We start from the raw sequence: 72089 nt of genomic DNA, 5'->3' as shown, positions 1-72089 counted from the left end.
ACATCTAACTTCTGCACAACAAAAGAAACAACAAAATAGAAAGTTAACCTACAGAATAGGAGAAAATATTTGTAAACTTTGTCTTGGATAATGAGTTCATGTCCAAAATAAATAAAGAACTCACACAACTCAAAATTTTTTAAATTTAAAAGCAAAAAACAAAAAAACAAGCAATCCAATCAAAAAATGCACTGAGGAACTGAATAGACATTTTTCAAATATGGCCTCCAAATGATCAACAGGTGCATTAAGAGATGTTTAATGTTACTAATCATCAGGAAAATGCAAATCAAAACTACAATTAGATATCACCTCACACCTGTTAATACGGCTGTCATCAAAATGATAAGTTATAACAAGTGTCAAGGATGGTGGAGAACAGGGGACCCTTGTGTACTGTTGACAGGAATGTAAACTGGAACGGCCACTATGTAAAGAGTATGACGTTTTCTCAAAAAATTAAAAATAAAACTAACATATGATCAAGTAATCACACTTCTGAGTATATAAAGGAAATAAAAAAAGGATATTGAAGATATATATATATACTCCATGGTTTATTGAAGCATTATTCACAATAGCCAAGATATGGAAACAATCTAAGTTGTTTATGAATAGCATTCAGCCATGAGAAAGAACGAAATCCTGCCTTTTACAACAACATGGATGGACATTGAGGGCCTTCTAAGTTAAATAAGTCAGGCACAGAAAGATAAATACTGTGTGATATAACTTAAATGTGAGATATAAAAAAAAAGGTAAACTCAGAAACAGAGCAGAATGATAGTTGCCAGAGGCTAGGGGTGAGTAAATTGGGAAGATACTGGCCAAAGGTTACAAACTTGCAACAACAATATGAATACTTCCTGGAACTCTAATAGTATTCTGATTACATTCAGCAACACTGCAGTATGTATATCTAAGTTATCAAAGAACTAGATCTTATTGAAATTATGCTGTATATAAAAAGTCTTTCCAATAACATCTTTCCTTTAGATAAAGGTGATTATAAACGTTAGTGTGGAAGCCTAAGTGAATATCCCTGTGCTTAAGGCCTTGAAATTACACTGTAATTCAAGAGATAGAGCAAGAGTGGGGGAGAGGCAGAAAGAGAGGGAGAGAGAGAATCCCAAGATGGCCCCGTGTTGTCAGTGTGGCGCCATGAACCAAGATATCATGACTTGAGTTGAAACCAAGAGTTGGACACATAACCTACTGAGCCACCAAAGTGCTCCATCAGCTCACCACTTATTAAGGACTTGGTATTTACACGTTTGAGAAACTCAGAGAATACACAAGATCTGTACACTTCACCATAGGTAAATTTAACATCAAAAGGGGAAAAAACCCTACAAATATTAAATTGTAGTTAATTATATGCATACTGAAGTTTTATTGAGAAGTGTATTGGTGACTACAATTTACCTTTAAACTTAATGGATTGGTAAATGAATGGATACAGAGGTCATAAATAAATACAGTAAAATGTTAATGATAGGAATTAGGTTGTGAGTATATGGATGTTTACTGCAAAATTATTTTATCTTTGCCATATTTACAAACTTTTTAAAATTTAAATATGTTTTGGGTAAGTGTAACAATGCAAAATTACCACAAAATTAATAATAAAGATAAAAACTTTTCTTAAAAAGGAAAAGTATGGCTGTGCATGGCATGTTTGTGCTGCATATATATTTTCTATGGCTGGAGACCCAATCTAGAGATAGTTAAACAAGGTTTTGAATACTATGCTATGCATATTGATTGAATTTTGAATCATAGGAACCTACAAATATGAGGAGGTATTTCTTTATATTTGACTGTCTTTAAGTAGGAAAACAGCATAATCAGGCTAACAATTTAAAATTTTATTGTGTCTATAGTGCTAAAATGTATTATAATACTGTGAGGTAAAAAGCCATTGAAAAGTGAAGATACTAGATGATTCTGAAAGCTGAGAATTTGAGAATCTAGGAGAATGATAAGATCCAGGGAGCCTGAAAGTACTGAAAAAGAAAGACATCTCCACTGGAACTGCAATGGTAGATAAAAGAGAGAGAGAAAACACTGAAAGTTTGGTGTAAGTAAATGATACAACATTTACATGATGTAGTAGAATTTTTCATTGAGTTAAACAAAAAAAGCATTCCAAGAGTTGGTTTAGATACATCTCTCTTTATTAAATGAATTCCTTAGCATCTCCACTGCTTAGCTCATAAATCTCACAGGAAGAACTTTAAGTGCCTATTTAGACCAATTCATAGAATGTAATCATTAGCCACTGTTGAGGATTGAAGTGTGTCCCCCCACCCCACCCAATACGTTGAAGCCCTAATTTTCAGTACCTGTGAATGTGACCTTATCTAGAAATAAGGTCTTGCTGACGATAGAGTTAAAAGAAGATCATTAGGATGTACCTGAATCAAATAAGACTGTGTCTTTATAAAAAGTGGGAAATTTGGACATAGAGACAAACATATACACAGGGGGAACACAGTGTGGAGATGAAGGCAGCGATAAGAATAATGCATCTACAAGCCAAGGAGTGCCAAAGATTGCCAGCAAACCACTGGAAATGAGAAACCCTGCTCTTAGACTTCAAGCCTCCAGAATTATGAAACAATAAATTTGCGTTGTTTTAAGTCACTCATCTTGTGGTACTTTAAAACACTCCTGGGGAAATAATGCAGCCACTAATAAAGATGCTCCAGTTTGAGGGAATATAGTGGTGAATGTAGCATAGTTTTTTAATCTTCACGAATTCCTCAAACCCCGCCTCCACCCCAACACACACAGCAACTAGTATAGCAAAACCAAAACACATTGACAATGCCTACAACAACACTAGGTGATATTCTGGCAATGTCTTTTCACTGAACTGTCCCCCTTCCCTATGGAAAGGTAAATACTTTCCTATGGAAAAGTATATTTCATATAACCATCCTTCTCCTCCACTAATTATAGTCATGAAAGAATCTTTCTCCTACCTTCACTGTGAGAATCTGGTAGCATTCCTGGAGATAAATTCATGAAAATGTGGACCATCCAAAGACTTTACTTTCCAGAACTTTCTTCCTCTCATGCTAGTCCACATTCAGCCTTGAGCAATACATCAAAATTACCATTTAAGTGTCCCTACCAGTTTGTGGCTAGAGTGGCTTCTGCTCCAAATAAGCATATCTCAGCTGTACACCTCTCAAATGGCCTGTCTCTCCAAATATGGGGTGGGGGGGGGACAAGGAGAGTGTGGACTGCCCTGCAACCTCAATTACTTGATGGTTAAAAGAAAAGTAATTTGTTTTAGTTTGTTCAGCTTTTCTTGTAATGATAGGAGTAATTTACAATGTATTTACATGTGGGATTAAAATGGAAGGTGTACAATTTTGGTCAGTAGTAACTCGCTATTAACACAATCAAACTTTCTTGGAGAAATAGCTAATTCCAGGTCTACAGAAGGAAATGGGTAAAGTTGGAGGAATGAAATGTGCATAAAGGCTTTCAAAAGCTCCCATGTAGTCCTGGGAATCTGGACAACTATGTGCAGGCTCAGTTAAGAACTACACATAGCTGTGTGTATGCACAGAAAAGACCTGAAAAAGAAAATCCAATCTTTCACCTATTGCTGACCCGGAAGGTTCTGTGCAAGCAGAAAGTAGGAACAAGGTAGTGTTGTAAACTGCCTGGCTCAGCACTTAAGGTGTGTATCAACATACATATACAGCCTCTTGTCAAAGACTGGAATTTGCTGTTGGTGCCAAAAATTTTCTCTGTGCAATCACTAGATAATGAATAAGCAAACTGAACAGAGACTTCAAGGCTATAGTAAACAAAACATGCAAATTTAAGGAATTAGGTCACAAAAGGATTTAAATAAATACACAACTACAACAAGCAGCAACAAAAACAGCCCATAGGCACGGAAGGAATCTGACTTCAAGAATTGAAACATCATAATATTCCAAATGTCTAGTTTTCAATGAAGAATCATGAAGCAGGGTAAGAAACAGAAAGTTGTCAATACACAGGAAAAGGCTTCTGGGATGATGGCGGATTAGGAGGACGCTGAGCTCACTACGTCCTGCGGATCACTTAAATTCAACCCACACCTGCCTAAATAACCCAGAAAATCACCAGAAGACTAGCAGAACGGATTCTCCAGAGGCAAGCGTAGACGAGAGGTCCACGGAAGAGGGTAGGAAGGGCGGAGAGGCAGTGGGCACTACATGGACTGGCGGGAGGGAGCCGGGGTGGAGGGGCAGCCCGCCGGCAAAGCAGAGCCCCTGGGTCTGGCTTGCAAAAGCGGAGGGGCGGGACAGAGTGTGTTCTGACAGCAAGTGGGATTTGACATCTGGAAGGTTATAAGTTAACAGCTCTGCTCAGAGAATGGGAGTGCTGGAGAATGACTGAGGGAGAGTTGTTGAGCCCCGGACAACAGAGCACAGCTTGACCGGGAACAAAGGCGGTCACCAGCACCATCTCCCTCGCCCATCCCCCAGCCAAAATCCCAAAGGGAACCAGTTCCTGCCAGGGAACTTGCTTGCACCATGCAAACACCCAACGCTGTGCTTCTGCGGATCCATCCCTCCGGTGGGTCTGACTCCCTCCTGGTGCCCCAGGGCCCCTCCCAAAGTGAAGCGAATCTCTCAAGGAAAAGCGAGCTGAGCCTGCCCCTCCCGCCCCTGTGCACCTTGCTGATCCACCCAGCTAATATGCCAGATCCCCAGCACCACAAGCCTGGCAGTGTGCAAGTAGCCAGGATGGGCCACGCCACCCTACAGGGAATCCTGCCCAAGGAGAGGGGAAGAGAAGGCACACACCAGTCTGACTGTGGCACCAGCTGTGGGCTGGGGGCAGACATCAGGTCTGACTGCGGCCCTGCACACCAATGCAAGTTATTCAAGACAGCACAGGGGAAGTGCCCACAGTTCCCCACCACTCCAGGGACTATGCAAAATGACGAAACGGAAGAATTCCCCTCAAAAAAAGTCCCGGAAATAACGACAGCTAATGAACTGATCAAAAACGATTTAAATATAACAGAAAGTGAATTTAGAATAATAGTCATAAAATTAATCACTGGGCTTGAAGACAGTATAAAGGACAGCAGAGAAACTATTGCTACAGAGATCAAGGGACTAAGGAACAGCCAGGAGGAGCTAAAAAATGCTATCAATGAGCTGCAAAATAAAATGGAGACAACCACAGCTCGGATTGAAGAGGCATAGGAGAGAATAGGTGAACTAGAAGATAAAATTATGGAAACAGAAGACGCTGAGAAAAAAAGAGATAAAAAAATCCAGGAGTATGAGGGGAAAATTAGAGAACTAAGTAATGCACTAAAGAGAAATAATCTACGCATAATTGGTATTCTAGAGGAGGAAGAGAGAGGGAAAGGTGCTGAAGGTGTACTTGAAGAAATCATAGCTGAGAACTTCCCTGATCTGGGGAAGGAAAAGGCATTGAAACCCAAGAGGCACAGAGAACTCCCTTCAAACGTAACTTGAATCGATCTTCTGCACAACATATCATAGTGAAACTGGCAAAATACAAGGATAAAGAGAAAATTCTGAAAGCAGCAAGGGATAAACACACTCTAACATATAAAGGGAGACCTATAAGACCCGTGACCGATCTCTCTACTGAAACTTGGCAGGCCAGAAAGGAATGGCAGGAGATCTTCAATGTGATGAACAGAAAAAATATGCAGCCGAGAATCCTTATCCAGCAAGTCTGTCATTTAGAATAGAAGGAGAGATAAAGGTCTTCCCAAACAAATAAAAACTGAAGGAATTCGTCACCACTAAACCAGCCTTACAAGAGACCCTAAGGGGGATCCTGTGAGACAAAGTACCAGAGACATCGCTACAAGCATGAAACCTTACAGACATCACAATGACTCTAAACCCGTATCTTTCTATAATAACACTGAGTGTAAATGGACTACATGTGCCAACCAAAAGACATAGGGTATCAGAATGGATAAAAAAAACAAGACCCATCTATTTGCTGTCTACAAGAGACTCATTTTAGACCTGAGGACACCTTCAGATTGAAAGTGAGGGGATGGAGAACTATTTTTCATGCCACTGGAAGTCAAAAGAAAGCTGGGGTAGCCATACTTCTATCAGACAAACTAGACTTTAAATTAAAGGCTGTAACAAGAGATGAAGAAGGGCATTATATAATAATTACAGGGTCTATCCATCAGGAAGAGCTAACAATTATAAATGTCTATGCACCAAATACGGGAGCCCCCAAATATATAAAACAATAACTCACAAACATAAGCAACCTTATTGATAAGAATGTGGTAATTGCAGGGGACTTTAACACTCCACTTACAGAAATGGATAGATCATCTAGACACATGGTCAGTAAAGAAACAAGGGCCCTGAATGATACACTGGATCAGATGGACTTGACAGATATATTTAGAACTCTGCATCCCAAAGCAACAGAATAGACTTTCTTCTCAAGTGCACATGGAACATTCTCTAAGATAGATCACATACTGGGTCACAAAACAGCCCTTCATAAGTATACAAGACTTGAAATCATACCATGCATACTTTCAGACCACAATGCTATGAAGCTTGAAATCAACCACAGGAAAAAGTCTGGAAACCTCCAAGCATGGAGGTTAAAGAACACCCTACTAAAGAATGAATGGGTCAACCAGGCAATTAGAGAAGAAATGAAAATACAACAATCCAAATGCTTTGGGATGCAGTGAAGGCAGTCCTGAGAGGAAAATACATTGCAATCCAGGCCTATCTCAAGAAACAAGAAAAATCCCAAGTACAAAAATCTAACAGCACACCTAAAGGAAATAGAAGCAGAACAGCAAAGACAGCCTAAGCCCAGCAGAAGAAGAGAAATAATAAAGATCAGAGCAGAAACAAACAATATAGAATCTAAAACAACTGTAGAGCAGATCCACGAAAGCAAGAGTTGGTTTTTTGAAAAAATAAACAAAATTGACAAACCTCTAACCAGGCTTCTAAAAAAGAAAAGGGAGATGACCCAAATAGATAAAATCATGAATGAAAATGGAATGATTACAACCAATCCCTCAGAGATACAAGCAATTATCAGGGAATACTATGAAAAATTATATGCCAAAACTGGACAACCTGGAAGCAATGGACAAATTCCTAAACACCCAAACTCTTCCAAAACTCAATCAGGAGGAAATAGAAAGCTTGAACAGACCCCTAACCAGCGAAGAAAGGGAATCAGTCATCAAAAATCTCCCAACAAATAAGAGTCCAGGAGCAGATGGCTTCCCAGGGGAGTTCTACCAGACGTTTAAAGCAGAGATAATATCTACCCTTCTCAAGCTATTCCAAGAAATAGAAAGGGAAGGAAAACTTCCAGACTCATTCTATGAAGTCGGTATTACTTTGATTCCTAAATCAGACAGAGACCCAGTAAAAAAGAGAACTATAGGCCAATATCCCTGATGAATATGGATACAAGAATTCTCAATAAGATACTAGCAAATCGAATTCAACAGCATATAAAAAGAGTTATTCACCATGATCAAGTGGGATTCATTCCTGGGATGCAGGGCTGGTTCAACATTCGCAAATCAATCAACATGATACATCACATTAATAAAAGAAAAGATAAGAACCATATGATCCTGCCAATCGATGCAGAAAAGGCCTTTGACAAAATTCAGCAACTTTTCTTAATAAAAACCCTCGAGAAAGTCGGGATAGAAGGAACATACTTAAAGATCATAAAAGCCATTTATGAAAAGCCCACAGCTAACATCATCCTCAATGGGGAAAAACTGAGAGCTTTTTCCCTGAGATCAGGAACACGACAGGGATGCCCACTCTCACCGCTGTTGTTTAACATAGTGTTGGAAGTGCTAGCATCAGCAATCAGACAACAAAACGAAATCAAAGGCATCAAAATTGGCAAAGATGAAGTTAAGCTTTCACTTTTTGCAGATCACATGATATTATACATGGAAAATCCGATAGATTCCACCAAAAGTCTGCTAGAACTGATACATGAATTCAGCAAAGTTGCAGGATACAAAATCAATGTGCAGAAATCAGTTGCATTCTTATACACTAACAATGAAGCAACAGAAAGACAAATAAAGAAACTGATCCCATTCACAATTGCACCAAGAAGCATAAAATACCTAGGAATAAATCTAACCAAAGATGTACAATATCTGTATGCTGAAAACTATAGAAAGCTTATGAAGGAAATTGAAGAAGATATAAAGAAATGGAAAAACATTCCGTGCTCATGGATTGGAAGAATAAATATTGTCAAAATGTCAATACTACCCAAAGCTATCTACACATTCAATGCAATCCCAATCAAAATTGCACCAGCATTCTTCTCGAAACTAGAACAAGCAATCCTAAAATTCATATGGAACCACAAAAGGCCCCGAATAGCCAAAGGAATTTTGAAGAAGACCAAAGCAGGAGGCATCACAATCCCAGACTTTAGCCTCTACTACAAAGCTGTCATCATCAAGACAGCATGGTATTGGCACAAAAACAGACACATAGACCAATGGAATAGAATAGAAACGCCAGAACTAGACCCACAAACCTATGGCCAACTAATCTTTGATAAAGCAGGAAAGAACATCCAATGGAAAAAAAAGTCTCTTTAACAAATGGTGCTGGGAGAACTGGACAGCAACATGCAGAAGATTGAAACTAGACCACTTTCTCACACCATTCACAAAAATAAACTCAAAATGGATAAAGGACCTGAATGTGAGACAGGAAACCATCAAAACCCTAGAGGAGAAAGCAGGAAAAGACCGCTCTGACCTCAGCCGTAGCAATTTCTTACTTGACACATTCCCAAAGGCAAGGGAATTAAAAGCAAAAAATGAACTACTGAGACCTCATGAAGATAAAAAGCTTCTGCACAGCAAAGGAAACAACCAACAAAACTAAAAGGCAACCAATGGAATGAGAAAAGATATTTGCAAATGACGTATCGGACAAAGGGCTAGTATCCAAAATCTATAAAGAGCTCACCAAACTCCACACCCGAAAAACAAATAACCCAGTGAAGAAATGGACAGAAAACATGAATAGACACTTCTCTAAAGAAGACATCCGGATGGCCAACAGGCACATGAAAAGATGCTCAACGTTGCTCCTCATCAGGGAAATACAAATCAAAACCACACTCAGATATCACCTCACGCCAGTCAGAGTGGCCAAAATGAACAAATTAAGAGCCTATAGATGCTGGAGAGGATGTGGAGAAACGGGAACACTCTTGCACTGTTGGTGGGAATGCAAATTGGTGCAGCTACTCTGGAAAACAGTGTGGAGGTTCCTCAGAAAATTAAAAATAGACCTACCCTATGACCCAGCAGTAGCACTGCTAGGAATTTACCCAAAGGATACAGGAGTACTGATGCATAGGGGCATTTGTACCCCAATGTTTATAGCAGCACTCTCAACAATAGCCAAATTATGGAAAGAGCCTAAATGTCCATCAACTGATGAATGGATAAAGAAATTGTGGTTTATATTCACAATGGAGTTACGTGGCAATGAGAAAGAATGAAATATGGCCCTTTGTAGCAACGTGGATGGAACTGGAGACTGTTATGCTAAGTGAAATAAGCCATACAGAGAAAGACAGATACCATATGTTTTCACTCTTATGTGGATCCTGAGAAACTTAACAGAAACCCATGGGGGAGGGGAAGGAAAAAAAAGGGGTTAGGGTGGGAGAGAGCCAAAGCATAAGAGACTGTTAAAAACTGAGAACAAACTGAGGGTTGATGGGGGGTGGGAGGGAGGGGAGGGTGGGTGATGGGTATTGAGGGGGCCACCTTTTGGGATGAGCAGTGGGTGTTGTAAGGAAACCAATTTGACAATAAATTTCATATATTGAAAAAAAAATAATTCACAGGAAAAACAAAAACTCAATAGAAAATATTCCTGAGGAAATCCAGACATTCGATTTGGTAGGTAAAAACTTTATTTTCTTTTCATTTAGAATTATTTTATTAAATTATAAATGTACAACAGCCTCTCAACTGTACCCATGCACTTACATTGTTTTTTAAGGAAAAATGTTATGCCTTATTACACCATAATCCTAATAGCTTTTCAAAACCTTGAGAAAAATCTTTAAAAAGAATTTACATGTCATCTGAAACTGACAAATTTAACACTATCAAAAAAGAGTGCTTTTATACTCTTACAAAAACCACTAGAAAGAAATAATAATTATAAAGCTAAGAGACTGTCTCAAAGGAATATTTTTTTTTAAGCAATTCTTCTTCCACAGTAGGGTAATGGTATTAAATAATTCAATCCATTCGCAAAATGGCTCTCTGCATCTGCTCTGGTCTCTTCTGCCATATCACTGCATATTTATGCATGACTGAGATAAGAGTTTCCTTAACATTGTTATTTCAATAACCTGAAGCTGTTCTGTTAATTCTGAGAGCTTTCATTCTCTCCTATTTATATAGTGAAGCCCATGGCAAATAGGAAGAAGCTGAATTTTGACTTCTTCCCCCATAACCCCCACTTCCTCCACTGCCTGTAGGACCATAGTTGCCTCTAGGACCATAGTTTCCTCCACCATATGGCCTCACATGTTCCTGGTACCATCAAAGATTCCACTTTCATTGGACCATAGTTACAAGGTTACTAGGTATAATTTCCAAAACCATTGTAATTTCCACTTCCATAATTTCCTCCTCCACAGTTGTCATAACCACCTCTATAGCCTCCATCCTGGTTGCTACATCCAGGTCCCCCACCACCATATCTTTTTCTTCCTCATCCATAACCAGGGCTACCTCTAAAATTGCCACCTGTTGGTTCTCTTCCATACCCATTACAACCATCCCCAAATCCACAACCACTTCATATGCATCAGATCCTCCCCTAAAATTATTTCCTGGTCCTTGTCCAAAATTTCTACCACCACCAGGAGAATCTCCAAAACCAAAGTTTCCTCGTCTTCCACTTCTAGAACTTTGGCCTTCCTGCATTTCTTGTCTACACAAAACCTTTCTTACTTTTGCATTATGACCACTGATGGTATAATACTTCTATAACACAATCTTTTTTTTTAACGTTTATTTATTTTTGAGACAGAGGGAGACAGAGTGTAAGTGAGGGAGGGGCAGAGAAAGAGACACACACAGAATCTGAAACAGGCTTCAGGCTCTGAGCTGTCAGCACAGAGCCCGATGCAGGGCTCGAACCCACGAGCCATGAGATCATGACCTGAGCTGAACTCGGATGCTTAACCAACTGAGACACCCAGGCGCCCCTGCAACACAATCTTATTCACAGGATCATGATCATCAAAAGTAACAAATCCAAAGCATCTTTTCTTTCAATACTGCCTATCAGTAATTATATCAATGGTATCAATCTTTCCATATTTCTTGAAGTAATCTCTAAGATGATATCCCTCACTGTCTTCATTAGTTCCACCAAAAAACAGCTTCTTTTTTTTTTTTTTTTTTAATTTTTTTTTCAACGTTTATTTATTTTTGGGACAGAGAGAGACAGAGCATGAACGGGGGAGGGGCAGAGAGAGAGGGAGACACAGAATCAGAAACAGGCTCCAGGCTCTGAGCCATCAGCCCAGAGCCTGACGCGGGGCTCGAACTCACGGACCGCGAGATCGTGACCTGGCTGAAGTCGGACGCTTAACCGACTGCGCCACCCAGGCGCCCCAAAAAACAGCTTCTTTACAGTTACATGAGCCCCTGGTTTTCCAGTTTCCTCTTCTTTTGCAACGGCACATTTTGGCTCAACCACTCTCCCATCAATTGAATGAGGTCTTGCAGCCATGGCAGCATCAACCTCAGTCACAGATGAAAAAGTTACAAAACCAAATCCTCTTGATCTTTTGCTCACAGGATCACTCATGACCACACAATCTGTAAGTTTTCCCCATTGCTGGTAGTAGTTCTTCAAATTTTCTTCTGTGGTTTCAAAGCTTAAGCCACCAATAAAGGGTAGATAAAAACTCTAAAGTACAGCATGTCTATAGTGCTAAAGAAAATTATAAGAATGATGTCTCACCAGTTTGAGAATATCAGTAAAGAGAAATTATGAAAAAGAAACAGAAATTCTGGAATAGTTGAAATAATTTACTAGAGAGATTCAACATCAGGTTTCAGAAGGTATAACACAATCAGTGAATTTAAAAGTGGGCCAGTTGAGATTAACCAGTCTGAAGAACAAAAAGAAAAAAAAAATAATAATCAACAGAGCCAAAGAGAAATGTCTGAAACCATCAAGTATATCAATAAATATAATGGGACTTCCAGAAGTAGAGGAGAAAAGAAAGGAGCATAAATAATATTTGAAAGACTAGTGACCAAAACCATTCAAAATTTGATGAAAAATTTTAATCTACACATTCAAAAGGCTGAACAAACTCTAAATAGGATAAACTCATCATAAACAAACTGCTGAAATTAAAAAAACAAACATAAAAATAATATTTTCACAGCAGTAATAATGAAATGACTCACAATGGGGAAGTGATCATCTATAAAACTACCAGCTTATTTCTCATCAGAAGCTATGGAGGCCATAGGGTGCCTTGGTGGCTCAGTCGGTTAAGCATCTCACTTCCGCTAAGGTCATGATCTCACAGTTTGTGGGTTCAAGTCCCACATCAGGCTCTGTGCTGACAGTTCAAAGCCTGGAGACTGCTTCAGATTCCGTATCTCCCTCTCTCTGTCCCTCCCCTGCTCCTGCTCTGTCTCTCAAAAATAAATAAATGTTAAAAAAAGTTTTAAAGAAAAAGAAGAAACTATGGAAGTCACAAGCAGTGGAATGACATACTTGAAGAGCTAAAAGCAAAAACTTTTCAAGCAAAAATTTTATATCCAGCAAAACTATTCTTCAAAAAATGAGAGACAAACCAAGACATATTCACATCTACAAAAACTGAGAGTGTTAGATGCTAATAGATCTATCCCCCACACACAAAAATGCTAAAATGATAGGATACTAGACAGTGATTCAAATCTATATAAAGAAATAAATAACACTGGTAAAATTAACTACATAGGTAAATTTAAGACAAATATATATGTATTTTTCCTTATAATTCATTTTTCCTATCTGATTTAAAAAGCAGCTGCATAAAACAATAAATATAAATTAAATTGATGGGCATATAATGCATAAAGATATAATTTGTCATGATAACAGCATAAAAGGGGTGGAGGACCTCAATTTTTTTATACTATTGAGATCAAATTGCTGTTAATATAAATCAGACTTTTATAAGTTAACAGGTTAGTTGTAGTTCTCAGTGAAATAACTACCAACGTAGGCTAAAATTATACAACATGATAACAACAACAAAAAAGAACTAAAATGGCACATTAGACAATATCACTTGTACACAAAGAAGGCATAAATAGAGGCATTGATGGGGAAAATAAGACACACAGAAGAAAAGGCAAAATTGCAGGTCTTTTTTATTAGTAATTACATAAAATGTAGATGGTTATACTCTTCAATAAAAGGCAGACTGGCAGAAAGGATTTAAAAACATGACGGGGCGCCTGGGTGGCTCAGTCGGTTAAGCGTCTGACTTCGGCTCAGGTCATGATCTCGCGGTCTGTGAGTTCGAGTCCCACGTCGGGCTCTGTGCTGACAGCTCAGAGCCTGGAGCCTGTTTCAGATTCTGTGTCTCCCTTTCTCTCTGGCGCTTCCCGTTCATGCTCTGTCTCTCTCTGTCTCAAAAATAAAAAAATAAACGTTAAAAAAAATTAAAAAAAACATGATATAATTACATATTTTCAATAAAAGACTCACTTTATATTCAAGGACATAAATAGATTGAAAATAAAAGACCATGTGAACAATAAATGAAGGAGAGCTAGAGTGGTGATACTAATATCACACTTTAATATACCTTAAGGCAAACATTGTTACAAGAGATAAAGAAAAACATTATATAATGAAAGAGCATCAGTCCATAAATAAGATATAGCAATTATAAACATATATGTACCTAACAATTGAGCCCCAAAATACACGAAGGAGAAACTGACAGGATCAAGGGGAGAAACTGTTCAACAATAATAATTGGAGATTTCCATGTTCCACTTTCAATAGATAGATAAAACAACTAGTTTAATTATAATACGGAAATAGAAGACTTTATAAACCAACTGGACATAATAGACATCTATAGAACACCCCACCCGACAACAGCAGAATACACATTTACAAGATAGAAAATATGTTAGAAACAGTCTTAATAAATGTAAAAAATTAAAGTCGTAAAAATATGTTCTTTTTTGCAATGAAATGAAATTAAAAATAAATATCAAAATAAAATTCAGGAAACTTACAAATATGTGGGAATTAAACAACACACTCATAAAGAACCCATGAATCAAAGTCACAAGAAGTTAGGAAATACTTTGATATGAACAAAAATTAAAATGAAAAACACCAAAACTTAAGGTATGTAGTGAAAACAGAGCCAAGAGAGAAATTTATAGCTATAAACAGCTACATTAAAAAGGAAAAAAAAAATAAGATCTCAAACCAATACCCTAAAATTCTACCTTAAGACACTGGGAAATAAAAGAACATACTAAGAGCAAACAGAAAGAAGGAAATAATAAATATTAGAGTGAAGAGACAACAGAAGAATAGAAAAACAACAGAGAAAATAATGAAACCAGAAGCTGGTTTTCTGAAGATCAGCAGAAGTGATAAACATTTAGCAAAAAATAGATGACCCAAAACACTAAAATCAGGAAAGAAGGAGGAGACATTACTATAAGCCTTACAGAACAGGAACGATTATAAAGGAATACTATGAACAAATGCTGATAAACTAGATCGGATAAACTAAATGAAATGAATTCTTAGAAACAAACTACTAAAGTGACTCCAGAAGAAATGGAAAATATGGATATGCCTATAATAATAGATCAAGTTCATATTTAAAGTTTTTTTTCAACATTTTTTATTTATTTTTGGGACAGAGAGAGACAGAGCATGAACGGGGGAGGGGCAGAGAGAGAGGGAGACACAGAATCGGAAACAGGCTCCAGGCTCTGAGCCATCAGCCCAGAGCCTGACGCGGGGCTGGAACTCACGGACCGCGAGATCGTGACCTGGCTGAAGTCGGACGCTTAACCGACTGCGCCACCCAGTCGCCCCTCAAGTTCATATTTAAAAAACTATCAAAGACAAAAAAAAAGCCCCGCCTAGATGATTTCACTAGTGAATTCGACCAAAGTTTTGAAGAAACATCAACACCAATCTTTCTCAAACTCTTCCAAAAAACAGAAAAGGTGGGAACACTTTTTATTCAATCTATGAAGCCAGATTACCCTGATCTCAAAGCCAGAGAAAGGCATTACAAGAAACAAAAACTATAGACCAGTAGCTGTTATGAATATAGATGCAAAAATCCTCAACAAAATATTAGCAAACTGACTCCAGCAGCATATTAAAAGGACTACACGTGATAACAAAGTGGGATTTACCCTAGAAATGCAGAGTTGGCTCAGCATACAAAAACCAATCAATATAATACACCATATTTAATAGAATGAGAAAAAACACATTACCATCTCAATGGATGTAAAATTTTTTTTTACAAAATCCAATGTCTTTTCCTAATTAAAACACACAAAATAAAACACTTAATACACTAGAAATAGAAGGGAATGTTTTCAAACTGATGAAGGCCATTTATAAAATAACATCATATTAAATGATGAAAGTCTTGGGGCACCTGGGTGGCTCAGTTAAGCATCCCACTTTGGCTCAGGTAATGATCTCACCGTTTGTGAGTTCGAGCCCTGCATGGGGTTCTGTGCTGATAGCTCAGAGCCTGGAGCCTGCTTCAGATTCTGTCTCTCTTTCTCTCTGCCCCTCCCCTGCTCGTGCTCTGTCTCTGTCTCTCTCAAAAACAAGTAACATTTAAAAAAATGATGAAAGTCTCAAATCTTTCCTCTAAGGAACAAAAAGGATATCCACCCTTAACACGTCTATTCAACAATGCACTAGAGATCTAGACAGAGGCAAGATAAATTGTGCATGTATTCGAGTAAGTGAACAATCACAAGGAAAATATGTTTTATGATTATATAAGGTCCAGAGTCCAGGGTGTCCTGGCTTCTGGAATAAGTTCATACTCCACCTAACTACAGAACTCAGGAACAGCATACCTTTATGTGACTGACACTTCTGTCTGACCCAGGATATTGCCCTGGGTGGCATAATCTCTCATCCCTGTGCTTGTATAAAGAACACAAAGACATTTCAGAATCCTGCCAACGCAGCTCAGAACAGAGTTGGGAATTTCTTTTAGGCCACGAGTGACGGACCTGAAAAGAACTCCTTCCTAAGATGGTGACTCAGCAAACAGGTCTAGATACAAATTCACTTATGAATAATGAGACACATAAAAGTAAGTTTTACTGCTGTTCCTGCTATTATTGTGTGTGTGTGTGTGTGTGTGTATGCGCGCGTGCGCGTGTGTGCGCGCGTGGACGCGTGCATGTATGTGAGCTCATATGTCTAGTGCTTCTAAGAAAAGTATTTGACCACAAAAATAAAGCAGACACTAGGATGCAATTTGCACTAGGGTGCAACTAAGTGTTGGAGCTGTTATTCTCTCAGGGCCGGTCAACCTGACTTCTTATTTCTTCTCATTCCCTAATTACAAACTGTCCCAAAGCTCTCAGTTCAATAATCTCTCATTGCATATTTCTTTTTTTTCCCCATGTCATTCTCATTTCTCATTTTTGCCCACGCAAGTTACTTTGGAGAGTCTCTCTCTGTCCCTATATTTCCCCTCTTCTATCAGTAATGCTCCTGAGTCAGATGCTTTCTGCATAGTTTAAATTTTGCTTTTCTCTCTACTCTAACCTCACAATTCCAACTCCTAGAGTGATCTCACTTCAATCCATCCTTTTCTGCATGTCATTGGAATGCCATTTATTTCAAATATATATACAGATATTAACATTTAATAAGTGTGGTATTTACATTCTAAAAGGTGAGAAAGATGACTTTATAGGATTGAAAACCAACACTCTCATACTAACCACTCTGTGTAATAATGTAATAAAAGTTTTTTCAAAGGAACGTGTTGCTATGGAATTCTAAAGGACTATTAATATTCATAGTGAATACATTTTAATGTGCATCAACTCAGGGTTTTAAGACTAGAGTAGAGAGCCAATCTATACTGACTGTAGTTCTGATTGTTAGTAAGTTGGGGGAAATATCAATGTGTAATAAGACTGTAAATAAGTGATTAATTTTTCCTGATTGGAAAAATAAATAATCAAGGACTATCCAGATACAGAATGGAAAAATTTCTTTCCAGTCATCAGTGGGGTATCATTCAAGTTGTCCTCATATAAGATTTATATTATGCTCCAGAAATGTTTCATGCAAGAATATTATGGCATTGGGTTACTTTGATTTTAACCCCCATGACCTATTCACCTATTCCCCCCACCAATCTTCCCTCTAGTCATCTTCTGTTGGTTCTTTATAGTTAAGAGTCTGTGTTTTGGTTTCTCTCTCTTTTTTTTTTTGTTTTGTTTCTTAAATTCCACATATGAGTGAAATTATATGGTATTTTTCTTTGGCTGACTTATTTTGCTTAGCATTATGCTTTTTAGGTCCATTCACATTGTTGTAAATGGCAAGATTTCATTTTTTTTTTTCGCCAAATAGTGTTCCGTTGTGTGTGTGTGTGTGTGTGTGTGTGTGTGTGTGTGTGTGTGTGTATATATATATATATATATATATATATATATATATCACTTTTTCTTTATCCATTTATCTATTGATAGGCCCTAGGCCTGCTTCCATAATTTGGCAATTTTAAATACTGCTCACTATAAACATAGGGATGCATGTATCCCTTTGAATTAGTGTTTTTATGTTTTTGGAGTAAATACCCAGTAATGTGATTACTGGATCATAGGGTAGTTCTATTTTCATTTTTTTGAGAACCTCTATACTATTTTCCAGAGAAGCTGCATCAGTTTACATTTCCACCAACAGTGCAGGAGGGTTTCTACACATCCTCACCAAAACTTGTTTCTGTGGTTTTTATTTTAGCCATTGTGATAGGTGTGAAATAATATCTCTTTGTAGTTTGAGTTTGTATTTCCCTGATGATGAATGATGTTGAACATATTTTCATGTGTATATCTTCTTTGAAGAAATATCTGTTCATGGCTTCTGTACTTTTAAAAAATTTTTTAATGTTTATTTATTTTTGAGAGGGAGAGAGACAGACAGTACGTGAGTAAGGGAGGGGCGGAGAGAGAGGTGGAGACACAGAATCCAAAGCAGGCTCCAAGCTCTGAGCTGTCAGCACAGAGCTCAACGCAGTGCTCAGAACCACAAACCTGGAGATCATGACCTGAGCCAAAGTCGGACACCTAACTGACTGAGCCACCCAGGCTCCCCACTTCTGCACACTTTAAAAAAAATTTTTTTAACATTTATTTATTTTTGAGAGACAGAGCACAAGCAGGGGAGGGGCAGAGAGGGAGAGAGACACAGAATCTGAAGCAGGCTCCAGGCTCTGAGCTGTCAGCACAGGATCATGACCTGAGCCAAAGTCAGATGCTCAACCAACTGAGCCACGCAGGCGCCCCTCTGCACACTTTTTAATTGGATTTTTTGTTTTTTGGCTGTTGAGTTGTATAAGTTCTTTATATATTTTGGATACTAAGTGTTTATCGGATATGTCATTTGCAAATACAGTAAAACCTTGGTTTGCGAGCATAATTCATTCTGGAAACATGTTTGTAATCCAAAACACTTGTATATCAAAAAGGATTTCAAGAACAATTGGCTCAGTTGTGATCATGTGACATTTGGTGTAACGTACCACTAGTATTATAAGACATATTTTGTTTATCAAGTTAAAATTTATTAGACATGTTTGCTCATCTTGCAGAACACTTGCAGAACAAGGTACTTGCAATCCAAGGTTTTACATACTTTATTTAATTCCATAGGTTGCCTTTTAGTTTTGTTTATTGTTTCCTTTACTGTACAGAAGCTTTTTATTTTGATGCAGCCCCAATACTTTTTTTTGCTTTTATTCCTTTTGCCTCAGGAGAAACATCTAGAAAAATGTTATTATGGCAAATGTCAGAAAAATTACTTCCTGTCCTGTCTTCCAGGATTTTTATGGTTTCAGGTCCCACATTTAGGTCCTTAATCCATTTTGAGTTTATTTTTGTGTATGGTGTAAGAAAGTGGTTCAATGTCATTCTTTTGCATGTAGCTGTCCAGTTTTCCTAGCACCATGTATTGAAGAGACAATACATGGTCTGTGCTCTGTCTCTGTCTTTTTCCCATTGGATATTCTTTCCTGCTTTCTCAAAGATTAATTGACCAGGTAATTGCAGGTTTATTTCTTGGCTTTCTATTCTGTTCTATTGGTCTATGTGTCTGGGTTTTTTGTTTTTTTGTTTTTGTTTTTGTTTTTGCCAGTACCATATTATTTTGATTACTACAGCTGTATAGCATATCTTGAAATCTGGAATTGTGATACCCCCAGTTTTGTTCTTCTTTCTCAAGATTGCTTTGGCTCTTCAAGGTCTTCAGTGCTTTCATTAAAAATTTAGGGCCATTTGTTCTAGTTCTGTGAAATGTTGTTGGTATTTTAATAGGGATTGCATTAAATTTGTAGATTGCCTTGGGTACTGTGAACATTTTAACAATATTAATTCTTCCAATTCATGGAATATTCGTGCCATCTTTAATTTCTTTCATCAGTGTTCTATAGACTTCAGACTACAGTTCCTTTACCTCCTTGGTTAAGTTTATTCCTAGGCATTTTATTATTTTGATGCAGTTGTAAATGGGATTGTTTTCTTAATTTCTCTTTCTTTTACTTCATTATTATTGAATAGAAATGCAACAGATTTCTGTACATTGATTTTGTACCCTGTGACTTTACTGGATTCATTTATCAGTTCTGATAGATTTTTGGTGTAGTCTTTTGGGTCTTCTATCTATAATATTATGTCACCTGCAAATCGTGAAAGTTTTACATCTTCCTTGCCAATTGGATGCCTTTTATTCCTTTTTCTTGTCTGATTGCTGTGCTGGCCTCCACTGACATTCATTCAGGTGAGGAAGGGACACATTGTTAGTTGAGTGAAGGTGAATGTCTAGGCTCCTCGATCATTGCTGAATAGTGGGAGAGGAGTACCAGTTTTTTCTTTGTGTTTGGTTGGTATAGGAGAGTTCTTGCCTGAAAAGTTTCTGTCTTGCTATGTTGCTCATTTCTTGTCCTTTGGCATCAAATGGCAGCCTTTCCTCAAGGATTATTTTATCTTTGCCCATTGACATTTCTGGGTGATTGGTTTCTCCAGTATCTAGTCATGGATATTAGGCAAAAGGAAAACCCAGAAAACTCACATGTATCATTTTTTGAGCCTCAAGGTCCCTAGTCTTTCTACCTTTATCTCTCCACCTTTCAGAGTATTCTTGTATTTGTTTTACATATATTACAGGGTTTTAGGCTGTAGTTATTATGAGGAAAAGAGAAATGCGTGTCTATTCAGTCTTTCTCCAGAACTATATAATGTCTTGGCTTCTTAATTGACTAATGGTATTGTTCCCAATGTCTTCAAGTCTTTAAACAAATGTTCTCACCAAAAGACTAATATACTTGTTTATTTTCTCTAGACACATTTTTTGGACTGTTTCAATCAAACACAATTTAATTTAATTCACCATTGGTCAATGCCTTCTCTTGCTTGACTGAAAAATGAGTACCTGGAACTTATTTTGGTTATAGCCTCAATTTCATTTTTTTTATTTTCATGAAGAAATCCTTCTAACATATTTAATTTAAAATTTTAAAAATTTATCTTAGAGTTGCTTTACCATAATTTGAGAATATTGTGATGAGAGCTACTATGGTAATGCCAATGTATGTTGTTATCTTTTTTTTCCAGTTTTTATTTTAAATTTCAGTTAGTTAACATATAATGTAATATTAGTTTCATGTGTATAATATAGTGATTCAACAATTCCATACAATACCCAGTGCTCATCACAAGTGTACTCCTTATTCCTCATCACCTATGTAATACATTCTCCCACCCACCTCCTCTTTGGTAACCATCAACTTTTTCTCTATAGTTAACAGTCTATTTCTTTTGCCTCTCTCTCTCTCTTTCCCTTTGCTCATTTGCTTTGTTTCTTAAATTCCACACATGAATGAAATCATTTGGTATTTGTCTTTCTCTGACTGACTTATTTCACTACTGCCTAGTTCCATCCATGTTTTTGCAAGTGGCAAGATTTCATTCTTTTTGATGGCTGAGTAATATTCCTCTGTGTGTGTGTGTGTGTGTGTGTGTGTGTGTGTGTGTGTGTGTACCATATCTTTATCCACTCATCAATGGACACTTGAGCTATTTCCAAATTTGGCTATTGTAAATAATGCTTCTATAAACATTGGGATGCATGTATCCCTTAGATTTAGTATTTTTGTATTCTTTGGGTGAATACCTAATAGTGCAATTGCTGGATCATAAGTTAGTTCTATTTTTAATTTTTTACAAACCTCCATACTGTTTTCCAGAATGACTGCACCTCTTTGCATTCCCACCAACAGTGCAAGAGGATTCCCCTTTATCCACATCCTTGCAAACACTTCATTTTTGTGTTGTTGATTTTAGCCATTTTGATAGGTGTCAGGTTGTACTTCACATTGTTCTAACTTGTATTTCCCTGAAGATGAGTGATGTTGAGCATCTTTTCATGTATCTATTGGTCATTTGGATATTTTCTTTGGAAAAAATGTCTATTCATGTCTTCTGCCCATTTTTAAATTGGATTATTTATTTTTGGGTGTCAAGCTTTACTAGTTTTTTTTTTTAATGTTTATTTATTTTTGAGAGAGAGAGAGAGAAAGTGAGCAGGGGAGGGGCAAAGAGAGAGGGAGACACAGAATCCGAAGCAGGCTCCCAGCTCTGAGCTGTCAGCACAGAGCCTGACACAGCACTCAAACTCAACAACTGTGAGATCATGACCTGAGCCAAAGTTGGTTGGACACTTAACCAACTGAGCCACCCAGGTGTCCTTATACTAGTTCCTAATGTATTTTGCATACTAACTCTTTATTGGATATGTAATTTGCAAATATCTTCTCCTATTCCATAGGTTGTCTTCTCGTTTTGTTGGTTGCTTCTTTCTCTGTGCAAAAGCTTGTTATTTTGCTGTAGTCACAAGAGTTTATTTTTGCTTTTGTTTCCCTTGCCTCAGGAGACATATCTAGAAAGAAGTTACTATGCCCAATGTCAGAGAAATTACTGTCTGTGCTTTCTTCAGGGAATTTTGTGATTTCAGGTCTCACATTCAGGTCTTTATTACACTTTGAGTTATTTTTGTGTGTGGTGAAAGAGAATGGTCCAGTTTCATTCTTTTGCTTGTTGCCAGTTTTCACAACATTTGTTGAAGAGATAATCTTTAGCCAGTGGAAATTCTCTCTTGCTTTGTCAGATATTAATTAACCATACACTTGTGGGTTAATTTCTTGGTTTTCTATTCTGTTCTATTGATCAATGTGTCTATTTTTTTTTTTTAACGTTTATTTTATTTTTGGGACAGAGAGAGACAGAGCATGAACGGGGGAGGGGCAGAGAGAGAGGGAGACACAGAATCGGAAACAGGCTCCAGGCTCTGGGCCATCAGCCCAGAGCCTGACGCGGGGCTCGAACTCACGGACCGCGAGATCGTGACCTGGCTGAAGTCGGACGCTTAACCGACTGCGCCACCCAGGCGCCCCTCAATGTGTCTATTTTTCTGCCAGTACCATTCTGTTTTGAATACTACAGATTTGTAATGTAATTTGAAGTCCATAATTGTGATGTCTACAAATTTGCTTTGCTTTTTCAAGGTTGCTTTGCCTATTTGGGGCCTTTCGTGGTTTCATAAAAATTTTAGGATTGCTTGTTTTAGCTCTGTGAAAAATGCTGGTGGTATTTTGGTAGGGATTTCATAACTGTTTAGATTGCTTTCGGTGGTATCGATATTTTAATGACGTTTGTTTTTCTAATCCACGATCATGGAATGTCTTTCCATTTCTCTGTGTAATCTTCAGTTTCTTTCATCAGTGTTTTATAGTTTTCAGTGTAAAGTTCTTTCACTTCTTTGGATAGGCTTATTCCTGGGAATCTTATTGTTTTGGTGCAACTGTAAATAGGATTGATTTAATTTCTCTTTCTGCCACTTCATTATTGGTGTATAGAAATGAAACAGATTTCTATACATTGATTTTGTGACTTTACTGCATTCGTGTATCAGTTCTAGCAGTTTTTTGGTGGAGTCTTTCAAGTTTTCTACATAGAGTATCATGTCATCTGCAAATAATGAGTTTTACTTTTCCTTTGCCTATTTGGATGCCTTTTACTTATTTATTTTTTATTGTTGTTGCCTAATTGCTGTACTAGGACTTCCACTACTACGTGCATAAAAGTGGTAAGAATGGAAATCCCTGTCTTGTTCCTTAATGTAGAGGAAAAGCTCTCAGTTTTTCCCATTGAGGACAATGTTGCCTATGGATTTTCCAGTTATGGCCTTTCTTATGTTGAGGGATGTTCCCTCTAAACCTACTATGTTGAGGGTTTTTATCATGAATTGATGTGTACTTTGTCAAACACTTTTTCTGCATCCATTGAAATGTTCCTATGGTTCTTATGCTTTCTTTCATTAAGGTGGTATATCACATTGATTGATTTGAAAATATTAAACCACCCCTGAAGCCAAGGAATAAATACCACTTCGTGGTGGTGAATGAATTTTTAAATGTATTGGATTTGGTTTGCTAGCATTTTGTTGATTTTTTGCATCTATGTTCATCAGAAATATTGGCCTATAGTGCTCTTTTTTGTGTGGTGTTTTTATCTGGCTTGGTGTCAGGGAAATGATACTCATAGAATGAATTTGGAGGCTTTCCTTCCTTTAGTAATTTTTAGAATAGTTTTAGAGGAATAGCTATTAACCCTTCTTCAAATGTTTGGTAGAATTCGCCTGTGAAGCCATCTAGCCTTGGACTTTTGTTGGTTGGGAATTTTTAACTTACTGATTCAATTTCTTTACTGGTTATTGGTCTATTCAAATTTTCTATTTCTTCATGATTCAATTTTGGTAAGTTATATGTTTCTAGCAATTTATCCATTTCTTCCAGGTTGTGTAATTTGTTGGCATGTAATTTTTCATTGTGTTCTCTTGTTAGTATTTCTGTGGTGTTGGTTGTTATTTCTCCTCTCTCATTTGTGATTTTCTTTATTTGAGTCTTCTCTCTCTCTCTCTTTCTCTCTCTCTTTCTCTCTCATCTCTCTCTCTTATGAGTGTAGTTAGAGGTTTATCAATTTTGCTGATCTTTTCAAAGAACCAGCCCCTGGTTTCATTGATATGTTCTATTGTTTTTTAATTTCTATATCATTTATTTATGCTCTAATATATATTATTTCCTTCCATCTGCTTGTTTGGGGTTTTGTTTCTTGTTCCTTTTCTAGAGTTTTTAGGTGTAAGATCAGGTTTTCTATTTGAGATTTTTTTCTTTCTTCTTGAGGTAAGCCTGTATTGCAATAAACTTCACTCTTAGTACCACTTTTGCCATGTTCCAAAGGTTTTGAATTATTGTGTTTTCATTTTCATTTGTTTCCATGTACTTTGTGATTTCTTCTTTGATTTCTCGGTTGACACATTCATTGTTTAGTAGTATGTCAGTTAACCTCCACATATTTGTGGTCTTTCCAGATATTTTCTTTTTTTTTTTTTTTTTTTTTTTTTTTTAAAATATATTTTTTTCAACGTTTATCCATCTTTGGGACAGAGAGAGACAGAGCATGAACGGGGGAGGGGCAGAGAGAGAGGGAGACACAGAATCGGAAACAGGCTCCAGGCTCTGAGCCATCAGCCCAGAGCCCGACGCGGGGCTCAAACTCACGGACCGCGAGATCGTGACCTGGCTGAAGTCAGACGCTCAACCGACTGCGCCACCCAGGCGCCCCACCAGATATTTTCTTTTGGTTGATTTCTAATTTCAGAGAATTGTTGTCAGAAAAGATGCATGGCACAATTTTGATCATTTTAAATTTGTTGACACTTGTTTTGTGCCTTAATATGTGATCTACTCTGGATAATGTTCCATGTGCACCTGAAAGGAATGTGTATTCTGCTGTTTTAGAATAGAATGTTCTGAATATACCTGTTCGGTTCATCTGGCCCAGTGTGTCATTCAATGCTATTGTCTCCTTGATTTATTTTCACTTTAGATGATCCTTCCATTGATATAAGTGGGTTGTTAAAGCCCCTGTTATTATGGATTATTATCCTTTATGTTGTTATTAATTGGTTTATGTATTTGGGTGCTCTCATATTGGGTGTATAAATATTTACAATTATTATATCTTCTTGTTGTATTGTCCTTTTTATTATTATATTATGTCCTTCCTGGTCTCTTGTTATAGTCTTTGTTTTAAAGACCAGTTTGTTTGATATAAATATTGGTATTCTGGCTTTCTTTTGACATTTATTTGTCTAATAAGGGTTTCTGCATCCCCTCACTTTCAATCTGCTGGTATCTTCAGGTCTAAAATGAGTGTCTTGTGGGTAGCCTATGGATAGGTCTTGGGTTTTTTTAATCCATTCTGACACTCTCGGTCTTTTGATTGTAGCATTTAGTCCATTTACATTCAAAGTAATTACTGATAGATATGTATTTCTTGCCATTTTATTACTGTTTTGTGGTTGTTTCTACAGATTTTCTCTGACCTTTTCTTATCTTTCTCTTTCATACTTTGGTGATTTTCTATAATGGTATATTTGGATTTCTTTCTCTTTATTCTTTGCATGTTTATTAGTGTTTTTTGATATATAGTTACCATTAGTTTTTGCATATAACAGTCTATATTAAGTTGATGGTCATTTAAGATTGAAGACATTCTTTTCTTCTATCCTCCCCATTATAGGTGTATGTTACCATATTTTATATCCTTTTATTATGAGTTCCTTAACTGATTTTTTATAGAAATGCTCATTTTAATGTTTTTGTATTTTCTACATTTCTACTGTCACTTTTGGTCTCTCCTTTCCAATCAAAGAGTTACCTTTAATATTTCTTGCAGGGCTGGTTTAGTGATCATGAACTCCTGTACTTTTTGTTTGTCTGGGAAACTCTGTATCACTTCTTGTATTCTGAAGGATAGCTGTACTGGATAGAGTATTCTTGGCTGCAGATTTCTCCCATTCATCACTTTGAATATATCTCTTCTGGTTTGCCAAGTTTCTGTTGAGAAATATCCAGCTAGACTTATGGGTCTTCCCTTCCCAAAAGAAGTTAATAACTGTTTTTTGTCCTGCTGCTTTTAAGATTTTTTTTTACACTATATTTTTCAAATTTATTTACAATATGTCTTGGTATTGGAGCACCTGAGTGGCTCAGTTGGTTGAACATCCTACTTTGCCTCAGGTCATAATCTTGTTATTCATGAGTTCGAGCCCTGCATCAGGCTTGCTGTTGTTAGTGCAGAGCCTACTTCAGATCCTCTGAACCCCCTCTCTCTTTGCCCCTCCCCCACTTTCACTCTCTCTCAAAAATAAATAAACATTTAAAAAAGAAAAAAAACAATATGTCTTGGTGTTCATCTGCTTTTGTTGATTTTGATGGGAGTTCTCTGTTCCTACCAGACCTGGATGTCTGTTTCCTTCCCCAGATTTGGGAAGTTTTCAGTTATTATTTCTTCAAATAAGTTTTCTGCTTCATTTTCTCTTTGGCAACTCCTATAATACAAATCATGTTTGTTACGTTTGATGGAGTCACTGAGTTCCCTAAGTCTATTCTCCTGTTACATAATTCTTCCTTTTCTCTTTTGTTCAGCTTCATTATTTTCCATTATATTGTTTTCTAGGTTGCTAATTCATTCCTCTGCTTCTTCTAGCCTGCTATGCATTGCATCAAGCCTGTTTCCAATCTCATTTATTACATTCTTCGCCTCTGATTCTTTTTTTACTTCTTACATCTGTGGTAATGGTCTCCCTGATGGCTTCTTTTCTCAACCCCAGTGAATATCCTTATGACTGTTGCTTTAAATTCTCCATTAGGTATGTTACTTATATCTATTTCAGTCTAGATCTCTGGCTATGGCTTTATCTTGTTCTTTCATTTGGCATTCCTCCATCTTCACATTTTGTCTCAGTCTCTGCCTTCTTCTCTGTGTTAAGAAAGCCAGTATGTGTCCTGCCCCTGAAAGTAATGGCCTTATGAAGAAGAGGTCATGCAGTTTCCAGGGCCTGGAACTTCAGGGAATGTCTCTTGTGTGCTGCATGCACTCTGCTGTTGTGTTTTGGCTGCTCTGTCCTTCAGACCAGGAAGTAGTACACAGAGGCTTTCTTTGCCTGCTGTTGGCAATGTTTGGTCCTTGGCCTGAATGTGGCCTGTTTTAACTAGGTGCACTCTGGTCTGCTTGTGATATGAGACCTGTTACCTCCTCCACTGGAGGAGCTCCAGCTCCACTGGAACTGAAATTCTGCAAAATTCTCTGATTGAGAGACATGATGTGGGCAAAAGTTTGTGCTGTCTTCTGGGGAAGGGTCCTGCTGTGCTGGGATCTAAATGAGCTTGACTGAGAAGGGCAGTTCCACCACAGTACAAGGGGATGGGGCTTGGTGTATGCAAGTTAAGTAACCAGTGATGGCATTGTGCCAGTTACCATATGTTGTATGTCCATAGGTTGTTTGCCTTCTCTCCAAGAGCAGCCCCAATGTCTGCAGGGTCTTCTGGAGCCAAGCCCACTGATGACAATTAAAGTCCAGGGTAAGTTCTGATCACAAGAACTCATGAAATTCAGTCCCTCTCACTTTCCAAGCCAATGGCTATGGGAAACATTCTCCTTGTTTATTCCCCTGTGTGCTCCTCTCTCACACACACACTTCTCCATGGTCAGGGCTCCCTTCCCTTTATAGCAGCCAGTATTCATTTCTCCCCTAAGATACATCTCTGCATTTCCTACCTTCTTCAATGTGGTCTCTCCTCTACCTTTAGCTGTGGAGTTTGTTCTGCTAGTCTTCAGGTCAATTTCTGAGGTATTTAAAATGATTTGATAGTTATCTAAGTGGCATTCATGGTCTGAGGTAAGCCTAGGGTCCTCTTACTATGCCACCATCTTCCCTCTATGTTGTTTTCTTTTAGCACAGCTATAATGCTCTTACATAATAAATACATATAATTCAGTAAGAAAATAACCCACACTCCAATATACTTTAAAATTTTTCATTCAAATCTTACTTTTATCTTCTTTTCTTATTTTGACATGACTGGCATTCCCTGCTAATAAAACAAAGACATAAAATAAAGTGTTGCTGTGGTGTGATAGTCTAGCCATTCAAATGATGCTCAATTATAACTGTATCACTGCACTACAAGCAGTCTTGATTGCAGCTACTCATCTTTATTATTGTAGTGCAAAACAGTTATAGACTATACACTAAGATTGAACATAGATGAGTTCTATGGGCACTAAAATTTGAATTTCACATTTTTGCATCACGTTTTTTTCATTTTTTTTCAATGATTTTAAAATGTGAAATCTATTCTGAAATCACAAGCCTTCCAAAAATACATGTCAGACTTCATTTGGTTTGTGGACCAAAGTCTGACTATATCATTTTTGGCTTCATAGAGTATAACAAAGTGATGAGGAGACACATGGAATTCGGCAGAGATTCCCTCATTTACTGTGAGGTGTCCGCACTCAGGGTTCTTCAAAACCCATGGGATAACCCTTGGTTTACCCTCAAATATTCAATCCTATGCTGTCTTCTCAGTGGCTGTTGTGATCTGCTGCTGTAGTGTTTGGGAGAAATGGGATCCCTGAGCTTTATCTATAAAGATTGAAACTTGCTCAGAGACCTAAGGGTTACCTGAATTATATTATAAAACTTCTATTGTAGAAACAGCAATAAAGTTGGTCCAGATGTCAATAAGGAAATTTTCTGTCATTCATTTTTCAGAATTCCACCCTGAAGCAGATGTAAACACCTATCCTCTCTTACGTCTAGGGATCATCATTTTTATTATTTTCCTGTGCAAAAACGAATATTGTAATAGTGGTAAGTTAGTTAACATGTAAAGTCATGGTATCATAAGGGTTCATTACTCTGACCAATTTTGACATGGTTCCTGAATGATGATTATAACAGAGATGAGGGGAATCTGCCTTCTCATTATAAAAACAGAATTAGAAGTAAGAGATGTGACAGTCTCACTTTATTGTTTACTTTTTACTTTTTCACATTTATTTCTAAGCCACCTAATTAAGAGAGATTTTGACAAACTGCAATTCATCAAGTATTTCATTCTCAAAATTGTAAAGTTTCTCAAAACATGTCTTTAAAATTAACAGTATAAATAATGTTTAACAGGAAAATCTGTAATATTTGAATTACTTATGAAATATTTGATTATTTTGATAACAAGTCATTGAAAGAAGATTCTCTCAGTCTCTCTGTCTTGTTATTTCAACTGTTAGGATTAGAAATAACTTGGGGCACCTGGGTGGCTCAGTCAGTTGAGTGTCCAACTCTTGATTTTGGCTCTGGTCATGATCTCACATTCATGAAATCGAGCCCCATGTCTGGCTCTGCACTGACAGTGTGAAGCTCGCTTGGGAATCTCTCTCTCTCCCTCTCTCTCTGCCCCTACCCTGCTCACATGTGCACCTGTGCTTTCTCTTTTCTCTCAGAAAAATAAGCAAATAAACTTGAAAAAAAAAAAAGAAATAACTGGTTGAAGTTGTAAAGAGTTTGAACTCTAAAGAGTTCTCTAAAGAGCTCTGTAGAGTTCTTTATATATAAAGGAGAATTTTAATAATAGGATCTTTCTCATTATTGAGTATTTTTATAAAGAAATTTCACTACTGATAGCATGTAATCAAAATCTTAATGGTCATATAAATAAATTATTTTCATGATTAGAGAATAGTTCTTCTATTACAGAATGGATTCCTAAGCTAGATGGAGGATTAAAATATATCATAAATAATGTGAAAGTGTAAAAAAGAAATCTTAAATTCTCAAGCAAGATTTATGGGGAAATGTTAAAAAATCTTTACCACATATTTTTCAGAATTTTTACAATTTACAATTTTTACTATTTCCAAAAAAAATCCTACTTAAAAGAGATATAATCTGCAGTGCCTACAAATTAAAAAATCCTGAATATGCAGAAATTTACAAGTGAATAAATTGGGATTTATTTCAATATAGATTCAAAGAAGGCAATAGGAATCAGTGATTATTAATGAATGAAATCCTATACAATATGTTTTATTCTGAAAACAAACACACTGGATTTAAAGAAATGCTATTAAATAAAAGCAAGACAAAATTAAAAAAAAATTCAATTTAAGTGAGTAAACATATAGTCAACCTAACGATAAAAATGGATATTGATACAAAACAGGAAGCAAAATTTGAATAAATATCTTTTAAAGTTCCTAATAATACAGGGCGCCTGGGGGGCTCAGTCGGTTGAACATCTAACTTTGGCTCAAGTCATGATCTCGTGGTTTGTGAGTTCGAGCCCCGCGTTGGACTCTGTACTGACAGCTCAGAGCCTGGAGCAGGCTTCTGATTCTGTGTCTCCCTCTCTCTCTGCCCCTCCCCCACTCACACTCTGTCTCTCTCTCCTTCAAAAATAAATAAACATTAAAAAAAATTTTTTTAAGTTCCTAATACATTAAAACAATAAACATACTATTAGAATCTGGTACAAAGTATATGGTCACACAATCTAATTTAAGGAATCAGGCACAATATCTGTATGAGGACTAATTGCAACTATTTCACTGAAGATGATTATAAAGCAGGCATCAGGAAAGCTGCTATTCTAAAAGCTGTTGTGAAGGGCACCTGGGCGGGTTGGTCAGTTAAGCATCCATTCTAAGTTCAGGTCATGAGCTCAAGGTTTGTGGGTCTGAGCCCTGATTCAGGCTCTGTGCTGACAGCTTGGAGCCTGGAGCCTGCCTTGGATTCTGTGTCTCCCTCACTCTCTCTCCCTCCCCGGCTCATGCTCGCTCTCTCTCTCTCTCAAAAAAAAATAAATAAACATTAAAAAAAATTAAAAGCTGCTGTGATATAAGCAATGGACTGGTTTTTCTTTGTGTGGCTCTTATAAATCATCACAACTCTAATGGGTAATATTCAGACCTATAGCATTGCAAAGATTCTGCACGGTCAACCCTAGATGTAAAAATCAACCAGTCATATCCATGTGTTCTTATGTTAGTCTTCACCATGCTACATATGCACTGGACATGGAACCACTAAAATCCTCCAATGACCTTCTCCATGAAATGGATGGGTTTAGGGCTGGCTTCACACATACACAACTTATGCAGTTGTTCAGGACCCACTGCTGAGAATGCCCTCTGCTTGGTGTAATGCTGTGCTTTCACTATGCTGGACTTTCAGTAAGTTTGTCTTTGAATATCTGTTTTATAAATAAAGTCCAATGAGGTAATAGACCATGCATATGAGCAGAGGAAGCAGCACACAGTTGTGCTCCAGCAGCAGTCCACACACAGTGGGGTCAGGCCTGTGGCTAACACAGGCAATGCACAAACACTTTAATTGGTGCAATGCGTATCCAAATGCCTGTGGCAAGCAGAATAACATGGGGCCAAGGAAGTGACTGGCACAGGCTTACAAATAGTAACAAAAGTTAAAGACTGTCACATTCAATTTATAAAAGAAACTTATGTTTATACAAAACTTTGGATGGACCAGTTATTAATGAAGACTATATTTAAAACAAATTTTTTAAATGTTTATTTATTTTTGAGAAAGAGAGAGACAGAGCACGAGTGGGGGAGGGGCAGAGGGAGAGGAGACACAGAATTCGAAGCAGGCTCCAGTCTCTGAGCTGTCAGCACAGAGCCCAACATGGTGCCTGAACCCACGAACCGAACCATGAGATCATGACCTGAGGTGAAGTCAGATCCTTAACTGACTGAGTCATCCAAACGCCCCAATGAAGAAGACTATTTTTAAGTTAATTTACCTGGGAATTAAAGATCCAGCATTACAGTGCATAAAAAGACATTTTGAGTTATAAACAAATCATGAAGCCACTTTCAGTTTCTTGTACAGCATACACGTTACCGAACATGTCAGAGAAACATCAAAATGCCATTACATAAATTTATCAGGACCTCCTGAATGGCAGAGTGAGATCTCCATAAATACACTTCTCCAAAAAAAGCAATGAAACACTGGCCAAATGGTCAAAATCAGAATTCTGGAAGTTAACCATGATGTACAACAATTCAGGGAGTATTTATTCAGGAAGAACTGCTGAAATTCTTAAGAACAGTAGGAGTTTGTGCCTTGTAACTTGGCCTGCTCCTAACTTGGCTTGCTCCTATCCCTCTCTCTCCAACTCTGTGGTAGCCTTTAAAATAGCAGCCTTGCAACCATGGTAGCTGTGAAACAGAAGCCTTAAGACAACCAGAATATGGCCAGATTGACCTGTTTCATAGCTCCCTGGAAAAGCACCTTTCACTGGACATTGTCATTATTTGATCTGGTTTAGAAATTCTTTCATTGGAAAAACCCTATCCTCAGGGAATTTGTCAAAAACAATCAACTGCATATTTTTACATCTACCTAAAAATATGGTATCAGTCACGCAAGTAAGAGGCAGAACAAAACTTTTAAAGGAAGATCTGGGCAATGAGATGTCCAAAGGACACTTTGAAAAACTCTGATTTGGAAATCTAGAAAACTGCATGCATGTGCAGGGCTATGTGCATGTCCAGGAGAGCCTAAGAGGTCCCCAATATCTCAGCTCTGGTTGACTGAGGCTGGAAACGGAAAGCGAAGGCTAAAGCCAAGTTATAAAGTTTCTGAGCATCACAGGCATCCCCTAACACACACAGAGCCCCTTAGCAAAAGGTGGGAAATGTTTTGGCTCAAAGCAGTAGTAACAAAATCTCTGACCGATCGTTAACTGACCAGTAAGCTAAGTGCTCAGAGACTTCAGTGGCTACACACTACATGGAATTCAGACTTCACAGAGTTACGAAAACCACTAACCAAATAAAGAGCAGCAACAACAACATGCCTTGGGGGAGGGAGAGGAATCAGATTTCCGGAGTTGACACAGTATATTTTCTAACACTTCTGGTTTTTATCCAAAAATTAGGAGACACAAAGAAGCAGGAAAGTATGGCCCACATGCAGAAAAAAAAAAGACAGAAACTGTCCTGGGGTGGAGGGAGTGGGTCAGTGTTGGACTTATTAGACAAAGATTTTTAAATAAGTTATTATAAATATATCAAAGCTTGCAAGGAAACCAATTCTTTGAGTTAAATAATTAAAGGCAAGTATGACAGTGATGTCCATCAAACAGATAATAAAGATAGAGAGTAAAGAGATATTATAGAAACTTTTTGTTGAAAAGTGCAAAAAGAATATTTTCTTTCAAGTGCAAATGAGTATTAAGAAGAATAGACCTTATGCTAACCCATAAAACAAGTACTAATATATTTTAAAAGATGAAATCATATACAACATGTTCTTTGACTACAGTGAAGTTATTTTACAAATCAGCAACAGAAGGAAATTTGAGAACAAACATTAGGCACATAAGTTATTATTTTAATTTTTTAATTTTAATTTTTTAAACTTGATTTATTTGAGAGGGAGAAGGAGTGCACATGTATGCACAGGGGAGGGGCATAAAGAGAGGAAGAGAGAGAGAGAGAGAGAGAGAGAGAGAGAGAGAGAGAATCCCAAGCAAGCTCTGCACTGTCAGCACGGAGCCCAATGCGGGGCTCGAACTCACAAACTATGAGATCATGACATCAGCCAAAGTTGGATGCTTAATCAAGTGAGCCACCCAGGCACCCCAGGTACATAGGTTTTTTAAATATCCAATGGGTCAAAGATGAAATTTTAAGGAAAATAAAATATTTTCATTTGAATAAAAATTAAAACACACTTTCATTCAATTTCATGACTGAGAACGGTATATCCATTGCATGGGTGTACCAGATATGGTTTATCCATTTCTCTGTCGATAGATTCTTCAATTCTTCCTGCATCTTTTGCCTACTGTTAACAGTGCTGCTATGACTATTTCTGAATGAGTGTTTGAATACTTGTTTTTAATATTTCCGGGGCATATACTGAAGAGTAATTTTCTGGGTCATATGGTATTATATGTTTAACTTTTTTGGAGAAACATCAAAGTGTTTTTCACAGCAGCAGCACCACTTTACATTCCCACCAGCAATGTACTAGTTTGGATTTCCCAACATCCTCCAGAACACCTGCTGTTCTCCATTTTACAAAAAAATTACAGTAGTCCAATTGCATATGTAGTGGTAACTCATTGTGTTTTGATTTGTATCTTCCTAATGACTAATGATATTGAGCATCTCTTCATGTGCTTATTGACCTCCTTGGACAAATGTCTGTTCAAGTCCTTTACACATTTTTTTTTTAATTTTTTTTTCAACGTTTATTTTTATTTTTGGGACAGAGAGAGACAGAGCATGAACGGGGGAGGGGCAGAGAGAGAGGGAGACACAGAATCAGAAACAGGCTCCAGGCTCTGAGCCATCAGCCCAGAGCCTGACGCGGGGCTGGAACTCACGGACCGCGAGATCGTGACCTGGCTGAAGTCGGACGCTTAACCGACTGCGCCACCCAGGCGCCCCACTTTTACACATTTTTTAAAAAGGGTTGTGGTTTTTTTATTGATGAGTTATAAGAGTTCTTTATACATTCTTACTACTAGGTTCTTATCAGATATATAATTTCCAAATATTTTCTCTAGTCTACAGATTGTTTTTTAACTTTTTTTGACAGAATTCTGTGATGCACGAAATTTTTAATTTATGAAGTCTAATTTATCTACTCTTTCTCTTGTGCTTTTTGGTGTTTTCTTTTTCAATATATGAAATTTATTGTCAAGTTGGTTTCCATACAACCATTAGTGCTCATCCCAAAAGATGCCCTCTTCAATACCCATCACCCACCTTCCCCTCCCTCCCACTCCCCATCAACCCTCAGTTTGTTCTCAGTTTTTAAGACTCTCTTATGCTTTGGCTCTCTCCCACTCTAACCTCTTTTTTTTTTCCTTCCACTCCCCCATGGGTTTCTGTTAAGTTTCTCAGGATCCACATAAGAGTGAAAACATATGGTATCTGTCTTTCTCTGTATGGCTTGTTTCACTCAGCAGAACACTCTCCAGTTCCATCCACGTTGTTACAAAGGGCCATATTTCATTCTTTCTCATTGCCACGTAGTACTCCATTGTGTATATAAACCACAATTTCTTTATCCATTCATCAGTGGACGGACATTTAGGCTCTTTCCATAATTTGGCTATTGTTGAGAGTGCTGCTATAAACATTGGGGTACAAGTGCCCCTATGCATCAGTACTCCTGTATCCCTTGGGTAAATTCCTAGCAGTGCTATTTCTGGGTCATAGGGAAGATCTATTTTTAATTTTCTGAGGAACCTCCACACTGTTTTCCAGAGCGGCTGCACCAGTTTTCATTCCCACTAACAGTTCAAGAGGGTTCCCATTTCTCCACATCCTTTCCAGCATCTATAGTCTCCTGATTTGTGTTTGTGCTTTTTGTGCCATTTATAAGAATCCATGGCCAAAACCAAAGTCATGAAGAGGTATCTCTATGTTTTCTTTTTCTTTTCTTTTTTAAAATTCTTTAATGTTTATTTATTTTAGAGAGGGGGAGAGAGAGAGAGAGAGAGAGAGAGAGAGAGTAGGGGCAGGGGAGGGGCAGAGAGAGAGGGAGAAACACAGAACTTGAAGTGGGCTCCAGGCTCCATGCTGTCAGCGCAGAGCCAGATGTGGGGCTTGAACTCACGAACTGTGAGATCATGACCTGAGCTGAAATCAGACGCTTAACCGATTGAGCCACCCAGGCGCCCCTCTCTATGTTTTCTTATAAAAGCTTTATAATTTTAGTTCCTGAATTTAGGTCTTTGATCCATTTTAAGTTAATGTACTTTATTTGGGGCGGCCAGAGTCCAACTTCGTTCTTTTGCATGTGGACATCTAGTTGTTTCAACACAATTTGTTGAAGAGATTATTCTGTTCTTATAGAATTGCCTTGGTATCTTTATTAAAAATCAATTGACACTAGATTTATCAGATCATTTTTGAATTTTTGATTCTATTCCATTGGTCTATATATCTATCTTTATCTCAGTACCAGACTGTTTTGATCATTGTTGCTTTGCAGTTAGTATTAAAATCAGAAAGTTTTAGTCCTCCAAGTTTATTTTTTTCTTTTTTATGATTGTTTTGTCTATTTTGGGTCCCTTACACTTTCATAAGAACTCTAGTATCAGTGCTTCCATTTCTGTAAAAATAATAATAATAATAATAAATTAATTAATTAATAATTCTTGGGATTTGATAACAATTGCATTGAATCTGTAGATCTTTTTGGGGAGTATTGCCATACTAGTAATATGAAGCCTTCCATTCAGTGAACATGGGAGATCTTTACATTTATTTAGGCATATGTTAATTTCTTTTAGAAATGCTTTCTACTTTTAAATGTACAAGACCTCTGCCCCCTTGGTTAAATTTATTCCTTTTTTTTTTTCTTTCATGAGCTATTGTTAATGGAATTGTTTTCTTAATCTCAATTTTGGATAGTTTATTGCTTATGTATAGAGGTAAAACAATTTGTATGTTGATCTCATATTCTGCAAATTTGCTGAACTTGTTTAAAAAAATAACCAGAAAAAGGTGGTCTACCAGAACAGAAGAGCTTTTTGACAACACCCGCCTTACTCTAGGGCAAATAACAACTGTTTCCCCCAACTTCCCAATACTTTCAGCTTACTTTAAGGAAGAATTAAGCTTCCACTCCTAGCTAGCAGCATAAGGCAGAAGGAGGCTGTACAAAGATGTATTGGGCAGCACTCTGTTTTCATTCCACACTGGTGTCTGTGGGATCCAGCTAAGCTTTCATCCCTGTATAGCAGAGAGATGAGGTGAGGCCATGCTCTGCTTTCCCCAGGAAAGTATCAGTGGGACTAAGGGATAAGCTGAATTGCATTTCCACTAGTAGCAAATGTGGCAGTGATAGTCAGCACTCTGTTTCTACCTGCAACCAATAGGAAACTGAACTTCCAGTCCCATCCTGGAAACACGTTATACATAAATCGCGTGACTGCCTGCCAGTAAAAAAGAATAAATAGAATCCACAGCCTCACAACTTAATGCCCAAAGTGTCTAGAATAAAATAAAAATTTCACCCTTCATGTCAAAATCAAAGGCAATCACACCTGAACAACAGTGGACAATTGACAGAAACCAACACTGAGATGACACAGGTATTGGAGGTATCTGACATGGATGGTAGAGTTACAATAATAAAAATGATTCAATGAGCAATTAAAACTCTTGAAATAAGGAAAAATGGAAAAATTTAGGAGAGAAATAGATTTTATAAATAACCAAAGGAAAATGTTAGAACTAAAAAATATAATAACTGAAATAGAAAAATTACTTGATCTCAATGCATGCTAAATTTAAGATGACAGAGGAAGGAAACTAAACTTAAAGATAGATCAATAGAAATTACCTTATCATGGAAAAAGTGAGAAAACAGACAAAGAAACAGGGACTTGGAACATGTGGACAATATAAAAGTAATCTATTGTTTGTGTTATCAGAGTCCTCAGAGAGATTACAGAGTATGGGGATGAAAACAAATATAGACAAGATAATGGTGAAATGTAAAACTCTACAGATTCAAGATACTGAAATGTCCACAAATGGGATAAACTTAAAGAAACCCACAGTGAAATCTCACTACACATCTTTAGAATGGCTAACATTTAAAGACAAAACAGAAAAATATCCAGTGATGGTGAGAGTGTGAGGAAACTAGATTTATAACATTGCTGGTGAGCATGTAAAATGGTACAGCCATCTATTAAATAATGTGGCATTTTCTTATAAAAAAATATGCACTATTGTGTAAATAAAAAATCACACAGGCATTTATCCTAAAGAATAAAGAAATAAAAACTTACGCTCACACAGAATCTTCTATGCAAATATTCGAACAATTTTACTTGTATTAGCAAAAAAAAACAAAAAAAAAAAACAAAAAAAAACTGGAAACAAAATAAATACCCTTCAATAAATGAATAGTCAAACTGTGGCAAATGAGTACAGTGAATACTATTCAGCAATAAAATGGAGTAGACCATTGATTCATACAACAAATGTGATGGACTTCAATGGCATTGTGCTTAGTGGGCAAAAAAGTCTATCTCAAAAGATTATGTAATGTATGATTCCATTAGTATAACATCTGAAAAATGACAAAAATACAGAGATAGAGTATAGATTAGTGGTTGCCAGGGGACAGGGAAGAGCAAGGGTGGGGAGTGGGAATATAAAGAGACTGCACAAGAGATTTCCTTTGTAGTTATGGGCTAGTTTTATATCTTGATTGTGGTTTCTTGAGTGTATAGATGAGAGAAATTGCATTCACACACACACACACACACACACACACACACACATACACATCAATGCATGGAAAAATGATGAAACTCAAATGTGGCATGCTGTATACTTAACAGTATTATACCCATGTCAATTTTTTGGCTTTGATATTTTGCTACAATTATATAAGATGTTTTCTATCATTAGCAGGGTCTGGGTAAAGGATACACAGGGCTTTATACAAACATTTTAAAAAGAGGGGAAAACTATGGTTGCTGTACTACATGAGGTAAATAAAAAGATTAGAAATGAATGAATGAAAATTCATAGCAGAGAAATAGAAACTAGAAAAATAGTTAAATCAAAATTTGGGAACTGAAAAATATAATATCTAAAATTTAATTACTGCATTAGCTCCATAGCAGAATGTATGATAAGCAAAAAGACCAGAAAATGGAATACAAAACCACAGAATTTTCCTATCTGAAGAACAGTAATGAAAATATATTGAAACAATGAACAAAGCTGTGGAAGAAGTGTGAGATAATATTAAAAGTTCTATTATGCTAAGCAAAATAAGTCAGTCAGAGAAAGACAAATGCCATATGATTTCACTCACATGTAGAATTTAAGAAACAAAACAGATGAACATTAAGAGAAAGGAAGGAAAAACAAAATAAAAACAGAGAGGGAGGCAAACCATAAGAGTCTCTTAAATACAGAGAACAAACTGAGGGTTGCTGGAGGGGAAGTGGGTGGGGGGGATGGGCTAAATGGGTGATGGGCATTAAGAAGGGCACTTGTTCAGATGAGCACTGGGTGTCATATGTAAGTGATGAATCACTGGTTTCTACTCCTGAAACCAATATTACACTGTAGGTTAAGTAACTGGAATTTAAATAAATAATATTTTTTTTAATCTGTAAAAAAGAGAGTTCTAATGCAGGAAACAGTCAACAAAACTAAAAGACAGCCTACTGGATGGGGAAAGATATTTGCAAATGGCATATCTGATAAAGAGTTAGTATCCAAAATACATAAAGAACTTATAAAACTGAACACCCAAAAAATAAATCATGCAATTAAAAAATGAATAGGAGGGGCGCCTGGGTGGCTCAGTCGGTTAAGCGTCTGACTTCAACTCAGATCAGGATCTCACGGTCAGTGAGTTCGAGCCCCGCGTTGGGCTCTGGGCTGATGGCTCAGAGCCTGGAGCCTGCTTCCGATTCTGTGTCTCCCTCTCTCTCTGCCCCTCCCCATTCATGCTCTGTCTCTCTCTGTCTCAAAAATAAACGTTAAAAAAAATTAAAAAAAAAATGAATAGAAGACATAAACAGAAATTTCTCCAAAAAAATATACAGATGGCCAAAAGACACATGAAAAAATGCTCAATATCTCTCTTCATCAGGGAAATGCAAATCAAAACTACAATGAGATATTACCTAACACCTGTCAGAATGGCTAAAATGAAAAACCCAAGAAACAACAAGTGTTGGTGAGGATGTAGAGAAAAAGGAACCCTCAGGCACTGTTGGTGGGAATGCAAACTGGTGCACCCACTCTGGAAAATAGTATGGAAGTTCCTCAAAAAGTTAAAAATGGAACTACCCTATGACCTTGCAATTGTCCTACTGGATATTTACTAAAGAATACAAAAACACTAATTCAAAGTGATACATGCACGCCTATGTGTAACAGCATTATTTACAATAGCTGAAATTATGGAAGCAGCCCAAGTCTCCATCATTTGCCCAAGTCTCCATCAATAAATGAATGGATAAAGAAGAAATGGAATACATACACAGTAGAATATTATTCAGTTATAAAAAAGAATGAAAACTTGCCATTTGCAACAACATGGATGGAGCTAGAGAGTATAATGCTAAGCAAAATAGTCAAAGAAAGACAAATACCATAAGATTTCATTCATATGTGGGATTTAAGAAACAAAATAAATGAACAAATAAAAAAAAGAGACAACCCAAAAAACAGACTCTTAACTGCACAGTAAAACCTTGGATTGTAACTTGTTCTGTGAGTGTTCCACAAGATGAGCAAACATTTCTAATAAATTTTAACATGATAAACGAGTAATGTCTTGCAATACAAGCAGTACATGACACTGAATGTCACATGATCACAACTGAGCCAATGGTTCTTGAAATTTGCTTTGATATATGAGTGCTTTGGATTACAAGCATGTTTCTGGAATGAATTATGCTCACAAACCAAGGTTTTGTAGAGAACAAAGAGAGGGTTACCAGAGGGGAGGTGGGTGGAGGGATGGGTAAAATAGATGATGGGGATTAAGAGTGTACTTAACATGATGAGCACTGACTAATGTATAGAGTTGTTGAATTAAAATATTGTACACCTGAAACTAATATAACACTGTATGTTCATTATATTAGAATTAAAGTAGAAAACTTAATAAAAAAGAAAAGAAATATTCATGGTGTGTATACGTTTTCTGAATGAAGATATTTGGTAATTAAAAAAAAAAAAAACCTTTTAGCGCATAAATAATGAGCTTCCCAGAATGAGAGAGGAAAGATTGGAGCATAAAATTTATTTGAAGAAGAATGTCAAAATTTTCTCAAACTTGGTAAGAGATTTAAATTTAAGGATGCTTAAATGCTTGGCAAAAGTATAAGCAGAATAAACTCAAAGAATACCTATGTTCCTAGAAGCACTGCAATCATAATTTTTGAAAACCAAGATGAGAAATGACTCTTAAAGTTATCTAAAGTAAAACAAAGGAGAAATGATTCAAAACCAGCTGATTTCACACCAGAAATCATAGGAGCAAGAATACAGTAAAGCAAAATCATTAAAATGCTAAAAGAAAAGACTGTCAACCCAGTAGTCTATATATTCAGTGAAAACAGACTTCAGCAGAAAGACAAAGACTAACACATGGAAGAAAGAAAAGTCAAGGAATTAGTTACCAGATTTGTCTCCTAAGAAATGCTAAAGAAACTTCTGCAAGCATGCAAGCATAAGGGAATAACAGAAGGAGCCAATGAGAAGGGAACCACATGTGGATAGAAATGATAGATGAAGAGATTTTGAATCTGAAAATCACAAATTTCTATTTTGTTTTGAAAACGTGAAAAAAGGTGTTTTCTCTTCATCCATAGAGAAAGGATATAATTAATAAATGACCTCATCAATTTTAACTTCTTTTAATTCATTTTTATGTTGTATCTATTAGTTGAAATAAGTTATTTTGTTTAATGCATATATTCAGAGAAAAGGGAAGAATTCAAAGGGAAATTTATCTCCACCAAAATAGAAAACATATCATTGAAGGAAAACCTGTCCTGGATTATATGAAAACAATGCTCTTGGTACTTTGGCATTTTGTAAAAGTAGAGTTTGCCCCTAAAAGAACTAATATTTGATCCTCCATACCATTATTTGTGAATTACTTCAATTATTTTATTTAATCAACATTTCTCATTTGTTTTGCAGAGAAAATAAAAGATGTGAGTTTCAAGTCTTAAATCACTTAGAAAGATATTATTGTAGCAAACTCAGCTTCAGACAGTAACAAGAAAAGGGGTTCAGTATCCTCACATTATACCAAATAAAGATTTCTTCATAATATATCAATCTACTCCCTTGATACTAAGCCCCTAAAAATATATAATTTGCAGATATTTTCTCCCATTATGTACATTATCTCTTCCCTTTCTTACCTTTTGATACATAGTTTTCACTTTTTGTGAAGTTAGGTTTGTCTATTGTTTTATTTTGTTATTTGTGCATTGGTGTCACCTTTAAGAATCCATTCTTAAATCCTAAATCATGAAGATGTACCTCTGAATTTTTTAAAAAGACTTTTATTGTTTTTAGCTCTTATATTTTGGTCTTTCACCCATTTTAAGTAAATACTATAAATGCAGCAGAACATTAAAAAAATGAATAAGACAGTCCTGTCTATATAATTTATTAGTTGGAGGTTTTTGCTGACCATTTTTAGAGCATTTTAAGTGCCCTACTCTAATAGAATAAAAGAAGCATGATGATAAATTGCTAAATGGATTGTCAAATAAAGTGGCTGAAATAAGAAGATAAAACAATAAGTAGCATACTAGCTTTAAGTTTTTGAGAGTCTGCCAAACCCTTTACATAGTATTGCTCTGTATTACATAGTATTACATAGCAGTACATAGTATTTGGAGACTGCTGCTTTACCCCAATGTTTTGTATTGTTTTTTTTTTTTTTCTTTTACTGAAAATATCTTTCCCTAGTAATATAATATTCACTTTGGAAAAAATTCCAATTCTGAAATAAAAAACTGGGAAACGCAGCAAGTAATGTAGTCTTGAGCTAATGTTTATTCTTCTGCATAAGTGTCATAACTTCCAAAGAACTTTTGTTGATCAAATGTGATGCTGCTTGCAAAGCATGTATCACAGAGCTTAGTGCAAACAAAGTGCTTAGTGAACGTCAATGGCAATGGTGGTGGTGGTAGTGACAATGGTATTGATGATGACGATGACAATGATATGCCTAAAGAAGACTTTAGGAAATTATTTTGGGGGATATTGAGCTCAGTCACAATAAATTTAAAATTATTTTTCTACTTTTTACCATTTGATACAAAGCAATGTGGACCCCCATAGGTTTTTCCAGTAAAACATCTAGAAAATAATTCTATTTTTTTTTCTCTGAAGTGTCTAACCAATTATTTCACAATAGGTGAAAAGATTTTTGCAAGATTTTTTTTGTTCATTTTGTTTCTGCTTCATAGTGATTCTTTTATTACTCCTTTTATTTTTCAGATCAATTTAATACAAAATGTGATGTTCCTATCATCTGTTTCATAGTGATTCTCATATTTCTCTGTTTTATTTTTCAGGTGAACTTACGAAAGAAAATGGTAAAATTTAACAATTATTTACAAAACATGATGTTCCTATCGTCTGTTTCATAGTGATTCTCATATTTCTCTGTTTTATTTTTCAGGTGAACTTACGAAAGAAAATGGTAAAATTTAATGATTATTTACAAAATATGATGTTCCTATCGTTTGTTTCATAGTGATTCTCATATTTCTCTGTTTTATTTTTCAGGTGAACTTAGGAAAGAAAATGGTAAAGTTTAATGATTATTTACAAAATACGATGTTCCTATTGTCTGTTTCATAGTGATTCTCATATTTCTCTGTTTTATTTTTCAGGTGAACTTAGGAAAGAAAATGGTAAAATTTAATGATTATTTACAAAATATGATGTTCCTATCATCTGTTTCATAGTGATTCTAATATTTCTCTGTTTTATTTTTCAGGTGAACTTAGGAAAGAAAATGGTAAAGTTTAATAACAATTTGTTTATAAAATATGATCTTCCTATATGGATTTGTGCTTGTTTCTTCCTTTTTCCATGTATTATTTTCCTCTGTATAATTTTCTTTCATGATTTTCATTTATGTGTATTATATTACAACTTCCCTTACCTATTTCTTTCTTTGTTCTTCTCCCATTAGTTAACTCACTTCTCTCATTCACCCTTATCTTAATCTAATGTATTATTTTTCAGCTGTCTCCATGATGCTAGCAATAACTTCTTCTAGTGGCTTTGAGATAAGTGAAATCTAATCTGAGAAGATATTTGAAAGAGCTCTCATGGTGCTTGCTGTGCCCACAGTCTGATTCTAAGTAAAACTGAAACTCTTCTATGCAAGGCACTATTTAAAAAAAAAAAATGCAATAGGCTGTTCCTTATATAGGACGTCACTATTCTACCTTTTGACTGAAGCCTCAGCTGGCTCGACCAAACGTGGAGGATTATGGCATAATGACTGAGTGTTTAATTTGCAGTTTAACATACCTGGGTTCAAGTCATTGTCCATTTACCAACAGAAACTTCATCATGTTACTGACCCCTTTGATTCTCAGATCTTTATTCTGTAAACAGAAGAGCACTACTTCACCATTATTTTGCTAGTATTCAATTGAGTGATTACATAAAACCATTAGATAATCCCTATCTCATTGGAAGCACTGAAAAAACTACAGCTGTTACTGCACAGATGATGGCTAGCATAACAACATTGCAGGTGAAGATATTCATTAATATCAGCATTATAAACTAGTTCAAAAACAATAAACCACTGGGGGATTTGGTAATTTTCTCTTAGACTTCAACTGTAAGATTATTTATGTAAGCATGTGATATATATTTGTTTTGTTTTGAACAAGTGTTCTAGAAAAGTGAGGGTTTTTTTTTTTTAACCTTAATGAAGTTACTTATTTCATGTGTAATTCTTCTAAGGAACTTTAATTTTCCTTTTCTCTGTGATATTAAAATGGGGTTTTCACTTTTGTGTTTCAGAAAAATTTCAAATGGAAATTGGTAATTGTATTCTAATAGTTAAAACATTTGCAAGATATTATACTGTGGAAATCATATGCTTTGCTTTATCCTGTCCCGTTAACTATTTTGTGTATCTTTCACATTTTCCTATGGCCTCTCTATATTGCAATTATCATGCTAGGAATGATTTACCTGTTTACCTTGATTAACTCCTAAAAAATCCTGTGATTCAGCTTTATTTTATCCATAAGAAATTTATGAGGGAGCAACAGCTTACCTAATATGATAGTGGTGATTATGATAAACCCCTCAAAGAATGCCTGTCTTTGGTTTTGCATTTTTATCTTTTTGAGAGTCCCAGTCTTCTGTGTACATCTCCTTTCAGATCAAAGAAGAACCCAATTTAGGAATGGTAAGTAACTCTGAAGTTCTTTCATGGCAGTTCTTAAATTCCACAAACAGTAAGACTCCTAACTCCTCTAAACCTCATTTCCAGAAAGAATCAGACATACTCTACCATTGCCTGTGTTCATTGTGTAGGAGCATAAATGGAAGAGAGTCTGTAAAAGTTAATTCACTTTTTCCCTAAGTTGTAATATCTTTTTTTTAATCTCCCTTTCTCAACTTTTATTCCTTCACTCTGTTGTTCCTAATTCCTTCTATTTCTTCTGCCTTTCTTCTTCTTCTCTCTACTTTCCTTCCATTTTCCATCTTTCTTTCTTTCCTTTTTTTAAATCTCAAACTATCCATCTTTCTGTCATCACTCCTTCATTTTCCATTTCTATATTCCTTTCTTCTCTTTGTTTTTAGTTTGCCTTTTTTCTGACTTTACATGTTTTCACACATATACACAACTCAATCATTTTGTATTCAGGAAAGGAATGGTCACATGTTCATGAAGAAGGAAAGGGACAGAGAGGTAAATATGTAACTGAATACTGAGAGAATGTCAGTGATGAGAAGAGAGAAAAAGATAGAAGGACCATGAAAGGGTAAAAATATTTAATCATTTTGTTCACTCGCAGGCTGGCAGAAGGCATCATTGTACCCTGGTGAGTACATTGTCCTGACCACGATAATTTTCCCTGATTCTGAGGTATATACTTAACCTCCTAAATTCTATAAGATATCATACTACTAACTACCACTTGACATAGAAAAATGTATTGTATATAACTCTGTTCCATAGAAAACTTACCAAGAATGGTAACTTATAAATTACTTTTCTTTTTATCTTTTTCTTACCTGTGTTTCATGGGACATTTACAATTTAATTAAAGAAGATCTTAATTAATAAAAACAGTATCTTGTCAGTTTAAAAAATTTACTTTTTCCTTTTTCACAATTCTAAGGAGGTTTTATATTAATATGAATTACTTCTAGCTACTCTTTCAAATAAACATCAACACATCAAATAGTTTAGCAAGCTAGACTGTATTTCTAATGTATATACAAAGATTCCTGGTTAAGAAGCTCTACTTGGAAGGTGTCCTCTAAGCAATGACTTTGATCTGGACTCTTTCCATTGTGTAACTTCTCAATGTTCTAGATGTCCTTCAATTCCTCAAAATTTTTTGAGAAAAAGAAATGTGAAGATGACCCAAGAATATAGTGTTTTGTAGCAGGGGTTGAAAAGCCATTCACCAGTTCTGCCTACATAGGCCAGTTCTCAGTCATGTGGTTTCACCTAGACACAATGGGAGCTAGGAAAGGTTGTTTAGCTGTTTACCCAGAAAACAGAAAAGCAATAAATATTGCTAGAGTTTTATCATCTCTACAAGCTATCTTTCAAGTAACCAGAGATCAATTTAGCGTTTCTTTCTCTGTATATAACTAACTTGTTCCTTTTTCAAAAAGAGAAGCCAAGGGTCCATGGGGTCACTGCAACTGATTTAAAGGCCAAGATCTCTAAGAGAGATGTTCTTCTTTCAGTTGATGTAACTCTTCTGGATCTTGTAATCTGTGTACTCAAAGACAGGAATCGTCTGCACCCTCCATTCCATGCTTAGACAAATGAGGATAAAACATGGAATAAAAATTTCTGTTTAGGATAAGGAGAAAGCGCAGCAGGCATCATTTACCAATGGAGTACGGATTCCCACCAGGCCATATTTTGAAGGGCCCTATTCTAAAGGGGGAAGAATTTTCCTGATTATTTAGATCCTTATTTTGCTCTTGAGATGCAACTTGCTTTCTATTGTCCTTAGTGACCCCTTGACTCTCCCTCACATCAAATGTATAGTGGCATAGCACACTTCTGGCTTGCGGAAATTTCCTATTACAAAATATGCTTTATAGCTTTATGCTTACAGAATTGTTTACTCTGAGCTCATTTTTTTAAAGGTGTTATTGGATATAATTTATATACCATACATTTATTTAAGTGTTCACTCATTTTTTAGAAATCAATTCAATAATCCTTAAATTCATTTACAGAGTTGGGCAACCATCACCAAATCCAGTTTTATAAGGTTTCCATCATCTCCAAAGATCTTTTGTTTCCATTTTCTGCCAATCCTTTCCTAGGCTCAGGCAATCCCTACTCTTCTTACTCTCTACAGCTTTGCCTTTTGGACATGCATAATTGGAATCATGTAATATATGGTCTTTTATTCTGTTCGTTTCACTTAGCATAAGGTTTTTGAGACTCTTGTTTTAGCATGTTTTAGTATTTTGTTCCTTTATATTGCCAGGTAGTATTCCATTGTATGCATATGCTACATTATGCTCACTCATTCTCCCAGATAATAGGCATTTAGAATACTTCCACTTTTTTTTGCAGTTATAAGTTTTTATTTAAATTCCAGTTAGTTAGCATATAGTGTAATATTAGTTTCAAGAGTAGAACTTAGAGATTCATCATTTATATAATACCTGGTACCCATCACAAGTAACCTCCTTAATTAATATCCATCACCCATTTAACCCATTCCCCCACCCACCACCCCTCCAGCAACCCTCAGTTTGTTCTGTATAGTGAAAAGTCTGTTTTGTGGTTTGCCTCTTTTTTTCTCCCTACGTTCATGTTTCTTTCTTACATTCCACATATCAATGAAATCATACGGTATTTGTCTTTCTCTGACTTACTTCACTTTGCATAATACATTCTATCTCCATCCATGTTGTTGCAAAATGGCAAGATTTCATTCTTTCTTTTGGCAGAGTAATATTGCTTTGTGTGTGTGTGTGTGTGTGTGTGTGTGTGTGTGTGTGTACACATATATATACATATATATGCCACATCTTCTTTATCCTTTCATTAGTCAATGGACATTTGGGCTCTTTCCATAGTTTAGCTATTGTAGATAATGCTGCTATAGACATCAGGGTGCATGTATCCCTGTGAATCTGTATTTTTGTATCCTTTGGGTAAATACCTAGTAGTGCAATTGTTGGATTGTAAGGTAGTTTTTTTTTTAGTTTTCTGAGGAACCTCCATATATTCTCCAGAGTGGCTGCACCAGTTTCTTTGTAATTGTGAATGGAATAGTTTTAATTTCACTTCAGACTGTTCATTGTTAACATATGGTAACATGATTGATTTTTGTATTTTACTTTTTTTAATCCTGTACCTTACTGAATTCATTAATTTGTTCTAGTTCTAGCAGACTTTTGTGGGCACTTGTATGATATGCTACAGGAATGATGAGTCAACTGGGAATAAAAGGAGATTTGTTGGGGTGCCTATGTGGCTCAGTCAGTTAAGCATCCAACTCTTGATCTCAGCTCAGGTCTTGACCTCAGGGTCATGAGTTCAATCCCCATGTTGGAGGTGGAGGCTACTTTAAAAAAAAAAAAAAAGGAGATTTGCTTCTTTTTTAAAATTTTAATTCTTTTTTTTTAACCTGACTGCATAGAATCTCCATTACAATGCTGAATAGAAATAGCAAAAACAGACGTGCTTGTCTTGATCCCTACTATGGTGTAAAAAATTCATTTATTTGCTATTAAGTATTTTGTTTGTTGTAAATTTTTCATAAATACACTTTATCAGGTTGAAAACCGCTCTTCTAAATTAATGATTTTTTGAAATCACAAATAGGTATTAGATTTTATCAAATGCTTTTTCTGTGCTTATTGAGATGATTATGCCATTTTACTGGTTGTTTTATTACTATAACTTGCTACATTAATTGATTTTCACACATTAAGCTGATCTTGCATTCTGGGCACAAACCCCATTTGGCAGTGGTCTATAATCTTTTTTGTATGTGTTGTTACACATACAATAATTTTTATTGAGAGTTTTGCACTTTTATTCATGAAGGATATTTGTGTGTCTTTGGCTTTGGTATCAAGGTAATACTAACTTTTAGAATGAGTTGAGAAATATCTTCCCCACTTTTATTTTCTACAAGGTTGTGTTAAATATTGCTATTATTTACTTCTTAAATTTTTGATAAAATACGCCAGTAAAGCCAACTGGGCCTGGGAATTTCTTTGTGGGAAGTTTATAATTAATAATTCAAATATCTTACTTGTTAGAGATCTGTCTAGATTTTCTATTTCTTAAGTCACCTTCAGTAATTTGTATTTTAAAGAATTTGTGCATTTCATCTAAGGCTAATTTAGTGACATAGGGATTTTCACAGAAATCCCATTTTAGCCTTCTAATTTCTAAGAGCTCAATAATGATGTCCTCTCCTGCAAAACCCTCTTTTGTGTGTGTGTGTGTGTGTGTGTGTGTGTTGATTGTTGTGGCTTTATTTATTTACTTCTTTATTTTTGCCTTTTTCTTTAAAATTTTTTATTTAAATTCCAGTTTGTACACCTATGGTATAATGTTAGTTTTAGGTGTACAATTTAGTGATTCAACACTGATGTAAAATACTCAGTGCTCTGGGGGCACCTGGGTGGCTCAGTTGGTTCGGTATCTGACTTCGGCTCAGGTCATGATCTTCTGGTTTGTGAGTTTGAGCCCCGCATTGGGCTCTGTGCTGACAGTGCAGACTCTGGAGCCTGCTTCAGATTCCGTGTCTCCCTTGTTCATGCTCTCTCTCTCTCAAAAATAATAAATAAACATTAAAAAATGGAAGTGCCTGTGTTTCTTATTGAGCTGTAAACTATGCTGACTTTTCTAAGAAGGAACATTTATTTAACTGAGAAGGTCAATATTAGACTTAGAGTTTTTTTCATTGATTTCTAATATAATTTTATTATTTTCTTACTTTCAATTGCTTCAAGCTCAGTTTACTCTTCACTTTTTAGTCTCTTCAAGAAGCTTAGTTTATTGGTTTAAGATAATTCTCCTTTTCTATATCAGACATTTAAAACTCTAAATTTCCCTCCAGGCACTGCTGTTAGCCACATCCAATAAGTTTTTGTATGTAGTGTTTTCATTTTCATTCAATTCAAAATATCTTCTAAACTCTCTTTTCATTTCCTTTTTCTTCTATAGATTATTTATAAATATATTGTTTAATATCAAGGTTTTCTTTGGTTCTAAAATTTGCTCCTGTTTTGCTTATTTCCAACACAATTCCATTGTAATCAGAGAATATCCTTTTATGGACATTCTTTTATTAATCATTTTAAATACTTTTCCCTAAATGAGTGTTTCTCAATTTGCTATGTGCCTTTTTCAATTCCCTTTGTGAATTTCCAGAATGCAAAAGTTCCAATTTGAGAACTTTTCCAGTCTTATTGCTGCGCTGGGGGAAAGGATTTATGAAGCCATTCATTCAGCCATTCCAGAGGTCCTTTGTTTCATGTTATTTTTGACATTTTCCTCCAAATATAGTAAGTTTCTTATACATTTCTCCCAATTAGTTTCATATATCAATAACCATATCCAAAGTAACTATAGACATATCTGACCATCTAATTTATTTTCTTATATATCTCCCTTTATGTTGGCTCTCTTGAGGCTGCTGAAACACCTGTGAAAAGTCCATCATCTTCATTTGTTCTTTTCCTTAATCACTTTGTTCAATAAAGAAATTGCACTATTCCTTTGTGCTAAAACTGTATTTAATTTCATCTCTTCTCTTGGGTGGTCTAGAAAAGTGATTGCCACATCTGTTCTGTGAAGGGCTATATTGTAAATATTTTAGGGTTCATGGGCTATATGGTCTTCTCACAATTACTCAATGGTGCCTTGTAGCACAAAGAAGGCATAGACAATACATAATGAATTAGTATGGCTGTCTTCCAATAAAACTGTGTTTACAAAAAACAGTTTGGTGGGCTGATTCTTGGCCTAGAAAATGTCACTTTTTAACACTCTGATAATTGCCCATTTTGGGGAGTTTTTATTTATTTTGATTTATGCCAGAAAAAAAAAGGTGAACGATTATTTTGAAAATGAATAGTTTTTAATAGAATGTCAATAATAGATTCAATGAATGCTCTCTTCTCAAATCAATTCCTTAAGATCTACAGTCTGTTTAGGACATATGATATGCTTTGCAAATGATCATAAAGGCAACAGTTTTAGCAAATGTTTCTCTGCTTATTATGGATGTCCATATTTGTAGTCAGTTTTATCTGTTTTGTCATGTCTATTACCTAATCTCTAAACCAAACCACACATTTTCTTGTTTACAGTACTTCATTTTCATTTTTAGGCAGTACTTTCTGCATTGAGAAGTGTAATTAACTTAGACTTTGATAAAAAGTGACTCCTACATCTCCATGGTTAGCAGAACTGCTTGGTATTCCTCACCCCTGCAAATGATAATATGAATATATCTGGTTCTGTGGCTCTCCTGGGCAACTCTCTTCAAAATAGTAACTCCAAGAGCCAGGAAGTTCCTTCTCTTCTGTATTCTCCATTTTTAGGACTTCTACTCTTAGTTTTATAACCTGGGGAAGAAGTGTTATAGTGAAATTGAGAATGAAAAATAGTATCATATGAGCTATTTTGTTGTCAAGCCCAGAAATGGTGTAGTTCTTTCTGTGCACATTTTTATTGGCCATAACTCAGTCACATGAACTCACTTAAATGCAATGGAGTGGGGAGTAGAGACATGTAATTTCACTGCCTGTTCAAGAAGAGGATAACTATCTTGGGAACATCTCTAGTCTATACCACATAAAGTACAAGCTAGAGGAATTCATTCTTATGGGAATATTTAACAAGAAGAGCAGTAGTAATTTTGGGTCAAGCAAAAGTTACCAAATAAATTTGAAACATTAACAAAATAAGGATTAGAGGGAAGAAATTACCTCTTGTGCCAATAAATTCAAATATTAGTTCTAATAATGAATATTTATGTTTTTTTCAGACTGGAGGAAAGAATTTTTCCAGGCTGGTGAGTCATTCCCTGATGGTCTGGTCTAGGAGGGACTCTACTCATTATGCTCCAGCTCAGTCCCAGAAGTTGGAGGGCAAATGAAAAACTCCAATGAGAATATATACACCTTGCACAGCTACAAGATATCTCAGGCTAACACAGCTATCTCTGCTTCCAGGATCATTCTACCCTTTCCAAGAATATTCTGTCTTTCAGAGAATATTATTGTCTTTGCAGTGAATGTTATTCTGGATCCAGCCACAGCCCATGCTGCCCTCGTCTTGTCTGAAGGCAACAAATGTGTAACCTGTGGAGAGGAATCTCAAGATCTACCTAAAGATCCACAGAGACTGAATTCCCTTCCCTGTGTTCTGGGTCACTCAGTATTCACCTCAGGGAGGTGGTACTGGGAAGTAGATGTCAGAGACAGTGGAGCCTGGGACCTGGGAATATGCAGGTCTAATGTAATGAGGCAGGGGAAGATTTGTGTGAAACCCGAGAATGGTTTCTGGGCCATCAGGTCTTACAAGGATGAGTACTGGGTACTCACTTCTCCAGAAATGCAGCTTACTCTAAAAGAGCACCCTACCAGAGTGTGTATTTTCTTAGACTATGAAGGTGGATGTATCTCATTCTACAATATGATGGATAAATCCCACATTTACACCTTCTCTCAAGGTCCTTTTAATGTGTCTCTAAGGCCTTTTTTCAGGCTTTGGCTTGGTTATTCAAAAAGTTTGACCATCTGTCCAGTGCCCAATGCATGATCCTTACTGTGGTCCCTCTCCTGTATTAGGAGCATCCTACGACCTGCAGGTCAGTGTAGATTGAAGCATGAGGTCATGACATGAATTCTCCTATACCAAAAGCAAATTATTTTTTTTAATCTTCTTTCTGGTTCTCCCTAACATTTTATCTCCTTCATAAATGACTCCCCAAAGGCATGGGACGGCGTGTTAAAGTATGTTACTTATGCTATGTTTAAAGAAAAAAAAATATATATATATACACATATACATACATTCATATAATATCATATTCATATAGATATGTATGTATATACTATATATACACACTCATATAATCACATTATTAAACACATTATATACTCACATTATATAATCACATTATTACCATTATTACTATAAATATACACAAGGAACTAGTCTGTGTGATTGCCCATACAATGTTGAAATTTCTTTCATATCTGACAAAGGCAGGGATAGGAGAATAGCCTTTTATTTTACACTCTTTTGTACCTTTTGGTTTTGTACTATGTTTATAAAGTGATATGCAAAAAAATAAAGTTAGTTTCAAATACATGAATAATTGAAGTGTTCTCATTTGTCTAATCAGTAAGACATTCACAGGGAAGCAAATATTTTCTAGCTTATCCTTCAACTTATCCTTCTTTTTGCATGAACTTCATCCTTATACTTTTTATCCTCTTCATTCCCTTATGAGAGATTGATTCATTCTTGCCTTTACTTACCACCATTTATATTTTTTAGAGGACATTTTCTTAACTTATATGCAGTAAAACTGACTTTTTATAGACTCACGTGGCCACACTACATTCAGGAGATAAGACAATGACATAAGTTCCATTATCTCCGTAAGTGCTTTTATGTTGTCTTTTTGTAGTCAAACCTTTCATAAATACCCAACCTGGAAAAAATTAATCAGGTTTCTGTCCCTATACTTTTGTATTTTCCAGGATGTCACAAAAATAAAATCATCTAGTATGTTATCTTTTGAGATTGGCTTTTCATTCAGAATGAGGCTTTTGGTTATTCATCCATATTAATAGGCATTAGTACTTCATTCCTAATATTTGCTGAGGTAGTATTCTATTGAATAAATGCATCACAATCTTTGTTCACCCACGGAATGCCACTTATGCTGTTTCCAGGTTAGGGTTGTTATAAACAAAGCTGCTATAAACACTCATGTATACTTTTTTGTGCAAACATTTTTCACTTTTTTATGGCAAATAGCTAAAAATGGAATTACTAGGTCATCTGGTAAGAGTAGTTTCAACCTTGTATAAAACTGCCAAACTCTTCCCAGAGGAGCTTTACCATTGTGAAGTCCCACTAGAAATGTATGAGAGCTCCAGCTGCTCCACATCATTACCAGCATCTGGTACTTTCATTTTATTTTATTACTTATTCTTATTTATGATAATAATTATATAGTGGTATTTCACTAAGTTTTAACTTCAATTTTTCTAATGGGTAATGATGTGCAACATCTTTTCATGCATTTATTTACCATTTAGGTATCTTCTAGATGAAGTGTCTTCAAATCTATAGTTTATTTTCTAAACATTTCAATAGATATTATTCGGAGAGCAGTTTTAGACTTACCAAAATACTGTGCAGAAAATACAAAAAGTTTACATGTACACAGTTTCACCTAGTAATATCTTGAAGTGGTGAATTTGTTACAATTGATGTTACAATTGATATTACAAAGGAATGTGACCTTATTTGAAAGTAGTGCCTTGGTGGACACTTGGAAAGAACATGAGATACATTATCATCATACAAAACTAATGAAATTTTTATGTTCTACCAACAGGTAATTTAAAAATGAAATTAAATGCAAATTGATGAACCAATTTGATAGATTATTGTTAACTAAATCGCATCATTTACACTAGGCCCGCTCTTTGTACAGCTCTTTGAGTTGTACCTTCTATGGGGGTTTTGACAAATGGGTAATGTCATGTATCCATCATTACAGTATCATACAAAATAGTTTTGCACTCCTAAATATGCCCGGTGCTCCACCCATCCACTCTTCCTCTCCTTCTTCTGACTTCTGACAACTCCTGATCTTTTTACCATTCTTATAGTTTTGCCTTTTCCTGAATGTCACATAGTTGAAGTCGTACAGATCTGTCGCTTTTTTAGACTGGCTTCTTTCGCTCAGAAAAAAAATGCATGTAAGGTTTCTCCATGTCTTTTTGTGGCCTGATAGCACATTTCTTCTTAGTGCTCAATAACATTTCATCATAAAAATATACCACAGTGTGTGTATCTATCCTCTTGGTGAAGGACATTCTGGATCCTGCCAACCTAAGGCAATTATGAACAAGGCTGATATAACTACTCAAGTGCAGGTCATTTTGTGGACATAAGTTTTCAACTCATTTGGGTAAATATGAGTAGGAGTATGATTGGGAGATCCCAGCGCGAGACTCTCAGCAAAGAATGAGAGCTCCCGTTGCTTCATATCCTTGACAGTATTCAGTTTTGGCTTCCAGCCATTCTAATAAGTGTGCCATGGTATCTCACCTTTGTTTTAATTTGGAATTCCATAATGACATATGATGTTGGACCTTTTTTCATTCGCTTTATTAAAAATGTAACGTCTACATGTAGATTCATTTTTTCGTATATAGGTGTCCAGTTGTTCCAGCACCATTTGTTGAGAAGACTCTCCTTTCTTCATTGAAATGCCTTTACACCTTTGTCAAAGTTCAGTTGACTATGTATGTGTGGATCTGTTTCTGGAAGTAGCCCATTTGAGAAGCATGTTCATTTCTCATTGTTGAGTTCTAAGACTTCTTTATACATTCTAGATACAAGTCCTTTGTTGGATACATAATTTGCAATTATTTTTTCATCAGCCTGAAGCTTGTCTTTTCATTCTCTTAACATTATATTTTGCAAAGAAAAGTTTTTAAGTTCAGTTTTATGGATCATGCTTTTTGTGGTGTTTCAAAAACTTGTTTTTAATCAAAGATTTTATCCTATAATTTTTTTTAAAGTTTAACCATTTAATATTTTATATTCAGATCTATAACCTATTTTGAATTAGATTTTTGTAAGGTGTAGAGTTTGAGTCAAGTTTAACTTTTTTGCATATGAATATCTGTTATGGATTGAGTTATGTCCCCAAAAAAGATATGTTAAAGTCCTAATCCTTGGTAATGATTGTGACCTTACTTGAAAGTAGTGTCTTCATGGACACTTGGAAAGAACATTAGACACATTATCATTATACAAAACTAATGAAATTTTTATGTTCTACCAACAGGTAATTTAAAAATGAAATTAAATGCAATATAACTTAACATGACATGAAAAACGTGCACTGCCAAAGAATACATGTAACAAAAGACATGTTATGCACACAAATGGTCAATAAATACATTTAAAAAGTGAGGGGTTTCTTTAGTTTTTATTTTAATCCCAGGTAGCTAACATACATGTTATGTTAGTTTCAAGTGTACAATATAATGATTCAACACTTCCATACATCACCTGGCGCTCATCATGCCAAGTGTACTCCCTAATCCCCATCACCTGTTTCACACATCCCTCCACACCCTGCCCCTCCAGTAACCATCAGTTTGTTCTCTATAATTAAGAGTTTGTTTCTTGGTCTGTCTCTTTCTTTGCTGATTTGTTTTGTTTCTTAAATTCCACATATGAGTGAAGTCACATGATATTTGACTTCCTCTGTCATTTCACTTAACATTATACTCTCTAGCTCCATTCATGTCATTGTCAATGGTAAGATTTTATTCTTTTTTATGGCTGAGTAATAGTCTACTGTGGAATCTTCTTTATCCATTCATCAATTGATAGATGCTTGGGATGCTTCCATTTCTTGGTAAATAATGTAAATAATGCTGTTATAAGTAATACTGCAATAAACACAGGAGTGTATGTATCCATTAAAAAAAAAAGTGTTCAGTACGATGCAAATTAAAACCACACACTACCATAATGAGATGCCACTATCCACCCACCAGTACATGGAATTAAAAAGAGCGACAGCACCAAATGTTGAGAGACTATGAGGCAGTGAGAACTTCCATACATTGATGATAGGAATGTATATAAATGATACAAGCACTTTGCACGATATCTGGTAGTTTCTTTAAAAATTGAATATATGCCTGGGAATGCAAGCTGGTGCAGCCACTCTGGAAAACAGTATGGAGGGTCCTCAAAAAACTAAAAATAGAATTACCCTACAACCCAGCAATTGCACTACTGGGCATTTATCCAAGGGATACAGGTATGCTGTTTTGAAGGGACACATGCACCCCCATGTTTATAGCAGCACGATCAACAATAGCCAAAGTATGGAAAGAGCCCAAATGTCCATTGATGGATGAATGGATAAAGAAGATGTGGTATATATATACAATGGAGTATTACTTGGCAATCAAAAAGAATGAAATCTTGCCATTTGCAACGACGTGGATGGAACTGGAGGGTATTATGCTAAGTGAAATTAGTCAGTCAGAGAAAGACAAAAATCATATGACTTCACTCATATGAGGACTTTAAGAGACAAAAACAGATGAACATAAGGGAAGGGAAACAAAAATAATATAAAAACAGGGAGGTGGACAAAACAGAAGAGACATAAATATGGAGAACAAACCCATAAATATGGGTTACTGGAGGGGTTGTGGGAGGGGGGATGGGATAAACGGGTAAGGGGCACTAAAGAATCTACTCCTGAAATCATTGTTGTACTATATGCTAACTAATTTGGATGTAAATTTTTAAAAATTAAAACTAAAATTTAAAAAATAAAATAAAATAAAAATAAATAAATTAAAAAATTGGATATATGCCTATCATCTGATCCATCAATATCACCATTAGGTATTTACTCCAAATATGAAAACATGTTCATGAAATGACTTGGCTAAATTATCCAGAATATGTTTACTTATCATTCAATGCTATACTAGAAAGACAAAACACAAAAACTAGGTTCAGAATTGCTCACCCATACCATTAATAAACAAAAACATTAGCTGTAGTTTAATAAATCTTTATACCTCTCCTCATCATTAGCCTGAGAGTATAAACTCAAAATAAGTGTATTTAAAAGTTAATCAGATTAATTGTATTTCCTTTCAGCATGCTCATATCATTAATTAGAAATACAGTTAATTGTATTTGTTACTGTCTGTATTTTAGGGTTATTTTCTCATCTTTGTTGATTTATTTTTAAGTCTATGAGGGAGTAATATGTTTCCAATCAGTTAGAACTGTACAAAATGGGGGCACCTGGGTGGCTCAGTCGGTTGAGCGTTCAACTTCGGCTCAGGTCATGATCTCACAGTTTGTGAGTTCGAGCCCTGCGTCAGGCTCTATGCTGACAGCTCGGAGCCTGGAGCCTGCTTCACATTCTGTGTCTCCCCATCTCTCGGCCTCCCCTGCTCATGCTCCGTCTCTGTCTCTCAATAATAAGTAAACGTTAAAAAAATTAAAAAAAAAAGAACTGTACAAAATGTATATTATGAGGAGGTTCACACTCTTCCAATAATTCTATCTATATACAGCACTCTTCTTTCCACTCTGATCCCCATCCATCTCCACTAGGAATCCATTTTGTTAGTTTCTAGTTTATCCTACTTTAAAAATAAAGCCACAAGCCCAAAATGGTGTCATTTAGGTTAAGGGCCCAAATCAGTAAATTAAGACTTAATACCTAACTTAACTGTAGTTTCAACACCCCAGAAATGCAACTTTTAACCAGTCAACATGCAATTTTCTGGTCAGCACTATCAAATTTACTGTTAGGCCCCTTCTGTTCCCCTTAGGGGAATGATCTTATCTAAAACAGTAGATTTTTGGGGCGCCTGGGTGGCTCAGTCGGTTAAGCGTCTGACTTCGCCTCAGGTCACAATCTCACGGTCCGTGAGTTCGAGCCCCGCGTCGGACTCTGGGCTGGTGGCTCGGAGCCTGGAGCCTGCTTCCGATTCTGTGTCTCCCTCTCTCTCTGCCCCTCCCCCATTCATGATCTGTCTCTCTCTGTCTCAAAAATAAATAAACGTTAAAAAAATTAAAAAATAAATAAATAAAATAAAATAAAATAAAACAGTAGATTTTTTGCTAGTAATTTCCTTTTTTCCACTCCTTATCTTTAAAAACTTTTCTTTTTTTCATAGTCTTTTGAAGCTCTCCTCTACTTGCTAGATGTGATACTGCATGATTTAAAATTTACTTGATTGAATGTTTGTTATTTGACAGACTTGGGGTAGTGGTGGGATTTGAAGGGAACTTCCAGCAGCATTTGGAAGTAACAAAAAACACAGGCTTGCTACTTGCAAATCTGCTGAGTTCACTGTCTTTCTTGTGTTTCCGAGGGCTGTGGATAAATGCCCCTCAGTTCTGAGTTCTACTCTTTTTTGCATTCACCACCCCAATCTAATTGGCTTTCCATTACAGGGCAGGTCACCTTGAGCTGGCAGATGATTACACCTGGAGCCCAACTGTGCTGGCACACGGGTCTGCACAGAACCAAGTCCCTTCCTATTCAGGCCACAATTTCCCAGGTGGAAAACCTCAGGAAGTTTCCACAGGAATTTTCAATGTTACGCACAGGGCCTTCTTGTGGCCAGGACGCAGTCACATCTCTCATGTACTACAGAATTGAGAGGCAGGAGGCAATAATTAAGGTACACATGTTTGTCTTGTGTTGTGTGGATAAAGACTATTGCCAGTAGGGACCTTGGAAACCAACAAGCCACAAAAATTTGTGGGCACAGGTTGAACATTTAAAGGCTGTTAGAATGCTTGCTGCCTTAAGAAGACTCTGTGATAGGATAAGTTGGTCACTGAATGGGTTAGATTGACACTAGATCACCTGCCAACCACAAAAAATCTTTTGTGTAATGAGGTACAGTGTAAAACATGCATAATCCCAACCTTACAACATGTCCCTTTTTAGGTATTAGTGTGGCTCCTATAAATCCAAAGGCTTTAGCTAACAGGATCCTTAAATTCTAGAGTCAAGTGTGTTATCTTCTAGCACATCTGCTTATTTTATGTCTAAGAACTGTAGTCCTAGGAGTTGCAAATATCTAACAAAATGACAAAATCAAAACACGCCCAGCGACCTGCGTAACAGGACTCTGACCCTTCCCCAGCCAATCAGCTGAGGCCACAGCCATTACCTCACCAACTGCCCCTAGACCCCTATAAAACCTTTGTGCTTTTGAAACTCACTCTCTCTCACGGCATCTCACTGCTTCGTCGGTGCAGGTAGGGGACTGAGCTCGAGCTAGCTCGAATAAAGGCTCTTTCGCTTTTGCATCGGACTCGGCTCCTCGGTGGTCTTTGGGGATCACGAATTCTGGGCATAACAAGGGGACCCTACCACAACATCACTACCAAACTGCTGCCAGCTCTCAGGGGAACTGCAACCCAGAAATACAATGGCCATTGCAGGGAATGGTCCAATTAGATAAGATGATTTAAGAAGTTCACTTGAAAGCAAGAGTTCCCAAATTAAACAAAATGTGATACATGTTTTAGTTGGTAAGCAGAAGCCTAAAAAGGACTCAAAATTCCAAAGCAGTTTCACTGAAAGATTCACTGCAAAAGGCAAATAAAAAATTAAAGATCTTAGGAGGTACCTAAAACAAAAGACTTCGAGACGGATGGAACTCCTACTCTTCTCCTCTTTTCTCCTCTGAGTGTTCATTCTGCCAATTCTCTCTGAATTGTTCTCCACTCTGAAAATACTACACAACTGTAACTAAAAGCCCACCACATTAATGGTCTCTCAGGCAACCTCATATCTACCTTCAAAGGGGGGCCCCTATCTGGGCCCCTCCCAGAGTTGAAGAAACAGAGATTTTCTGGTAAACTGCAATTTTATTCACTTAAACAGTCTGCTTTAACTCCCTTAAACAGACTGGTAAATGCCAGAGAAGGCAGAAGATAGCCTGGAAAAACTGGCAGCCAGCAAAGTGTGATAATTCTTTTTTTTTTTTTTTTTTTTAATTTTTTTTTTCAACGTTTATTTATTTTTGGGACAGAGAGAGACAGAGCATGAACGGGGGAGGGGCAGAGAGAGAGGGAGACACAGAATTGGAAACAGGCTCCAGGCTCTGAGCCATCAGCCCAGAGCCTGACGCGGGGCTCGAACTCACGGACCGCGAGATCGTGACCTGGCTGAAGTCGGACGCTTAACCGACTGCGCCACCCAGGCGCCCCCAAAGTGTGATAATTCTTAACAGTTTCTTCTGAATCTCTATCTGTAGTGCCCAGTAAAGATGCGGAGGGAGCATAAAGCAAGCTGAAGGCAAAGTACAAGCTAGCATACTCCCCCGACCCCCCAGTGGGTTATCCCTCAGGCATGCCTGGCTGCCCAAGAACAAAGGAAAGGAAAGAAAACAAATGGTTAACTCATAGAGATCACAGTCCTGCAGGACCTGAGTCTCCATCAGTTTACAAGTATCTTATTAAATTACAAGAAAAAAGCAATCTTATCAATAGCCTCATCACCAGAAGCTTGTAGACTCAGTTTCCTGGAACATCTAATACCACCCTCCTCTCCATAGTGGTGTGGGGAACAAAGGCAAGAAGGAAATGGCAGGTGAAATTAAATATCCTTATAACCTGCAGCCCATTGACAAATACTTGAGGCAAATACATAATTTAACACTTCTCCAGGAACTTACTCCTGTCCTAATGTTAATGCCTTACTTGAAAAACAACCTTATCTTGACAATAGCAAGGCCTCAGGTATCTTAGGAGTCCTCTTTAGTATATCAAAGTTCTTCTGGAGGCCTCCCTTTTGCCTTTACCTCCCCAAATCCATAGTATATAATCAGTCACTCCTCACAACCCCAGTGCAGCTTTTTCTGTCCACAGGTCCTGTCCCTGTGCTTTAATAAAATCACCTTTCTGCACCAAAGATATCAAGAACCCCATGATCACTTCCAAAACACCATCAAAGAGAGGAAAATAAAATTGACAATTGACACTTGACAATTCCTATTGTCTCTTCTTTTCCACATCAAGACCCATTGGTTATTTACCTTTTCTCTCCGCGAGATAGATATTGCCTTCTCACTTGTTTTGTGGAACTGAGCTTGGCTTTCTTCCTGCTCGGAACGTGCAGGTTGTTGGTTCTTTCTTTTGGCTGCCATTGGAAATGACTCTGGATTTGGGGATGGCAATGTCCTTCACGCCCTCTGGAGACTCTTCTTATACCCAACGGGGGTTAGTCAATACTGCCAGAAATATTTAAAATTAAAACTATGACCCAGAGGGAAAGAGGCAGGTTGAGGATACTATAGTTGAATAGGTGGATCAGCCCATGATGCCATTTAAGTTACAACCATTGTTTGAAAAAATTGAAAGCAACTTTCCTCATCTTATGAATATTTACTAGAAACCTAGAAATACAACTCTGAAAGCAATTCTACTTATTTCTTTACCAATCCTAATAAGATTATATAATTATAAAATATTATAAAAGTTTCTTTATCCTTTAAATATTAAATTTCATAATAATCTGCGATCCTATTTGGACAAGTGCTTTAAAACCCATTTTGAGGGGCACCTGGGTGGCTCAGTCAGTTAAGCATCCTATTTTGGCTCAGATCATGATCTCGCGGTTCATGAGTTCAAACCCCAAGTCTGGCTTTGTGGTGCCAGCTCAGAGCCTGGAGCCTGCATCTGATTCTGTGTCTCCCTCTCTCTCTGCCCCTCTCCACTGATGCTCTGTCTCCATCTCTCAAAGATGATTAAACGTCAAAAAAAAAATATTAAAACCTGTTTTGATATTTTTGACAAACTTCCAAAAATCAAATTCTATATGAAGTTTTTTTGACCTGGGATATTCCAAAGGATTTGTTAAAGTAATTTTTTTTTTAATGTATTTACAAGACTATGGCACATGTGGATAAAGTCCATTCCTCTTCTGCAAAACATGACTCCTCATTAACAGAGTTTAACCCTGATGTCCTTGTAGCATGACAATAGTTGGCTCCTGAATCAGACACATTAAGGTGGATAAACAATGACTGGAAATTAAACTAATAGTCATGGCTATTAGAAAACCAAACACCTGTTTTATTCTTTCTGGCTCCCTGGCAAACCCAATTTTTTTGGTTTTTACATTCCTTCAACCACAACAGGGCATTTAAGATAACTCAAATTATAAGTAGGCAGTGGTGGGGAGACTTCTATAATATTGCAAAAGCAGTCTACCAGCAATATCTGAATTGTCAGGTCCATAATCCTTGAAAAACTGGTTTTGTTCCCAGAGGCTTTCCCCTGGATCCTCTGAATACCTGCAGCTGAATTTCATTCAATTGACACCTATTATGGACGATCAGTATGTTCTTCTTATTGTTTTTATGTCTTCTGGGTGCGTTGAAGCATTTCCCTGCTGCAAGCTTGATGCCCTCAAAGTAGCAAAGGAACTGTTAGAAAACAGATTTCCCACCTAGGGCATACCTTCTATAATCTCCAAGGATTGAGGCACCTTCTTCACTGGGCAAATCGTACAAGCTTTAATGAAAGCTTTGCAAATTTCTTTTATCAGAAAAGATTGAAAGAACTAATGGGCTCCTCAAATTTATCTCTAAATGTGATGAAACTACTAGTCTCCCTTTGTCTAAGGTGTTGCCTCTGGCCTTGGTGACTATTCACAGTACTCCCTTTGTGAAACATTAACTCCACAAGAGACAGTCACTAGCAAATCAATGTGTACTGGTATACAACTTTCTGCTGATCCCTTATCTCATACTAATATATGACCAGTAAGTCCCTAAAGTCTTATGTTAAAGCCTACCATCAACAGGATAAAGAAGCCATCCTGATTCCAGTTCAAAGATCCTGTTGGTCAAGTCTAGAGTCTGGTGATTTGTCAGACTCTGGGTCTGAAGTTGTCTCTTGTCCAGCAAGAGAGCGGATGCAGGATTAAAATGCGAGAGGGGCTAGTGTCCGGGAGGAGACAAGAGCCCCGACTAAGGGTCCTTGCTCCATTTTTATTAAGCTCAGAAGTCTTACAAGCGTGATGGGCGTGCACAAAGAGACAATGAAACATGAACATTAACTCATGGGCGGGGGGAAAGGGGGGTTTTGGAGACATGCGGTGTTAGGGGTTTGGGTCGATACAAAACAAAATTCTGGTGCTGGGAGGAAGGTTATTTACCGCAAACATGAGGCATCACCTCTGTTTACCTAAACTAGTCTAGGGGACAAGAAAGAGCATTCTACCTCAGAGTCAACAAGGCTAATTGCCTTTCTTTTGCTAATTAGCTCTGCTCTGGGCAACTTCACCCTGCTGTGGTCTAAAGTCCTGTTTTCCTGTTTTTGTCCTTCCATACTGTGAAAGCAGCTTTCTGTTATTGTACTAAGTTGGGGGGGGGGGCGTTTCTGCCCTGAATACCTAATCTTGTTTACCTCATTTTTGATGCTTTTATTCTGAGGTTTTTCTATTCCTATACCATTGTCCTATACTGAGGGCCTTTGCCCTGTGTATCTAATCTTGTTTACCCAAACTTGGGTGTGTTCATCCTGTGGCTTTCTAATTCTTTATGCCTTGTTAACCCATTAGTGCAAGCTCAGGGAATTCCTAAGCTTATTCCCCACAGTGATTGGGTATTCTGGAAATGTCATCAGAGAAAAATCTTTGAACCTTATTGAAAGGGACCATATCAAGTGTTCCTGATGACAGACACTGCTGCAAAAACAGAAGGTACTGAGCTTTGGGTACACATCACATACCCAAGAAGTCCCATACAGATGCTAGAGACTTCTAAATCAGATTGATGAGGAAGATAAAGTAGCTAACTTCATGGTAGACTGCTTCCATGCAAGACAATGAGTCAAGACTTCATACTTTAACTAAACATAAAACACTTTCTCCTTCTTTTCCTCTCCTTTACTCTGGCATTGGTCCAGAAAGATAACACCCTTATCTGTATCTCCCAGGTCACTGCTAAGGGAGAGTGGGTAACCTATGGAATCTGAAGCAACCTTTTGTTTGAGGCTATGAAAGAAATCTAACCATGCCTCTAAGTTTTTGCAAACAAAATTAAGATATCTCATTGATCAGCTCTACTAAATTTGCATCATGAGTTAGAAAGGACTTATCAGGAGGTTTTCATGATTCAGGATTCACCCCTTTTGGCAGGTTTCTGCTCCCCTGGTTAGGAATATGTAAATGAGTCTGTGATCAGGTACTTCTCCTTAATTCTTCAAGAATTTCAGCGTTTTTTGTGTGTCTCACGTCCATGAAATACAGCCAGACCAACACTAAACCATCCTACACACCTAGAAAACTGACTGCAGGATCAACACAACAATCTGCACAACCTGAACCACAGAATTCAGCAGGTATGCGGCGCAGAGAAGTGAACTTGGGGAGCGAGGAGGTGCAGGAAGGGAGGTGCTTTTGTGAGAGGAGACAGGACAGAGATGGGGGGGTAGAATATGGGAAAAGCACCCCTCCCCAAAAGCAGCTGGAGAGAAAGTGGAAAATTGGAAACAGCTGCAGCGACTAAACTAAAAAGGGAGAAAGGAGAAAGGAGAGGGTTTAAATTCCATTAAGACTGTAAACAAGGGGAGCGCAAAGTCTGCAACTCCGCAGCTCAATACTGGCGGTGCTCTGGTGGGAAGGGCGAATCCCCAGGAGCAGAGTGGGGTCTGGAAAAGTGGTTGCACTGCTGGAAGTACATTTGGTAGAGACTGTTGAAACCACCTGGTCCCAGCAGACCCCAGAGAATGGCCACATTCACTGGTGCTGGAACAAGGTCATTAAGGGTGAAGCCTGGTGCCAGATGTGTGTTGTGATTTTCCATAATCCCTGAAACGCTGCTGCTACACTATCTCGCCAACTTTTTCTGGGGCGGGCTGACATCTGGCCATAGTCTCAGGGCACTGGCAGTAGCAGGGTCCAGCAAACATTCCTGGGTGCAGCCAATATTCGGCCATTGCTCATTCAGCCAATGCTCGGTGAGATCCTCCCGCAGAAGGGCGGAACAGGGCAAAGCCGCAGTCCTTCAAAAGTAAGGGGCCAGGGAAAACAGCTGCAACTGAGAAAAAACTTGGGAGAGAGATACTGCCTGGGGCCTGGTCACGGAGAATGAAAAAGCAGGGAGTGGATGAAAGGTGAAGACACAAAACAGATGCGCGATTGCTGATTCAGGAGAACAGACTGTGCAGCTGGGGGAGTCATTTTCCTTGCTCCCGCACATGTGCATACGCACCTACAAGCGCAGCAACAATCCACCCCAGTAGGCTAGCAGCACCATCTAGTGGAGATGGCAAACGTTACACTGAGCCCTGCCCAACTGGGCCAACTTCGCTCTCAAGAACACAAGTCTCAAGGCCGGCTTGGCTTATGGACTATAAAGCGCTACATAGACTGACTTCTAGGGGAAAACGAAATAATTTCAGTGCTACTTCAATCTGTTAGCAGGTCCATCTATCCAATTTTCTTTTGCTCTTTTCTCTTTGACACTTCTTTTCTTTTTCTTGAATACAGAAAGAAAAAAAAACTCATTTTTATTTTCAATTTTTATTAAAAATATTTTTTTCATTTTTATTACTATATTTTTTACTTTCGTGTAAACTTTTTCAAATTCTATTTTACTTCCGTCATTTCATTTTAGTCTACTTCACTGTATTCACCTTTTCAAATTTTCAAATGATCTTTTTTTCTTTCTTTCTTTTTTTCTCTTTTTTGTTTCTTTTCTTTTTCTTGAATGCAGAAAGAGAAAAACTTCATTTTTACTTTCAATTTCTATTAAAATATTTTTATTGAATTTTTTTACTATATTTTTTGCTTTTATGTAAATTTTTTCAAATTCTATTTTCTTCCATCATTTTATTTTATCTACTACAGTGTATTCACTCTTTCAAATTTTCAAACGATTTCCTTTTTCCTCTCTTTTTAATCTTTTTTCTCTTTTTCATTTCCTTTCTTTTCCTTGAATACAGAAAAAGTAAAGATTCATATTTACTTTTAATTTTTATTAATTTTCCTTAATTTTTTCTACTTTATTCTTTACTTTTGTGTAAAGTTTTTCAAATTCTATTTTACTACTCCTATCTTCTCATTTTAGTCTACTTCAGGGTGTTCATTTTTCAAATTCTCAATTTCCTTTTTTTAATTTTTTTAATTTTTTTCTCCCCCCCTTTTTTTTCTCTAATCTGTCAAACCACTTTCAACACCCAGGCAAAACACACCTAGAATCTAGCATTATTTATTCAATTTGTGTGTGTGTGTTTAATTTTTTAATTTTAATATTTTTTTAATTTTAATTTTTTTACTTTAATTTTTCTACCTCCTTAATTCCTTTTCTCCCTTCAAAATGACAAAACGAAGGAATTCACACCAAAAGAAAGAGCATGAAGAAATGACAGCCAGGGATTTAACCAACACAGATATAAGCAAGATGTCTAAACCAGAATTTAGAATCACGATAATAAGAATACTAGCAGGGGGGCACCTGGGTGGCGCAGTCGGTTAAGCGTCTGACTTCAGCCAGGTCACGATCTCGCGGTCCGTGAGTTCGAGCCCCGCATCGGGCTCTGGGCTGATGGCTCAGAGCCTGGAGCCTGTTTCCGATTCTGTGTCTCCCTCTCTCTCTGCCCCTCCCCCGTTCATGCTCTGTCTCTCTCTGTCCCAAAAATAAATAAACGTTGAAAAAAAAAATTAAAAAAAAAAAAAGAATACTAGCAGGAGTTGAAAATAGATTAGAATCCCTTTCTGCAGAGATAAAAGAAGTAAAAAATAGCCAGAATGAAATTCAAAATGCTATAAGTGAGCTGTAATCATGGATGGATGCTGCGCCGGCAAGGTTAGATGAGACAGAACAGAGAATCAGCGATATAGAGGACAAATGTATAGAGAATAATGAAGCAGAAAAAAAGATGGAGATGAAGGCAAAAGAGAACGATTTAAGAATTAGAGAAATCAGTGACTCATTAAAAAGGAACAACATCAGAATCATAGGGGTCCCAGAAGAGGAAGAGACAGAAATAGGGGTAGAAGGGTTACATGAGCAAATCATAGTGGAAAACTTTCCTAACCTGGGGAAAGACGCAGACATCAAAATCCAGGGAGCACAGATGACCCCCATTAGATTCAACAAAAACCATCAACAAGGCATATCATAGTCAAATTCACAAAATACTCAGGCAAGGAGAGAATCATGAAAGCAGCAAGGGAAAAAAAGTCCCTAACCTACAAGGGAAGACAGATGAGGTTTGCAGCAAACCTATCCACAGAAACTTGGCAGGCTAGAAAGGAGTGGCAGGATATATTCAGTGTGCTGAATCAGAAAAATATGCAGCCAAGAATTCTTTATCCAGCAAGGCTGTCATTTGAAAGAGAAGGAGAGATAAAAAGTTTCCCAGACAAACAAAAATTAAAGGAGTTTGTGACCACTAAACCAGCCCTGCAAGAAATTTTAAGGGGGACTCTCTGAGGGGAGAAAAGATGAAAATATATATGTATATATATATAAATACCAAAAGCAACAAAGATTAGAAAGGACTAGAGAACACCACCAGAAATCCAACTCTACAAGCATCATAATAGCAAAAAATTCGTATCTTTCAGTACTCACTCTAAACGTCAATGGACTCAATGCTCCAATCAAAAGACATAGGGGAACAGAATGGATAAGAAAACAAGATCTGTAGATATGCTGTTTACAAGAGACCCACTTTAGACCTAAAGACACCTTCAGATTGAAAATAAGAGGATGGAAAACCATCTATCATGCTAATGGTCAACAAAAGAAAGCCACAGTAGCCATACTTATATCAGACAATCTAGACTTTAAAATAAAGACTGTATCAAGAGATGCAGAAGGGCATTATATCATAATCAAGGGGTCTATCCACCATGAAAACCTAACAATTGTAAACATTTATGTGCCAAATGTGGAAGCATGCAAATATATAAATCAATTAATCACAAACATAAAGAAACTCATTGATAATAATACCATAATAGTAGGAGACTTCAACACCCCACTCACAGCAATGGACAGATCATCTAATCAAAAAATCAACAAGGAAACAATGGTGTTGAATGACACACTGGACCAGATGGACTTAACAGATATATTCAGAACATTTCATCCTAAAGCAGCAGAATACACATTCTTCTCCAGTGCACATGGAATGTTCTCCAGAATAGACCATATACTGGGACACAAATCAGCCCTAAGTAAGTACAAAAATATCGAGATCATACCATGCATATTTTCAGACCACAACGATATGAAACTCAAAATCAATCACAAGAAAAAATTTGGAAAGGTAACAGATACTTGGAGACTGAAAAACATCCTACTAAAGAATGAATGGGCTAACCAAGAAGTTAAAGAGGAAATTAAAAAGTATAAGGATGTCAATGAAAATGATAGACCACAATCCAAAACCTCTGGGACACTGCAAAGGCGGTCATAAGAGGAAAGTATATAGCAATCCAGGCTTTGCTAAGGAAGGAAGAAAAATCTCACATACACAACCTAACCTTATGCCTTAAGGAGCTGGAAAAAGAACAGCAAATAAACCCAAAACCAGCAGAAGATGGGAAATAACAAAGATTACAGCAGAAATTAATGCTATCGAAACCAAAAAAAAAAAAAAAAAAAAAAAAAAAAACAATAGTCCAGATCAATGAAACCAGAAGCTGGTTCTTTGAAAGAATTAACAAAATTGATAAACCACTAGTCAGTCTAATCAAAAAGAAAAAGGAAAGAACCCAAATAAATAAAATCAAGAATGAAAGAGGAGAGATCACAACCAACACAGCAGAAATAAAAACAATAATAAGAGAATATTATGAGCAACTATATGCCAAAAAATGGGCAATCTGTAAGAAATGGACAAATTCCTAGAAACATATACACTACCAAAACTGAAACAGGAAGAAATAGAAAATTTGAACAAACCCATAACCAGTAAGGAAATCGAATTAGTAACCAAAAGTCTGTCAAAAAACAAGAGTCCAGGGCCAGATAGCTTTCCAGGGGAATTCTACCAAACATTTAAGGAAGAGTTAACACCTATTCTCTTAAAACTGTTCCAAAAAATAGAAATGGAAGGAAAACTTCCAAACTCTTTCTATGAAGCCAGTATTACCTTGATTCCAAAACCAGACAGAGACCCCACTAAAAAGGAGAGCTATAGACCAGCTTCCCTGATGAACATGGATGCAAAAATCTTCAACAAGATATTAGCCAACCGGATCCAACAATACATTAAAAAAATTATTCACCATGACCAAGTGGGATTTATACCTGGGATGCAGGGCTGGTTCAATATCTTCAAAACAATTAATGTGATTCATCACATCAATAAAAGAAAGGACAAGAACTATATTAGCCTCTCAATAGATGCAGAGAAAGCATTTGACAAAATACAGCATCCTTTCTTGATAAAAACCCTCAAGAAAGTAGGGATAGAAGGAGCATACCTCAAGATCATAAAACCCATATATGAATGACCCAACGCTAATATTATAATGGGGAAAAACTGAGAGTGTTCCCCCTAAGGTCAGGAACAAGACAGGGATGTCCACTCTCACCACTGTTATTCAACATAGTATTGGAAGTCTTAGCCTCTGCAATCAGACAACACAAAGAAATAAAAGGCATCCAAATCGGCCAGGAGGAGGTCAAACTTTCACTGTTCGCAGATGACCTGATACTCTATATGGAAAACCCTAAAGATTCCACCAAAAAATTGCTAGCACTGATTCATGAATTCAGCAAAGTTGCAGGATATAAAATCAACGCACAGAAAATAGTTGTATTTCTATACACCAACAATGAAGCGACAGAAAGAGAAATCAAGGAATTGATCCCATTTACAATTGCACTGCAAACCATAAAATACTTACGAATAAATCTAACAAAAGAGGTGAAAAATCTATACACTAAAAACTATAGAAAACCTATGAAAGAAATTGAAGAAGACACAAAGAAATGGAAAAAGATTCCATGCCCCTGGATAAGAAGAACAAATATTGTTAAAATGTCAATACTACCCAAAGTAATCTACATATTCAATGCAATCCTTATCAAAATAACACCAGCATTCTTCACAGAGCTAGAACAAATAATCCTAAAATTTGTATGGAACCAGAAAAGACCCCGATAGCCAAAGCAATCTTGAAAAAGAAAGCCAAAGCAGGAGGCATCACAATCCCAGACTTCAAGCTATACTACAAAGCTGTAATCATCAAGACAGTATGGTACTGGCACGAGAACAGACACTCAGATCAATGGAACAGAATAGAGAACCCAGAAATGGACCCACAAATGTATGGCCAATTCATCTTTGACAAAGCAGGAAAGAACATCCAATGGAATAAAGACAGTCTTTTCAGCAAGTGGTGCTGGGAAACTGGATAGCACCATGCAGAAGAATGAACCTGGACCACTTTCTTCCACCATACACAAAAATAAACTCAAAATGGATGAAAGACCTAAAGGTAAGACAGGAAACCATCAAAATCCTTGAGGAGAAAGCAGGCAAAAACCTCTTTGATCTTGGCCACAGCAACTTCTTATGCAATACGTCTCTGGAGGCAAGGGAAACAAAAGCAAAAATGAACTACTGGGACCTCATCAAAATAAAAAGCTTCTGCACAACAAAGGAAACCATCAGCAAAACTAAAAGGCAATCGACAGAATGGGAGAAGATATTTGCAAATGACATATCAGGTAAAGGGTTAGTATCCAAAATCTATAAAGAACTTATCAAACTCAATACCCAAAAAACAAATAATCCAGTGAAGAAATGGGCAAAAGACATGAATAGACACTTCTCCAAAGAAGACATCCAGACGGCCAACCAGCACATGAAAAAATGCTCAACATCACTCATCATGAGGGAAATACAAATCAAAACCACAATGAGATACCACCTCATACCTGTCAGAATGGCTCACATTAACAATTCAGGCAACAACAGATGTTGGCGAGGATGCGGAGAAAGAAGATCTCTTTTGCATTGTTGGCAGGAATGCAAGCTGGTGCAGCCACTCTGGAAAACAGTATGGAGGTTCATCAAAAAACTAAAAATAGAACTACGACCCAGCAATTGCACTGCTAGGCATTTATCCAAGGGATACAAGTGTGCTGTTTCAAAGGGACACATGCACCCCCATGTTTATAGCAGCACTATCAACAACAGCCAAAGTATGGAAAGAGCCCAAATTTCCATCGATGGATG

General features: G+C 36.8%; 1 protein-coding gene and 1 long non-coding RNA gene across 2 annotated transcripts; one reads left to right on the top strand and one right to left on the bottom strand.

Annotated features, from left to right (window-relative positions):
• Nucleotides 1-16169: 16169 nt before the first annotated feature.
• On the top strand, nt 16170-52868 carry LOC123609886 (butyrophilin subfamily 1 member A1-like). Its single transcript, XM_045500905.1, has 9 exons — nt 16170-16440; nt 27766-27849; nt 29046-29144; nt 43625-43645; nt 44885-44905; nt 45252-45278; nt 45892-45918; nt 52093-52119; nt 52339-52868. The coding sequence occupies exons 1-9, from the start codon at nt 16380-16382 to the stop codon at nt 52866-52868; spliced, it is 897 nt and encodes a 298-aa protein (XP_045356861.1). The 5' UTR covers nt 16170-16379.
• Nucleotides 52869-56608: 3740 nt separating this feature from the next.
• On the bottom strand, nt 56609-71844 carry LOC123608196. Its single transcript, XR_006717134.1, has 3 exons — nt 71789-71844; nt 61913-62107; nt 56609-56761 (listed from the first exon to the last, which is right to left on the bottom strand). It is a non-coding gene; the product is annotated as an uncharacterized LOC123608196 (long non-coding RNA).
• Nucleotides 71845-72089: the final 245 nt, after the last annotated feature.

Source organism: Leopardus geoffroyi, chromosome B2 (genome assembly GCF_018350155.1).
Source record: "Leopardus geoffroyi isolate Oge1 chromosome B2, O.geoffroyi_Oge1_pat1.0, whole genome shotgun sequence".
NCBI classification, from domain to species: Eukaryota; Metazoa; Chordata; class Mammalia; order Carnivora; family Felidae; genus Leopardus; species Leopardus geoffroyi.
Note: the sequence above shows the minus strand (reverse complement) of the source record. Positions and strands in the feature narration are given on the sequence as shown.

Bases quoted from the DNA above. Each gene is read 5' to 3' on its own strand.
- LOC123609886 (XM_045500905.1), top strand. From the start codon at position 16,380: ATGGTGACTCAGCAAACAGGTCTAGATACAAATTCACTTATGAATAAT. The intron at 29,145-43,624 runs GTAAGTTAGTTA...TTTATTTTTCAG, and splicing joins AAACGAATATTGTAATAGTG to GTGAACTTAGGAAAGAAAAT. The intron at 44,906-45,251 runs GTAATTGTATTC...ATCTCCTTTCAG, and splicing joins AAAATTTCAAATGGAAATTG to ATCAAAGAAGAACCCAATTT.